This window comes from Mytilus californianus, unplaced genomic scaffold (genome assembly GCF_021869535.1).
Source record: "Mytilus californianus isolate M0D057914Y unplaced genomic scaffold, xbMytCali1.0.p SCAF_13, whole genome shotgun sequence".
In the NCBI taxonomy this organism is placed as follows: Eukaryota; Metazoa; Mollusca; class Bivalvia; order Mytilida; family Mytilidae; genus Mytilus; species Mytilus californianus.
Genome location: NW_026262615.1, coordinates 43845904 through 43897303, shown reverse-complemented (window position 1 = coordinate 43897303; position 51400 = coordinate 43845904). Strand labels below are relative to the sequence as shown.

At 32.5% G+C, this 51400-nt stretch overlaps 1 protein-coding gene across 2 annotated transcripts; it reads right to left on the bottom strand.

Annotated features, from left to right (window-relative positions):
* Window positions 1–818: 818 nt before the first annotated feature.
* Window positions 819–32604, bottom strand: LOC127723719 (protein unc-45 homolog B-like). 2 transcript variants are annotated; one of them, XM_052230468.1, is made up of 21 exons: window positions 32511–32604; window positions 30274–30475; window positions 29435–29610; window positions 26541–26630; window positions 25576–25743; window positions 23386–23593; window positions 22686–22853; window positions 21428–21602; window positions 20687–20756; window positions 19001–19093; window positions 18135–18269; window positions 16543–16637; window positions 15829–15970; window positions 14054–14194; window positions 12650–12765; window positions 12008–12074; window positions 10907–11023; window positions 5485–5600; window positions 4875–4992; window positions 4236–4385; window positions 819–3327 (listed from the first exon to the last, which is right to left on the bottom strand). In XM_052230468.1, exons 1-21 carry the CDS (start codon window positions 32520–32522, stop codon window positions 3070–3072), a joined length of 2817 nt encoding a protein of 938 aa, XP_052086428.1. In that variant the 5' UTR covers window positions 32523–32604; the 3' UTR covers window positions 819–3069. The 2 variants fall into 2 exon arrangements, with proteins under 2 accessions (XP_052086428.1, XP_052086429.1); XM_052230469.1 differs by lacking the exon at window positions 32511–32604 and adding an exon at window positions 32276–32398.
* Between the last annotated feature and the right edge of the window lie 18796 nt (window positions 32605–51400).

Genomic DNA, 51400 nt, shown 5'->3' with positions numbered 1-51400 from the left:
CATTGACGAAACAGGAATTTTATAGGGACCAAGAAATTACTTAAGACTCATCCGAGTTTTCGACACAATGAGGTTCGACTGTAGCATATTAGAAAATAAACAAACTACAGTAACTAAACACTGACCAATGAACAATTAAAATTTGGTCATGGACAAATGCAGCCTGCAAAACAGACATATCACCTAACGATCATTCCATACACCACAGTAAAAATATTGCCTATTAAATCTGAGAAACATACCAAATTACAAAACATATTACTGTAATAAGGGAGAAAGTACCAAGACAAAAAAAAAACTATACAATTTTTTAATCTGTTGCTAAACTGTGAAAAAGAGGTCAAGGACAATGGACATATGACAAACAAGAACATCTTTATACAATGGTTATATTTTAACAAACCATGTGTTGAAGGACAAAGAATTGGCTTTATATTTCTTTATTTGGTCTTACTTTTGTCTGCAGTTGTTTTTGTTTTCTCCTGATGTGAACATGTTTATTATTATTTTACAATTTGATTTGGTTGAAATGTATAGCAAATTTCCAAACAAAAAAATATTTCTTGTGGCTATTTCATCAGAAAATGCGAACTTTTCACACCAAACCAAATAAGCAAATAAACCTTGACAATTTTGCTTCTATTGGTACCAAGTTCTTTAAAATCCTACTAGAAGCAACCTCACACTATTTTTTTAAAAGAAAAAACCCAAAGTTTTTAATTATATTGCAAAAAAATTGTAGGCAACAAATACTTTTTTAACACTGATAGTACATGAAAAGACAAAGTAATTTCATAGAATAAAACACAAATCCAGAATAGTTTTAATAATTTTAATTTTTTAAGAAATATACTCTTGTTTATCAAACACATTTTGGCACATATAAATACATCACTCATTCTATTCTACACCTGCCATAGCATGAATACAGAAATACACTGTATACATATCAAACTCCTTTGTGTCAAAACAGGGATACAGTTTGCAACAAAATATCTATTACATTATCCTTTACTGTCAAAGCAGGGTAACAGAGAAATACACAGTATACATATCAAACCCCTATGTGTCAAAACAAGGATACAGTTTGCAACAAAATATGCATTACATTATCCTTTACTGTCAAAGCAGGGTAACAGTTTATGCAGAAATATGCAGAATCTTAACACTGATTTTAACAACAAAGATAAAGTTTTGCAAAAATAAAAACTAGCATTTTTTAATTTCAATAGTTAATCACCATTTTCTGAAATCCCTATAATTAATGTTGCATTTGTGTCCATACACCAATCTTGAGTTGTTTTTTATGAATGAGGTGTGAATGACATTATTGAACAATCGGTTCTTACTGTGATGTAATAAGATAAGCATTGTGTCTATGACATTGTGACATGGGAAAGGTACGGAAAGTGCACAAATTTGAAAGTAGTCTATAGTTCGACAATATCCATAATAAATGCTCACAATAATTTCTGAATTTACAGTAATTGATGAAACTAAAATCTAATAAGTAGTAATAAAAAAACTTTCTTTTGACCATAATAGTCAATTAAAAAAAATTATTTCAGATCATTCAAACAAGTAAACAAACAAATAGATAACATTATCACCCTAATGATTCTATATAAACTAATACACACATAAAACATTATAGTATACAAAAGTACTAACACATCCTGATAAAAAAAAAATTACACAATGATCCTTGTATATTATTAAGCTTCTATGAATATTCAGTAGGTATAAACATCACCTGACTTAATTCTAGCATTTGATTTTTCCACTACTATTAGCATTTAAAATCTGAGTGATTTCTTTCTCATTGCACTATCACCCTGTGTATATAGTATAAAACAGAACTTAAGCACCAAATATGACCACCTGTTTTAAACAGGTTCAAATATGAAATGGGAGAATAAAAATAAGGGATGAAGATAACTTTACAAATCTAGCTAACAATAAAAATTCAAATATATCTCTAATTCGCCATTTCAGAATCTAATGCATTCTGGGTAATATTTGCAAAAGTGTACACCAGAATGTCGTGATTGGTTAAAAACATCATAAACAATGAAAATTCAACCCATGACGTGACGTTATTTTCATTTTGGGGTACAAACAATGAAATTACCCATGATCCTTAAGATTCTGAAACGGCCAGTTCTCCATAGTTTGAACTGGTTCCGACCAGTTGGATATTTTTTTTATTATAAACAACATGTTGATTAATGGTGAATGTGATTTCCCATTTAATCAGATGAAGTTATTATATATATTAAGTTTTCTCCGGAAATAATCACTTCTAGCTTTTATTTCACAATTATTTTAAGACATTTGAATACTTAAGACTTCCAAGTTACCTCCCTTGGGTGTAATAGCCATATGAACCCATAGAAAGAAGATTGAATTTAATATGAAAATGAAATAAAACTGTTTTCTACATTTCAATTTCCCTAAGGCTCACTGCCTATTTCAATGTAGAACGTGCGTTGTGTTGGCCCTGATTAAAAATGTCAAATGATATGTATGATATTTTGTCAAAAATTTGTCATATTTGCTATACATAATGCATGCAATGATTCTGCATGTTACATGAATATGTGCAGAGTCAAAATGAAGGAACAACCATTTTTTTTTTGATAGGCCTCACCAAGCTCATTTCCAGAATGATGAACCTAACTTTAGGCAATTCAAAAGAGATAAATCATAAATTAGAATGCTATAATAGCTCCTGATAGCAAATCAAAGGAACTAAATCTGTTCCAAAATTCATGATTGCTGGGTGGTGAGGGGATGGGAGGCCCTCAAATTAATAATAATGGGTGTTTGCCTTAGAATTTTGTAGGAATTATGAGTTTAATGAAACCTTTATAATATAGGCTGTTGGGGTTTTAAAAAAGCCCTCCCATGCCCCATACACATTTAATTCTGTAACATCCTAAACTAAAAACAAAAAAATTAGGTATCATTAAAACAGACATATTTTCAAACCAGGAAGTTAAATAAGTCTACATTGAAAATGAAACAGTTTATGTCATGATTTTTGTCAAACAAAAAATCGTCTCTGAATTACTTATTTGGCTTGATAATTCCGTACTCCTCTGCCTTTTTCAAACATTGTACACAAAGTTCTTTTGCACGCTGTCGCTCGGGTTCATTAAGAATTGATATAGCCATTAGAATTTCTAACATTTGTCCTTCTAACAATTTTTCAGCTATTTCTTTGTTAGAATTAATCAAGTTTACCATGATGTAACATCCTCGATGCTGGATTTCTACATTCTCATTCACAAGAAGAGACTGCAGCATTTCCATATGAGGTTTGACCTGCAAATAAAAAGAATTGCTTAATAACAAACTTAACACATATTCAGAGCACCCAAATTGTGAATGTTTTCCTTCAAACCTTTGACCTCCCATCATTTGCTTTAAAAAATCTTAATGAGAGTCCTGCTCTTCTTTAAAACTTTAGTAGGCCGAACTGAATTATAAAAAGTGTGGCATAAATCTTATCAAAGACATTGTTTTGGTCATATGTAAAGGTCATACAAAAGTAAAAACAATTCTTCATTATAATAATATGAAAATAAGGAGATGTGGTATGATTGTTAAGTTAACAAATATCCACCAGACACCAAAAGACAGGGATTTTAACGACTATAGGTCACTAATGACCAAAACCCATACCATAAAGTAAGCTACAAAAGGCATCAATTTGATAACATGTGAAAAGATAAAACCAACGACCTGATTTATGCTTAGTACAAAAAACTAAAAACATCATTAAAGTCAACAAAATAGAAATATGTGTATGTATTTTTTTATATAGTAATAATGACAAGATTGACTGTCTAAAAATTTTTTTGACAGATACAAAAGCTATCTCAATAATTACTGATGGTCATTTTCACCACTGCAGTCATTTATCAGTAACTGACAAGGAAAATAACTCTTAACTCTACTATAAAAGTAACTGATAAGGGAAATAACTCTTAACTCTGCTATAAAAGTAACTGATAAGGGAAATAACTCTTAACTCTACTATATAAGTAACTGATAAGGGAAATAACTCTTAACTCTAATATAAAAGTAACTGATAAGGGAAATAACTCTTAACTCTACAAAAAAGTAACTGATAAGGGAAATAACTCTTAACTCTACTTTAAAAGTAACTAATAAGGGAAATAACTCTTAATTCTACTATTAAAGTCACTGAAAAGGAAAATAACTCTTACCTCTAGTACTTTTTTACACACTATTTCACTGTGTGACAGGACAGCTAGGGATCCTGCAGCAGCCCTGACAAGTAATGGGTCATCTTCATCACCACAATATAATACCAATAACTTAACTCTGTCGTTCTCTCCTTCAAATAATTTTACAACCTGATAAAAAAACAACAAAAAGAATATTAACAGATGTTGTAAAAATTTCAGTGAGAAAAAGACAAAGATATATTTGTCGTCATCAAGCATAATTCTAAAAATCTTTTGAATAAGGCAAGATAATCATTCATCGTCACAACAACATGGGCCAAATTGTAGGATTTTATTCTTTCTTTCAATAAATGTCATAAAAAAAAACACCTTTTTTTTAAAATTCTAATGCTTGTAAATTCTTGTTTTTTTTTCATCTAAGTGAAATCACAATAACTAATCTCACATTTAGTCCATAGTCTAACAATCATAATAATACATCCAAACAAACTTTTTTGCATTTACAGTATTCTTTTTATAAACATTTCACTGACTTTCTCAATTCTGATATAGAAATTACACATTGAACAATCAGTGTTAAAACATTAACAATGAGATCACACATATCATGAATTGAGTAAGACATTCAAAAAGAGGGAGGAATGTTATAATACTCACCTCATCACTCATGACCAAATTGCACATACACTCTGTGGATGCTCTCTTTAATAACTCATGTTCTTCAAACATGTAATGCTCTATCTTTGAAAATCCTTTCTCTGCAAGAATCCTTTTCCTAAAATATACAAAAGTTAACAGACTTTACTTGATGTTCTATAGGTAAATATATGTCCACGTTCTAAGCTTGTTTTAATACTTACAAGCTAATTCAATGACTATTTTTTTAGGAGGGTTAAGAAAATCATTCCATAGGACCCCCTCTACGTCCATAACTAGCCCCTTGTAGATGACTTAGAAATATGCACACACAAAAAAATCATGTGCATGGCCCAAGTCAGCAATCTTGTCACTTGTGTCATATCTTAAATAACACAGTATTCCTGAAGTGAGCAGATATTGTCCTCAATATGCATATTACATTCAACATTGGGCATATAGCAGCAGTAAATCAATCAATCATGAAGAGAACGGAGAAAATCAGAAGTTTAATAAAGTTATGGTATTAATTTTGCAGTAACATCCTGGTCTATAAGTTTACCACATAGTCACTTATTTACAGAGTCCTTAAACATGTTACATTTGTTCTTATTCACTAAAGTAATTTTACCTGACAGATTCACTAATCGATGACAAATTTGTGAGTGCTAACAATGCTTCAAAATTCTCTAATGCTGTACATTCTAAATGTAAAATGCTTAACAATGGTCTCACTAATTCATACATCTGGAAAAGAATTAATAATGTGTCAGTAACATTAATAAATTATGTTAAATAAAATGCTCCGCAGGGCGCAGCTTGATACGACCGCAGAGGTCGAACCCTGAACAGTTGGGGCAAGTATGGACACAACATTCAAGCTTGATACAGCTTTGCATTTGGATTGTGATTAAATATTTGACACAGCATAGGTTTCTGACACAGAATGAATGTGGTCTAAGAACTTAAAAATTTTAAATTGGACATTCACCTATTATGGTCCAATATCCAAAATCTAAATACATGGTTAGATTCAGCATATCAAAGAACCCCAAGAATTCAATTTTTGATGAAATCAAACAAAGTTTAATTTTGGACCCTTTTGACCTCAATGTGGACAAAGTTGATAACGGGGCCCAAAAATCAAAAATCTAAATACATGGTTAGATTCAGCATATCAAAGAACCCCATATATTTAATTTTTGTTGAAATCAAACAAAGTTTAATTTTGGACCCAGATTTGGACCAACTTGAAAACTGGGCCCATAATCAAAAATCTAAATACATGTTTAGATTCAGCATATCAACGAACCCTAAGAATTCAATTTTTGTTAAAATCAAACTAAGTTTAATTTTGGACCCTTTGGACCTTAATGTAGACCAATTTGAAAACGGAACCAAAAAATTAAGAATCTAAATACACGGTTAGATTCGGCATATCAAAGAACCCCAATAATTCAATTTTTGATGAAATCAAACAAAGTTTAATTTTGGACCCTTTTGACCTCAATGTGGACCAATTTAAAAACGGGGCCCAAAATCCAAAAACTAAATACACGGTTAGATTCAGCATATTAAAAAACCCCAAGAATTCAAGAATAAAACCCCATTGAAATTGGTCAAGAAATAAGCAATTTATACGAAGTATCTTCTTTTGTACAATACTGTGCAATTAAATATTTCTTGCTATTGCGCAATACTGTACAATTGACAATTTCTTGCTATTGCGCAATATTGTGCTATTGGATATTTCTTGCTATTGCGCAATACTGTGCAATTGAAGATTTCTTGCTATTGCGCAATACTGTGCAATTGAAGATTTCTTGCTATTGTGCAATACTGTGCAATTGAAAATTTCTTGCTATTGCACAATACTTATTATATAATAATTTACACATCCTGTTTGGTGTGTTTCTCCTACCATATCATTATTATTTGCTTTTAAATATAAATCAGAAATAACCAACTTAAAATGGAAAATTTTAAAAGAAAAAACAAGGAAAAAAAGAAAAAAAAAGGAAAAAAAAAAAATCCCCCCCCCAAATTTTTTGAACCCCCTTATGATTCATCACCCCCAAACTCAATCCCAGCCTTCCCTTTGTGGTATGGTACCTTGCAGTACAATTTCAGAGAGATCCATACACTTGAACACAAGTTATTGTCTGGAAACTAGAAAAATGTGTTTTTTGGCCCCTTTTTGGCCCCAAATTCCTAAAATATTGAGGCAATTACCCCCATCATCAATCCCAGCCTTCCCTTTGTGGTATGGTACCTTGCAGTATAATTTCAGAGAGATCCATACACTTACACACAAGTTATTGTCCTGAAACTAGAAAAATGCTTGTTTTTTGCCCCTTTTTCGCCCCTAATTCCTAAAATATTGAGGCAATTACCCCCATCATCAATTCCAGCTTTCCCTTTGTGGTATGGTACCTTGCAGTACAATTTCAGAGAGATCCATACACTTGAACACAAGTTATTGTCTGGAAACTAGAAAAATGCTTATTTTTGGCCCCTTTTTGGCCCCCAATTCCTAAACGTTTCGGCAATTACCCCCAAACTCAATTCCAGCTTTCCCTTAGTGATATGGAACCTTGTAGTACAATTTCAGAAAGATCCATACACTTGAACACAAGTTATTGTCATGAAACTAGAAAAATGCTTGTTTTTGCCCCTTTTTTGGCCCCTAATTCCTAAAATTTTGAGGCAATTGCCCCCAAAATCAATCCCAGCATTCCTTTTGTGATATGGAACCTTGTGGTACAATGTCAGAGATATCCATACACTAACACACAAGTTATGTCTGGAAGTTACAAAAATGCTTATTTTTGGCCCCTTTTCGGCCCCTTATTCCTTTACTGTTGGTACCATAACCCCCAAAATTAATCCCAACCTTCCTTTTGTGGTATTGAACCTTGTGGTAAAATTTCATAGAGATCCATGCACTTAAACTAAAGTTAGAGTGCGAAAACCAATGTGTCTTCGGACGACGACGACGACGCCAACGTCATACCAATATACGACCACAAAAATTTTTTTGCGGTCGTATAAAAAAATTCAGAAAACTTTACTCCAACTAACTACCGGTAGTCTACTTAAAAAATCAACTTTAAATCTACAGTGCTTGTAATTGATTTGCTTTAACATTATTTTCTGTATAAATATGTATATTATTTTACATCATGTGTCTGTAATACAGTAAAACTCCAGCCTTACAACAAAAAGTTGACCTAAAGTCATATATACAACAGTTTTCAAAAGCAGTTTCTTTCCACAAGAACAACAGAGCAACTGTACATAATGTAAGTTTAACTTGGGTTTATTATTGGGTTTATTACTAATACACTCAGGCACACATTGTGTGCAACAAGAGCAACAGAATATAGTATACAAAATATTAAATTGGTCAATAAATATGACAAAGAAAGAAACTAGAGGCTCTCAAGAGCCTGTGTCACTCACCTGTATTTACTGATGCTTTGGAAATCATGTAAATTAAGGTTAAAATCATAATTAATAGTATTAGATATTAGATATTATAATGATATCTAAGATAATAACAAAAAACTGCAAAATTTTTGTAAAATTACTAACTCAGGGGCAGCAACCCAACAACGGGTTGTCGGATTCGTCTGAAAATTTCAGGGCAGATAAATCTAAATCTGATGAACATTTTTGCCACCTGTCAGATTTGCTCTAAATGCTTTAGTTTCAGAGATATACACCAAAAAATGTATTTTACCCCTATGTTCTATTTTTAACCAAGTCGGCCATGATGGTTGGAAGGCGGGGTCATCGGACAAATTTTTTAAACTAGATACCCTAATAATGATTATGGCCAAGTATGGTTAAATTTGTCTCAGTAGTTTCAGAGAAGAAGATTTTTGTAAAAGATTACAAAAATTTACAAAAAATTGTTAAAAATTGACTATTAAGGGCAATAACTCCTAAAGGGGTCGACTGACAATTTTGGTCATGACAACTTATTTGTAGATCTTACTTTGCTGAACATTATTGCTGTTTACAGTTTATCTCTATCTATAATAATATTCAAGATAATAACCAAAAACTGCAAAATTTCCTTAAAATTACTAATTCAGGGGCAGCAACCCAAAAACAGGTTGTCAGATTTGTCTGAAAATTTCAGGGCAGATAGATCTTGACCTGATAATCAGTTTAATCCCATGTCAGATTTACTCTAAATGCTTTGGTTTCAGAGATATAAGTCAAAATCTACATTTTACCCCTATGTTTTATTTTTAGCCATGGCGGCCATCTTGGTTGGTTGGTGGGGTCATCGGACACATTTTTTAAACTATACACCCTGATGATGATTGTGGCCAAGTTTGGTTAAATTTGGCCCAGTGGTTTCAGAGGAGAAGATTTTTGTAAAAAGCTATAGACGACGGACGACGACGGACGCCGGATGACGGACGCCAAGTGATGAGAAAAGCTCAATTGGCCCTTCGGGCCAGGTGAGCTAAAAACGCAACCCTTTTATCACTACATGTGAAAAAGAGGTTTTCAGTATTTGTGAAATAAGTTCAGGATAGTGCAAGTGTAGAATAAAATTTTCAAGATAGGTTATTAATACAGCGTTTATGCACTTCGCATTGAAGATAATATTTGACAGGTTTTACGAATCAGGTTCGTCAGAATTAAATCTGTTCCGCTTTAGACTTTTCCGTTGTTTTGTTTTGGTTAACAAAATACTCTTGTACTCACTCTTTGACCAGGAAAAATTGTCTGTGGGTTCATGGTGATGGAAAGTGTAGCTAAGGCATGTGATCATTTAAGAAAATACTCACTCTCTGAACAGGGAAAGTTGTCTGTGGGTTCATGATGATGAATAGTTTAGCTAAGGCTTGTGATCATTTAAGGAAATACTCACTCTTTGACCAGGGAAAGTTGTCTGTGGGTTCATGGTGATGAATAGTTTAGCTAAGGCATGTGATCATTTAAGGAAATACTCACTCTCTGAACAGGGAAAGTTGTCTGTGGGTTCATGGTGATGAATAGTTTAGCTAAGGCATGTGATCATTTAAGGAAATACTCACTCTCTGAACAGGGAAAGTTGTCTGTGGGTTCATGGTGATGAATAGTTTAGCTAAGGCATGTGATCATTTAAGGAAATACTCACTCTCTGAACAGGGAAAGTTGTCTGTGGGTTCATGGTGATGAATAGTTTAGCTAAGGCATGTGATCATTTAAGGAAATACTCACTCTCTGAACAGGGAAAGTTGTCTGTGGGTTCAAGGTGATGAATAGTTTAGCTAAGGCATGTGATCATTTAAGGAAATACTCACTCTCTGAACAGGGAAAGTTGTCTGTGGGTTCATGGTGATGAATAGTTTAGCTAAGGCATGTGATCATTTAAGGAAATACTCACTCTCTGAACAGGGAAAGTTGTCTGTGGGTTCAAGGTGATGAATAGTTTAGCTAAGGCATGTGATCATTTAAGGAAATACTCACTCTCTGAACAGGGAAAGTTGTCTGTGGGTTCATGGTGATGAATAGTTTAGCTAAGGCATGTGATCATTTAAGGAAATACTCACTCTCTGAACAGGGAAAGTTGTCTGTGGGTTCAAGGTGATGAATAGTTTAGCTAAGGCATTTGATCATTTAAGGAAATACTCACTCTCTGAACAGGGAAAGTTATCTGTGGGTTCATGGTGATGAATAGTTAAGCTAAGGCATGTGATCATTTAAGGAAATACTCACTCTCTGAACAGGGAAAGTTGTCTGTGGGTTCATGGTGATGAATAGTTTAGCTCAGGCATGTGATCATTTAAGGAAATACTCACTCTCTGAACAGGGAAAGTTGTCTGTGGGTTCATGGTGATGAATAGTTTAGCTAAGGCATGTGATCATTTAAGGAAATACTCACTCTCTGAACAGGGAAAGTTGTCTGTGGGTTCATGGTGATAGAAAGTTTAGCTAAGGCATGTGATCATTTAAGGAAATACTCACTCTTTGACCAGGGAAAGTTGTCTGTGGGTTCATGGTGATAGAAAGTTTAGCTAAGGCATGTGATCATTTAAGGAAATACTCACTCTTTGACCAGGGAAAGTTGTCTGTGGGTTCATGGTGATAGAAAGTTTAGCTAAGGCATGTGATGCTTTGATTAGTCCTTTCTCTGTATTGTTCTCTATGGCTAACTTCAGCAAAGCCTGAAAGTATAGTAAAAAATAAAATACAATGCAAAACAGACAGAAATATTCATGAACCACAATAAATATTGAAACATAACACATTTTTTAAATTCATGTGGAACTAATCAGGTTTACACTGTTTTTAATTCTTTGTTTCATATGATATTTGTATTTAACTGTGACATTATTGTGATATTATGGTAATATACTAATACTGATTTACTTAGCCATGTTCAAGATGTGTGAAGTTGAAGATTTGTAGCTCTACTTTTTTCTGTTTAAAATTCCATCATTTTTGGCTATTTATAATTCATTCATTTCAATTTTATCAATTTTGTTTTGGTAGTGAGAGTTGTTCAATCAAAACATATATTGTATGGTCTTTAAAAATGAAGTTAGCACCTATACAGGAAATTTTAGATAATCATTTACATTTTCACTGTACAAAAAAGTATTTTACACCAAACTATAGGAAAGGATTCTGAAGTGGCTTAACTAGGTCCCATGTACATGTTATTATGGAACTGCTTCTTCTGCACAAGTACTTCTATTTATTCATTTAGAATTTTGAGGTTTGTGAAAATTATTTTCCTGGTTGTTTGTTGAATTCATGGTCACTTTCTGATTTTGCAGAAAACAAAAATAGAAAGATGGACAAATGTATAATGTCCAGCAACAAATCGTATATGCATATCATCGACAAGAACATGTGAATAAGATATGTACTTGAACTCTACTTTGTAATACACAGACACACACTGATTGTACCAATTTCCTCCTGTGTCTGAGGCACCCACACTACAAAAACATCCCCAAGGCAGTTCACGAAAATAATGAAAGAGATATATGTATTTTGTTGTGTATCAAAATTCTGGGTTTTGTTCCCACCATGAAATTCATAAACATTTGTACCCAAGGATTACAGCATCTTCGCAGCATTCTTATTTTCAATTTCAATATCAATATTAATTTTTTGGCACAATAGTTTTATGTAAAACAAACCTTTGCTGCTCCTTGTTGTACAATAAGTCCTCTCAGATCTTCTTCTGTTGCTATAGCTAAATATACTCTACAAATAAGATTTAGAGGTTAACTAAATTATCAAACTTCAGACATACATCTTAATCTCTTTTTCAAACATGGAAAATTCATTGAATGTGTTTTTATACTTGGAACTGGTAAAAATCCCCCATTCTCCACACTGGCTAATGGAAAATCCATTGTCTATTGAATGTGAGATAATACTTGGATCTGATAAAATTGTCCCGTCCCCTCCATGGCTTATGGAAAATCCATTGAATGTGTTGTCATACTTCAAACTGAAAAAATGTCCCATCCTTGTCTCTGTCCTAATGGAAAATCCATTGAAAGTGTGTTCATTCTTGGAACTTATAAAATTGCCCTATCCTACATCCCTAGCATATGGAAGATCATGATAGGCCCTATAGTTTACGACTCTGTGCAAACCAGTCTTTGCTCTCCCTTCTAAACGCCACATACTTATCAGAGAAGCAGCAAATAACAATTTGGTTTGACCCTGCATACTACCAAGAGACTACTGAGGCAGATATGTCTTAACCAGCACTGTTTTTTTGCCAATATGACAAAGGTCAATATTGGCTATAAGGGGAACCAACTCATTACCTGCTGATTAATTCTCTGCTAGCCTTACTATCTGTGTTACACAAAGCTACTAAAGCACTACATACTCCAGCTTCTGCTACTTTGTGAACTCTCGCTTTAATATGTTCTGGTTTATCCTGAAAAATATATTCAATATTATGATATGAGATTTTATAAAATTTTGAATACACAGAAACACAATTATATTCCATTTCTTAATGTTTAGTTAGCTATAAAACCAGGTTTAATCCACCATTTTCTACATAAGAAAATGCCTGTACCAAGTCAGGAATATGACAGTTGTTATCCATTCTTTTGATGTGTTTGAGCTTTTGAATTTGCCATTTACTTAGAGACTTTCCGTTTAGAATTTTCCTCAGAGTTAGGTATTTTTGTAATTTTACTTTTTGCATACAATTCTCTGTCAGGACACGAAGAACCTTTATTGACAACAAGTTAGTGACATAATATCTCTGAGCTCTCAAAATTCATTTTCATGAAAATATCAAAAGAATACGAGGGAAAGAAAATAATAATAAAATAATAACTGAAAATATGTCTAAAATTTGTTTTTCTTCCAGCATTTGTTGTTTTAGGCATGTTTGGAAAACAAATGATGTTATATCACAAGTGCAAGTTTCTGTTTCAAAATTTTTTGAGATTATTGCATCTTTAAATTAATTTTTAAAAAATAATGATAAATGAATACTTTCAATTAAGAAAAAAAATCTATGAAAAACACAAATAGTAATTCAATATCTATTTGCAAAGATACATACATCTCCATGTAATCTTTCATCTTTAAACAGGTCATTTGAGAATATTCATTGCCCATTTTACAAAAAGTTAAGAGTGTATTCAATTTTTGCATTGTGATCTTCTCATTTTTATGTAGCAGCACTTGCATATGAAGTATATATCTCTCAGTTGGTATGATATTCTGAGCTTGTGTTTCTATTTAGGATGTGTTTTATAGAGGTTTGCTGCTTGGGATCTTTAGGTAAAAATAAGGCCATCTCTCCTTTGGTTGCCATAATGACTTAAATGACCATTATAAAATATTCCTCATGGCCACAATGCAATCATTTTTTCCTTGTTTGTGACTCATTACCATCAATATATGACTTATCACAAGGCCCTCGTATCAGAAAAGATGCTATGAATAAAATTGATTGTTAGTCATGTCAGAACAACTCTGTATACTTACAATTAATTTTAGTCGTAAGATTTTTGTGAAATTTAGCCCAGATTATTACATGTCATGTTTTCTAAAAGTGGTAGAATTTTTTTCTAGTTTTAAAATTTTCATATTTTTATATGTGCCTTGAAAATAGAATAAAATATTCCATCACAACATTCCACATGTAAAAGATATATAAAACTACATTTCTGACATTTATGATTTCTAAAATATATTACACCAACCAAATCATGTTTTTCAGGTACATGTTGTTTGGCAAACTTGGCGAGTTCCACCAACTCTGGTTCTACATCCTTAACATCGTAACTGTTCGTTACATTGACAAATACAGTGGCTGCTGGGTACAACACATTTTTGTCTGAGGCCTGAAATAAACAGAGAGATGATAGAGAACACAGTAATTATTTTGTAATATTGACAAAGAATGTTGGGAATGGATAATTTTTTCCAAAGGCCTATAACTGTTTAGAATGCTGATACAGTGCACATCAATTCAGTCTGTAACAATGAGGCTTAAAGATACAAATACTTTAAAACCAAGACCGGAAACTGTTGATAGAAAACACATCATTACTGTTTTTCACCTAGTCATAGACTGAGGTTTCATTGATTTTCGTGGGTATTAATTTTTCGTGGATAAGAAAATATTTACTTGGTTGAACATTCAAATTCATGGTTCACATTTACCAACAAAATCCGTTAAATAAGTATCACACAAATAATAATAAATTCACAGTACATAGTGGCTGCTTAGAAATATGTTGATGGGTATATTCTTGTCTAACTAAAAGGTACATAATAGACAGCTCATAAAAGAGTCTTCATTTATTATTTTGTACATAAATCAGGCCGTTAAGTTTTCCTGTTTGAATTGTTTTACATTTGTCATTTCGGTGGCCTTTTATAGCTGACTATGTGGTAGGGTTTTACTCATTGTAAAAGGCCGTACAGTGACCTATAGTTTGTAATTTCTGTGTCATTTGGTCTCTTTTGGAGAGTTGTCTCATTGCCAATCATACCAAATCTTCTTATTTTTATATTATCTACATAGATACCTTCATACTTTTCTTTTTGCCACAGAACCAGATGATGCTTATAGCTAGGAATAATCCTTATTGTTTGTTATCAACTTAAATTTAAATACCATAAAAGTTCATATTTGGTATTGTACTGGTCCACTTCTTGTTTGAAAAGATTGAAAAAAAGTTTGCAAGGTTGAGTGGTAATATTTATTATAGAGTTATCTCTCCTGGGTCAATTAATGAATCTGATCTAAATCATTATCAAGTCAAAATCTGCATTTCAACAAAAGGTCAAATCATTTTATATAATGACAGATTTAGGTGTAACCAAAAAAATAAGGAACTATTTGGTCTTTGGTCTTAAAATGACAATCAGAATGCAAAGTTTTGCAAAGATAAGATCAGTATTGAGATACTTAAGCAGCTTTTGAAAAAAATAAGTGTTACATTATTAAAATATAAATTCTATTTTAAAATGAAAGATACTGTTCCTTACTTCATCAATAAACTTATTTGGAGAAGAAAATAAGAAGAGAAAAGGAAACAAGAAGAAAGATTGAAGAAAAAATGGAAAAAAGAAGAAAACAAAAACAAAAAAAAACTTATTTGCCTTAGAAATAGACCATTATTAAAAACCTAAGGGCTATTCCATTAAAACGAATGTGGGAGGGTAGGAAGGGACTTTCAAAATATCGCTACAACCAAGAATCATTTTTAGACTATTTTGCATAATGGTAATAGACGCATACTGAAAAAAGACCCATGTCCCACATTCAATAATTAAACTTCCCTTCCTACCCTCCCACATACATTTTAATGGAATAGCCCTAAGGGATTTTAATGCTCAGGTATCATTAACAAATTCTTCTTTTGATATTGGCTTCTTATGTCATGTCTGCAAATTTTTCTGTTGTCCATCTCCTTATTTCTATGTTTCACATATTTGCCTTAGAAGTAGACCATTATTAAAAACTTACTGTAGTGACTTCTATAAGGGATTTCAATGCTGGGGTATCGTTAACCAATTCTTCTTTGATATCAGCATCTAAAGTCAGGTATGCTAATCCTTCTGTTGCCCATCTCCTAATTTCTATGTCCTTACTTGGATTAACTAAAAACCTAAAATGTCAACATAATTATAGAAATGAAAAGACATTTTAACAAGCCCAAACAATTAATATTGCACTGTTTGTTTGATGTTTACATTTACTCCTACTTCGTTCATTGACCTTTAAATCTATATAGGTGTGGTATGCATGGAGCCTTCTTATAGCTACTTATAATTCAAATTCTTCGATTTCTTTGGTTAGAGTACTCATGGAGCATTATGTTATTCATTGCTTATATACCACACACTTTGACAAGAGTCCAAACAACCCTTTTACCTGAAATTTCTGTTTGCTATGTATATGTTTTTGCAAGCAAATTTGAGCAGAAACTTTAAATCTACATTGACAATAAGATACTGACAAAAAAGATTTCATCACCTGATTAATGACACATGTACAATAGTACAATTTCCAAATCATTTATGAAAAATCCATAAAGCACCTGGATATATATTGCAAATTTAAAACAGCACGAATTAAGATTTTCTTGGTAAATCAAGAAAAAAAAGACGACACAAATAGTTCTGAGTTTACAGTAATCAATATTATATGGATTAGTGGATCTATACATAAATGACTTACTTTCTACAAACTTTGGCTAATGTCATTGTGGAACCTTCTGCTAGCTGTTTATCACTGGCATCAGACCCTCCCGCTGATCCTAATTTACATAAACCCTAAAAATAGAAAGAAAAATTTGTAAGGGTTCTGCGGAACCCAGTGTCTCGCCTACTTTTTCTGTTAATCGAAGGCTCAACAAAAATGAGGAAGTAAATCAATAAAAATATTCCTCTTGATACTATCTTTTGATTGTTAGAAGCTTCTGTCCAAGTTTGTTAAAAATCCAGGATAGTTTATGAATCTAATAAATGTTTAAAAACTTTAACTGCAGACTGAATGTAATGTTAACTGGAAGAAAACAAAAATTTCCTTCTAGATACTAGAATTTGATCATAAACAAGCTTCTGTCCAAGTTTGGTACAAATCCAAAATAGTATAAGAAAGTTATTAAAATTTTAAAAACTTGTGTTGTTTCCTGGCAGAAAATCTAAGTCCATTTAAAAATAAAATATGGAAAAAAATGGATTTATTTTTTTACAAAATTTCCTTCTAGATACTAGCTTTTGATCATAAACAAGCTTCTGTCCAAGTTTGGTACAAATCCAAAATAGTATAAGAAAGTTATTAAAATTTTAAAAACTTTAACCACAGAGTGAATGTGTTGTTTCCTGGCAGAAAATCTAAGTCCATTTAAAATTAAATAAGGAAAAAATGGATTTTTTTTTTTACAGAATTTACTTCTGGATACTATCTTATGATCATAAACAAACTTCTGTCCAAGTTTGGTAGAAACCCAGGACAGTTTAAGAAAGTAATTAAAATTTTAAAAACTTTAACCACAGAGTGAATGTAATATTTCCCGGCAGAAAAACTAAGTCCATTTATAAGTAAAATACAGAAAAAATGGAATTTTATTTTTACAAAATTTACTTCTGGATACTATCTTATGATCATAAACAAGCTTCTGTCCAAGTTTGGTAGAAATCCAGGATAGTTTAAGAAAGTTATTATAAAATTTCAAAAACTTTCACAGAATGAATATTTGTGGACGCCGTCGGCGTCGGCATCGGCGTCCACAAATATTCACTCTGTGGTTAAAGTTTTTGCCCACGCTGACGGAATGTAGGATCGCTATGGCTCGACAAAAACCAATGCAATAAAGTTTATTTCTAATCCACTGCAGCTACTGATATATTTGTTCAATTTAGAAAAAAAAAGTTTGATGATGGTTGTTTTTCATAGTTTCTACAATTTGGGAAAAAAAATGTAGTCACTTTTTTAGTATTGGAATCCTTATATAAGTTAAATTTCACATGAAAAAGATTATCAGTTGTCCTGTTTTCATTGTTATGTACATTGCAAACAAAAACATTACTTCACATAACAAATTGTCCTTGCATCAAAATTATTAAAGAGTATTTACAATATATTTTTTCAGAATAAATCAGACAGCCGTATGTTAGAAATAGATACAAATTATGAAATTTCTAGATAGCACATCTATTTTTTTTCTTGCACAAGGAAAAAAATCCAATTGCAAATGATATCATAAATCAAAATACCATAAATCCTTATTTTTTCCCCTTATATTTTGAGATGATCCTTAAACTTACCACAAGTGCACGAACTTTGACCTGGTCGTCTGCTTCTTTGATTAACTGTTGTAACAATGGTACAGCCTTCGCCAGTAGGCCAGTACACTTGTCCTTCTTTGAAGCAGAATGAACAATAGCTTCTACGGCTACTTGCTGAAAGTAAATCATAAATTACTCTCAGGGCTATTTCATTAAAATAGATGGGGGAGGGGAGGAAGTGACTTCCAAATCCCACTCTTACTAACATACTTTCTTGCTTGAGCAATTTTGCAAACATCAAATAGACATACAACAATAAAAGACCAACACGATTTCCAGAGCTTCCATTCCTACCCTGCAACATTTGTTTTATTGGAATAGTGATCTGCAAAATTGTTCTTTACCTAATTCATTGGTTTTTGGTTATTTTAATCAATGTGTGCTTTTCTTAATTACCTAGTTGATACTAGTTGTAATTCTATCTCATAAAATTTCTTCAGTATACTTTGGTTGTGCCATTGAGATGACATGAAGAAAACAAAATCATGTAAAATGAAATCATACAAAAAAAACAAAAATATTCATGCAGATTATTTTATAACCACAACAAACTTTGCTTACATATCGTCAAAAATAATTAGAAAAATAGAAAATAAAATTATCCTCATCATATGTTATATTACATTTCTCAATAATATCTTTATAAAACTTCAAATATTTAAAACCCTCCGTAAGAATATGTTGTATTGGATGAAAAGAATTTTTACTACTACCAAGATGTTTTTTCTCTCCAATACCACAAATATACATAAGTCCATACTTGATGTAAAAGATTATTGATTCCCTACCTAATTAAAAAAAACTGAGTTCAGGCCACAGCATACCCAGATGCACAGGCTACTTACCTGATGTAGCGGATTTTTACTGCTGGCTAAATGTAACATGATATCAGTTACACCTTCAAAACTCAGTATCACATTCCCTACTTCATATGGACCCTGTAAAACATTAAAAATATATACTTCATACATGTCATATGGACACAATAAACTTTAAAAATATATACTTCATATGGACCTATAAAACATTAAAAATTACTTTTAAACACAAAGGCTCTAACTTGTTAAAGTTTTTCATAACAAAAAATTCCTTGAAAAGACTATTTTTTCCAATGGCCTTGGAGTTGTCTTTCTTTGACATTATAACTTTGATTGCCAAACTCTTTTCTCTCCTTTTTAATCTTACATTTTTTTTGCTATAAAAACATGAAATGAAAGGTATTTGGTGAGGCACCTTCAATAATTGTAGGGAATAATCTATATTTTGATTCATACTTTATTTGGCCTTTTTAACTTTTTTTGATTCGAGCGTCACTGATGAGTCTTTTGTAGACGAAACACGCATCTGGCGCAAATACAAAATTTCAATCCTGGTATCTATGATAAGTTTATTCAAAAATCTTAAACATTGCGTGGTAAAACAAACAGATTTTTATCCACGAATATATTTATTTCTGAAATTGCACTAAGCTCAAAATGCACACATTTTCAATAATAGTTCAATACTTTAACCAAGTACCTTAATATTTCCTATATGAAACCTATAAAACAATTAAATAGAAGTATATTTTGTTCCTTAAGTTTGTAAAACAATACTTTCTATTTATGAACACCCACATCTGGGAAATCCTGTTTTTAATTTATTCCATGGCCTTTTGTTTGTGTACTTTTTAAGGACTATCAAAATATATATCGTTTCTGAGAACTTTTTTGATTTTTAAACAAGTCTATTGTTTTTGATAAAAAAAATAAAAAAATAATAATATATATATATACTATTTCAAGAATTAATTATAAATACTTGTAAAGGAATGTACCATAGCTTTAAATGACAATACATTTTGCACAACCAAACTTTCAAAGTCAACCTTAATTAAAATTCATATAATGTGAATTCATTTTTATTCGTAATTTACTTGGGAACTAAACATTAAAGCCTAACTTCTGAACACAGACTACTTGGGAATTCTGTTTGAAACAGACAACCTGTAAAAGCTACAAAAACAGGACAAAACTGATTTTATCTTAGATATAAGGTAAGTTTTCTGTTTTGATTGAAAGTAATGTAGGAGGAAGATGTTATGATGTTTTCCATGTCCTAAAAAACCAGGCAGATAAAGGAAAGGCTACCAAGTCTATATGTATGAATTCAGGGTTGTTTTTTAATAGTAGTCATATATAAATATACATAGTACCCAGAGAAGGCTCTTGAAAATGGGATACAACCTAAAGAGGCAATTATAGAATTATCTTACATTTTCATAATACAATTTCTTTTTTTAAACCTAACCATAATTCAGATTTAAGGGCCTTCCATGAGTTCCATGTATATTTTAATGGAACAGCCTTTAGGGGTTTGTCTGCCATTTAAAAAAAGTAAAACCTTTTGCCTTATTTTTTTACCATCACAACAATGGAGGAAAAAGTTTGACATAACAGACCATATCTAATTTTAGTAAAAACATCATAAAGCCAACTGGCATGAATTTGAGGTCAGTAAACTTAATGTTCTGGAAATCAAATTAACCTCACCTGTAATAAAGTAGATACTGCCTTAATGGCCTCAACTTTAGATTCATATAGGTCATCACTAAACAGTTCTCTGAAAAAGATATTCATACAAGGATAAGTAAAATGTATAAATATCTGCAATGGTTTTTCTATGGCAAAAATTGTGAGAAGATAGATTTTGCAAAAATAAGAATTTGTGCAATTTAAATTTTGATAGCAACATTTCATGAAACCACAACAATGAATCTCACATTTTTGACAAATATTCAACATGTTCAACAATGACAATAATAAAATTTTGCACTCTAGTGCTGGTTTGACTGAATCTTTTCTATATAAGTTGATAAAGCCACATCTTTGAAACTTTATGAAACAAACGAAAGTGCTAATAATCATTAGACAAAATTTTTCAAGGGTGGAGCTTATAAAATAACCATTTTAAGTTTTAGCCAGTAAAAAATATTTATTAATCTTTATACCTTTTGCAATACTCTTAAATTATGTGTGCATGTATCATAATTTTATTGGGGTGGGGGGGAGGGAGGGGGGGGGTTGAAATCTTGTTATAGTCTTTCAAAATTATACTGATTATTTGTTTGTATCCAAACTTATTTCATGTTATCTTAAAATTCAAGGTTTATGCTTAGAAAATCAAGAGTGGGGCTGAAAATTCAAGGAATGGAAGAACACTGCCCTTAAATAGCCTTGGGCAATCCCGAGGAAGCTCTTTCTTAATATTGAACTAGATATTGTAATATTTACTTGAAGAACTGGCTACATTTTTCTTTAAACAAATCTCTCTCCTTATCACTTCTAAGATCATCATAGATTTTGGACATACAAACAGAGGAATGCATCTTGGTGGAATCAGAGATAGTTAAGGTACATGTCTCATGCTGTTTAATGGCTGATGCCACTGCTAACAAACCATCCAATCCTAAAGAAAACAAATTGACATATTATGGATTTATAGATACTGATTATTGGGGATTGGTGGAAAATTTGTATTTTTCGCTGATACATGAATTTGATTTTATGGTTTTGACAAATTCTGTGCCCGTTTATTGTTAAAATTATATTCATGGTTTACATATGGCTACGAAATGATCATAAATCTACATGCCACAAATTATAATGAATACACCCTAGTTTTTTATATTTTCATCACAAACATATGCAGGTCTTTCAAAAGTAAACAGGTCGCAATTTTTGTCAGCAACTCTACTCACACTGTGCCTATGTCAAAATATTATTGAATGCAAGAAAAAGGCAAGTAGCCAATTACTTTGGTAGCTTGAAAATATTACATTTTGTGTACTTCAAAATCCTTAGATAGCCATGGATGTGTCCAAGTTTTGCAATGGAAGCGAATATGTAAGACCATACACCTGATAAACTTCCGAGACCTAAATTGGAGATGGAAATTTTTGTTGAAGTTTAAATTTCACACTTAAAGGTTGTATTAATTTAATAAGTTAACTATGAAAGTATCTTGATATCATGTTTTAACAATTGAAATGCAACTTTTCCAAAGTCACATAAGATATTTGAACCTAAGGTTTTTTAGCCTTAATTTTTTACAAGTGTCAAAGGCCTAAAAAAAATATGTGTGTTAATAGTACTCTAATGACCCTATTTTTTTTCTGTCAACCCTAGCTTTTATTTCACTGTAAATTAAGCAAGTCATATTTTCCTGGTATTGTTCTTGACAGTGATATTCTTTTTGTTCAACCGTTAGTTTTATGCAAGAAAATATCAGCATGTATTATGTAAAAACATATCTGACTGACAAAAACTTTGACAAATGGCCACTAACAGAAATATAGATAAATGCTATACCAGATTTGTTACAGAACCTGATAGGGCTATTTCTGAAATTACCAATCAAAAATTTAGTTTTTTTTTTTTAGTTTTGCTGACCTACCGACACTATTTTTTAAGCCGGTGACAGTAAACACACATATCTTGTTTGGGTCATAAGTATGAACTATCTTCATCATAATAATTGATTGGTACCTACCCTCTGTATCTAGGAATTTTCTTGTCCAGTGTAGTCCTGTTTCCCTGGTGATATATTTGATGATGAGTTCAATAACGTTATCTCGACCAGATGCTGAAACTTTGGCATTCTCAATCATCTTACTTAACATGGTAAACACATTGTCTGTAAGACTCTGTTGCTCCTCAGCTAAAAGTATATACTTTAAATTAAATTGTTTACATATTGCAATTTTTTATTTTGCCAAAAAATGTGACAGAATCACATTCGCAAAAATAAAAATTTGCATTCATAATTTCAGTAGTCATTAATTGATACCACTTTCCTTACCAAGTACAAAATGGACTTCTTAAATACAACTGATTTGCAAACTTCACATTAGAAAAAAGTAAATATATTATTCAGTGAACCATGATTTATTTATCATTTAATTACTTATTAATTCAGGGAAGCTTGACCAAATCAAATATCTATTCTTGTATGCAAGTTTTGCGAATATCCTTAATATCTTCTATAAAAGCTCTTATAAATAAAAAGTCAATATTATAAAAGAAAGAACTGGGAAGATTCACAGATCACAGATTCCAGCAGAATATAATTTTACAACAAGACTTCCATTTAACTCCATGTTTTGAAATGGGACACTATCAAAAAAATTTCAATCACAAAAAGGGGTGCAGCTTTCACATTCTGTAAAGAAGTTTGTAAAAGTTTTTCTTACTCATTTCAAATTTTGGCCATATGCAAGGATTCCCCTGCTTCCTTTCATCTTTATAGTGCTGCACCTTAGCTCTGTATAGCTCAAGATCAGTTAAGGCTACCAGTAGTTTCTCTAACAGAAATGTTGCTGAGGTTGAAACACGGTTATTTTTTTCTGCAATAAGGAAACCAATTCTCTTCAACTCTATCTGTTCAAATATTTGTTTGCTCTGAAATAATATGATCATGTTTTAGTAAAATTGAGAATGGAAATGGGGAATATGTTAAAGAGACAACAACCCGACCAAAGAGCAGACAACAGCCGAAGGCCACCTATGGGTCTTCAATGCAGCGAGAAAATCCCGCACCAGGAGGTGGTCCTCAGCTGGCCCCTAAATAAAATTGTGTGCTAGTTCAGTGAAAATAGACGTCACACTAAACTCCAAAACATATAAATGAACTAAAATTAAAAAAACATACTAGACTAACGAAGGCCAGAGGCTCCTAACTTGGGACAGATGCAAAAATGCGGCGGGGTTAAACATGTTTTGTGAGATCTCAACCCTCCCCCTATACCTCTATATGTCTGACAAAATTCCTTAATCACATGAATTTAGACAACAGTTGTTTACCAATCTTCTAATCTCAAAAATGTGATTGAGAACAAACAAAAACTGTCTGATGGAATTGCATGAACTCCAAAAGCAGGGGGACAGGCTGGATCAACAGGGTAAGTGCTTCCTGCTATGCATTAAGCACCTGTCATCAAAATTTACATTCACCCTGTTTCCCAAAGATTCATTCAATAACCAATTTTCAATTTTTACAAAGGGAAACTACTCCAAAGTTAAAAGATATGTATCTGGTCTGTATCACTTTCATGTGTGATAGAAATGACAAAAAAGAAATCTTGTTTTATGAATGGTTCAGATGAAAGCAACCCATGAAATTATCTGACAGTATATATATATATATATGTCTTCCAATGTGCAAAATCATGCTATTTCATTTATTTCTAATTAATTAGTCACTATCAATGTTCTAGGTAATTTTTTTGTCAATCAAATACTTGTTTTCCCTGACAAGTTAGGGCTATTCCATTAAAATGTATGTGGGAGGGTAGGAAGGGACTTTCAAAATATCCCTACAACCAAGAACCATTTTTTAGATAATTTTGCATAATGGTAATAGATGCATACTGGAAAAAGACCCATGACCCACATTCAATAATTAAACTTCCCTTCCTACCCTCCCACATACTTTAATGGAATAGCCCTTAAATGATATAACCTCAATTTTGCATTAAGTTAATAAGCTTGAAGTTAAAATTTAATACCAAATTTCAATAAATCATGTACATAGAGACAAAGGTCAAAGGGCACATCCCATAATAAACACAAAGATAAATGACAAAGGTCAAATCTTACAAAATTGCCTCTTTAATCCCATTTAGTTGAACATGCAAATGCTATCAGATGTTTTTCAAGGAAATATTTTCAGATTTTTTCCATGACATGTTTACATCTTATTAACTTGCAACTTAAATATTAACCAAAACTTGTCAGCCTGATACAATGCTGTCAAGTAATAAAATGATCAATAATTTAAATCTTTTTTTGCTTATGGCTAATGCAGAGCTTCTAGATAACTTGCCCTTTGCTTAGAAACCTGCATTAAAGTTCACAGAGCTGTCAAATATTAAACTTATTTACTGTTGAGTACCTTGCCTGAGACAATAAAATTAAGAACGGAAAATGGGAATGTATCAAAGCAACAACCTGACCAAATAGCAGAAAACAACCGAAGCCACCAATGGGTCTTCAACACAGCAAGAAAATCGCTTGTGTTTTAAGAGCTACAAATTAACCTACCCCCTGTTCTACTCAAGACAATCTAATGCCTTCAGAGCTGAAAAGTAATTAACCCTTGCTTTAGAACCCTGTGGCTCTTTTCAATTCAAAGTGTTTGTAAGCTATACTGAAATGTCATGACTTAGTATTTTTTCTATTAAGATTTTTGGTGAAAATGGTCCATGACTCTGACATGTAAATGTCCCCATAGCTGTTAATTAACTTAACCCATGTTTAGGACCCTGATTCTGACAAGTTAATATATAATCACAGCTACAAAGTAAATATAATTAATATTCTGACTAGAGCCTTGACTCAGAGAAGCATACACCTTTTTAGCTGCTAAGTAACTAATAACTTACTCTATCTTTTGAACCCTGGCTCAGACAAGCCAATGTCCTGAGAGATGCCTGTATTATGTCAGGGTCTCTTTCTTCTAATAACTGTTTTAGTTTAGCTACACCATTCTGTTCACTAATAAACTTTGCACCAGCTTCTTCTTTGGCTAACACCACTAAATTATTAGCTGCCTGTAAAAAGCATAACATGATTTAAAAGCTTTTAATAGATGATTGAAACGTTCAAATCACTTAAACTACAGGTGCCAAGGGATGTGGTGGGTAATTATAGCATTACCTGTCTGTGAGATGAAAATTGTAATAACCAATACATATGAAGGAAAATCCAAATTATGAGAAACTGCACCCCTACCCCAAATTAATGTGTGTTTAAATATAATCTATATTTAATATCCTGGTTCATAAAATGAAAAACATTTATATAGAAGTGAATACTTGAGTAAATGATTTTTTTATATATGTTTTGTATTTAATTTCACCTCTCATATCATTTAGGTGACTTAAAATTATACTACTTGTATTATGATACCATTCTGTAATAATGTATTTTTAGTTGCATTGTTTTCACGCTTTGTACATCTGTTTGGATGGAAGGATATACATTTTTTTCAACATTTAAAAAAATAAGTATTTCCTCTGCAGACTTTTCTCTGTACAAGGGTTGCTTACTTTGACAAGCACTGACAGCATCCACCAACCCTCTTGACATATAAAAATAAAATATATTTTTTACTTTTTTAGCATCTGGTTATCTTTTAAAACAATACTATATCCTCTTCAGAATATTCTCTGTGCAAGGGTTACTTACTTTGTCCATTTGGCATAAACCAATCCTATTGACATATAAAAATCAGGAACTTTTACTTTTTTTAGCACCTTGCTATCTTTTAAAACAAAATTATTCAAAATGTTATGTACTTGTAATTTTCCGCAAACCAATTAAGGAATTTATATTCCACAGTACTTACATTCAGCCTTTTCTCTTTTTCACAATTTGGGTCAAATGTAAAATTAAACATCTGAGCAACCTTTGAACTTGTGCTACTTTGTTCCTTGACCTGCAAAATCAATAGCAACAAGGTAATAATGGCTATAGTCTATATCTAATGTAATGGTATTTCACAAACAAAAAATCATCAACAAACGTGTTGTTTACACGTATATATTTTTGTTTTTCTTTGTTGATATATTTGTTTGTTTTTAAAGTGATTAATATTATGACACAATGTTGACTGCTGTACCCCTATTTTTGACATTTTTACCTATTATGTCTGTTTGTTTTCGTTATTTTTGTTATTTTACTTTTTATTACAATGTGGTTAGATACAAGGTACAGCAAATAGCATTACTGTTAACCACAATTTTTCACAGATATTTTATTAAATGTTCAGCCCTTTCTAACCAATTATGCAGTGATTTCCTAATTTTCTTGACGTATTTATAAAAGGGAAGATCCACATATTATTTTTTACTCACAAAAGTTATGAAAAATAAACTGTTGACACAAAGATATGTCTCGCCTATTGGCAGAAAATTCAGAAAAAGACAATCTGATGGGGAGCAACATTGCTTATTAATTCAAAGTCGCTGAACCATGACATAGAGGGCAGTGTGTCAAAATGATCCTCAAACTGAGATGTACTGATGGTAATGCAACTTTATAGAAAAAATCAATATCTATTGTAAGTAGTTCCTACCAAACTAACTTAAGAAGAAAATTTAGCATTGAAAGTTGGTAATCAATTGAAAGTCACTGGACCATGACCTACAGGGGCAGGACCTCGAAATAGTTCTGCTGATATGCACTGATAGTAATGCAACTTTATCCTGATAGACTATTTGGATAAAAATGTTGCCTAACAAAGTTAAGGTTGTGTTATATTTTCCTAGATTAATGGATTGAAACTTTTCCTTTAGGCTGATGGATTATAAAATTAACTTTCCCAATAAAATAGAATTTTATTATAAAATACCGTCTGTTAAATTGTAGGATTATTCCTTTTTTGCTGCAAAAATTTAATCTTTATATCAGGATAATACTTTTCAAAAGATTGTTAGGGTTGAGATCTCACAAAACATGTTTAACCCCCCCCCCCCCCCCCCCCCCCCCCCGCATTTTTGCGCCTGTCCCAAGTCAGGAACCTCTGGCCTATGTTAGTCTTGTATGTTTTTTTTAATTTTTGGCTCATTTATATGTTTCTGAGTTTAGTGCAACGTCCATTTTCACTGCACTAGTATACATTATTGTTTAGGGGCCAGCTGAAGCCTGCCTCGGGGTGCATCATTTTCTCGCTGTCTTGAAGACCCATTGGTGGCCTTGGGCTGTGTTCTGCTTATTGGTTGGGTTGTTGTCTCTTTGACACATTCCCCGTTTCCATTCTCAATTTTATTACAAAAACATTTTTAGTAGATAGGATTTATATCTTTCAATAATGGCTGTTGACTATGAATTTAACTTTGTCAAAATAGCATGTTGGGCTATGGGTAAGTCTTTCCTATATATTTTATTTTGTGCAAGTAAAAAATGCCTTTTTCAAGAAAGACTATAAAAAAGAAATAAATTTCCATGTGCATGTTTGAGGAATAACTTCATCAGGTATGTTCAAGATCAACTGTTTAGAAACATCTAGAATGTTTTTGAGCATAAAAACCAAAAGAGGGCTCCCACTTCATGTCACAAGGTCATATCTAATAAACTGCTTCGCTGAGCGCAGCTGGATACGCCCGCAGAGGTCCAACCCTGAACAGTTGGGGCAAAAATTGACACAATATTCAAGCTTGATACAGGTCTGAATTTGGATTGTAATTAAATATTTGACATATTATAGGTTTCTGAATAAATGTAGTCAAAGAACTTGAAATTGGTTAAATGAATTGAATTTATATTCAATTAAAGATTTCTTTCTGTTGTGCAATACACTGTGCTGTTGCGCAATACTAGTAAATCTGTTGTCAGACTATAAACAAATAAAGTTCAATAACTTCTCAATGTTATATTAGAAATTTATAAAAAAAACTAAAGGAGGTTATCTTAATAGATATAAATCAGTCATCAAAGTTTAATGAAAACTGCTCTAAGCACTTTAAGGATATTGTCCAAAAACTTGAAAATCACCCCTTTTTTTATGAATAAAATCTTGTAACTCGGAAACATAAAATCTAAAATTTATAAAAATCAAAAGGGAGCTTACAACAATAGATATAAACAATTTATCAAAGTTTCATAAAATATGCTGAAAGCATTTTTGAGTTATTGTCCGAAAACAGGAATATCCCCTTTTTGTAACAAATAAAACCCCATAAATCAGAAACGTATAGTCTAAAATTTATAAAAATCAAAAGGGAGCTCATGTCGATAGCATTAAACAATTCACCAAAGTTTCTTGCAAATTGGTGAAATTGTTTTTGAGTTGTTGTCCGAAAACTGGAAAATCCCCCCTTTTTTAATGAATAAAACTCCAAAATTTGGAAACGGTAAATTCCGAAATTGATAAAAAACGAAAGGGAGCTCATGTCCATAGATATAAACAATTCACCAAAGTTTCATGCATATTGGTAAAAGCGTTTTTTAGTTAATGTCCGACATGTTGACGAAGGACGGACAGACAGACGGACGGACGGTCAACGGTATACCATAATACGTCCCGTAAACGGGCGTATAAAAATTGCCTCAGGTCACCAAGTCCTTTCGAAGAAAATAAAACAGTTTTGAACAATGTTAAAGGTCACACAGGTCCTTTTAAATGAAACATAAATCGCAAGGTCCACCCTCAAGGTTGCAAGTTGGGTTTGCCCATGTTGGAGCCACCAAAACAGCCAAATTCATTGTCAACTTTGCATATTTTACATGTTTTAAGGTTACCTTCTCCTGAATAATAGGATTCAGTCTTTTCAATATAGGCTGTACTGCTGTATTTTTAGGATCAGACTTCATCAGGGCTGCAGCATCTTTGTAGGCCTCCTCTGCTTTGTTCAGCTTTTCATAAGCCTGACATCGTCTGTATAATGCTTTTGGATCATCAGGAACAATGTCTAAAGCTGAAGTAATAGATACAATACCTCACAGTTAACTGATGTTGTATACAATAAGTGATATTCCTCCTTTTTTCTCTCTAAAATCTTCTCCAAATTGGAAACATATTGATTTACAGGTATACTTTGTTTTTTACTTTTACAAAAGTACTTTGCTACTTCATTTTGCACACTTTTAGCCAAATAAGCTTTGTTTACATGGATCTGTTCTTTATCTGCCTTAATAATTGTTATTTCAAGGATAGAAATGTTTGCCTCCAAAGGTGTGTATCATAACCACAAAACAAGAAGGTCCTGAAAAGATCTTCGCAGCAGAAAGTACACGAATCAAGACAAAGCAGTGTCAAATCCTTAGGCCAAATAAAATAATATGGTTCCTGTATCATGTAGACAAAAAAATAGGGCAGGTAGTTAAGTCTGGAATTTTTTTATTTTACATTGAGTCTATGAGAGAGACATTCTGACTCTAACAGGGCTCATTGAAAAAAGACAAATGAATCTTCAGGGTAGGCTATATTTATGCCCAAAAAGTAGGGTAGGAAAACAAGAACCACACATATTTTTTTATTTGGCCTAAGTATTGAAGCATGGACAAAATGATGGATATTATCTGTATCTTAATCAGATTGTTAAAATCTCAAAATATTTCTATAGCCTTTCTCTACTCACATGCTGTGGCATCTTGGACCGCATCGGAAAATTTCTCCTTCTTAAGATGACAAGCTGCTCTGTTTTTGTAAATGATAGCTTTGTCTGTTTCCTTCAAGTCCCCAAGGTCTAACGCTTGTGTGTAACAAGAAATAGCGCTGTCTATATCACCTGACTTAAAATGCTTGTTCCCATCCTCACGTAAAAGCTGGGCAGAAGCCATCTATAAATAAATATAAATGTTTAAAAATAGTATGGTATTATCATTACAATTCAAAATATCACAAAAAGTTTACAATCTAATTAAAATTAAATCTCTGCTCTCACTCATTTATTTCATTCTTGGTTGCTGTGTGCACAGGCCCCAGCATTTAAATTAATGAATTGCTGGTGGTTAATGAAACCTATAGGCATTCAGCACTCTATGCATTTTTCATGGTGATTAGTTTTTATTGATGGAGAAAGCTGCAGTGCCACTGGCCTTTTGCAGGAAAACAGGAAATCCTAGTCAATCAAGATCAGTACCAAACACAACTTGCCAGGTGCAGGGTTCAAACTCCAACCTCAGTGTTGATAGGCTAGTGATTTCATAGATAAACTACTTAGATTACATAGACACAGGAGCCCCAGTACATTTAAATCTGCATTAGGATGTCTTAATCAATTAAGATGTGCTCAAATCTCTTCATTTCTGACTTTCATTTTATCTTAATCATGCCTGACATTGTTTAAGGGCTAAGGGATTGCATGTCGCTAAATGCTAAATAAAAATAGTTACTGGCAAATGTAACTATTCATTTTAATCATTCCAGTCATACCTGCCAACCTCTGAAACCTTCAAAGAGGGAGATCTCCCCCTCAGCTATGACGGCTGAGGGGGAGATTTTGCATGAAATACATTTTCAAGTTAAATATATGACCTGTTTATTTATTCATCTACAAAACACCTATAAGAGTTAGTAATTATACTTTATTTCTTCAATTCATGGTTATAATCTATATAAGGTGTTTTTTTCATTTTGCCTTTTTCAATACCTCTGAGTCTCATAACTCATAACATTCCATATTTTGATTTTGTTGTGAGACCTACACTAAGCATGCTTTCAAACGTTGTAAAGACCACCAGAAGAAACCGAAAAGTTGATTGAACATGACGTGTAAAATGAAGATTCATTGCAGTGTCAGTGAACTTGGTCGTAAAACTTTAAAATCTTTCATTCAATCTGCTTGACATATCGATTTGCAGTTATCTCTTTCTTCTCTTTTACACTGTCGATTGGTCCAGACAAAGATCTCTATCTTGTTGGAGTTGACAAAGCAGAAATGAATTTTGATTATTTATAAATCAAACATAAAAACTACTGACCAAAGTTTTCAAATGATCGTCGATTGTTTATTTATTTCTGTTGTCAGTAATGAAAAAGCCAGAGAACTACATATGCGGGTCATTCCAGGAAAAAATATCTGAAAGCGGGAGATTTTATACTCCTTGGTGGGAAATGGACCGGCAAGCAGGAGATTTCCGGAATTTTGTCGTTTGCGTGGGAGACTCCCGATCAAAAAAGGAGGGTTGGCAGGTACATGTATGTCCCATTTGCGAAATGAATATTGCAAGTTGCAAATGTCAACTGAACTGAATAGTATCCAGTGTTCTCCCCAGGCCCTTACAACACCTCGGACTCACAGTCCTATAATTTGGGAGCATGGTGACATGGTCATATAGGTCATAGCATGGTTCAATATTTCTGGTCCGTGGTGCTATAATTTTCAGTCCAAAATGGCAAAAACGGTAATTAAACAATTTTACATTTAAATTATACATTTTCATCCAAAACTTATATAGAAGCAGTTGAGGATCGAACCCCAAAACCATAGCAAAGTAATTTAAAGCATCGCTGTAACAACTGAATTAAAGGAGTAATCCACAGAACGCAACTAAACTTTTTGGAGGAGTGTTATTTGAGTGTCAACAGGTCAAGATAACACAGAATTTTCAAACTTCCAAATAATTTCCTTCAATTACCTTTTACCTCAGATGAAATTCTATAAAATACTGTAAATGAAATAGGTTTCTATATGTGAAAAACTAGTTTTAACGTATTTTGTGTCAAGGAAAAATTTTCATGCCGACTTTCAATTTAACAGGAAGTTGGTACTTTTTAAACCTCAGCGTTGAAGAGTTATTGTGGAAAATGTATTAAACTTTAGAAAAACAATATTTTCTTTATGATTTAGACCTCTATGTTTTAAAAACTTACCTCAACTTTCATTTTGCCTGTTTAAGTTTTCCAAATGACCATCGATTCACAATAATCAACCGTACAACACGAAGGGGTCCCTGTGACATCCTTCTATGATTTCCAAATATGGACATGAAATCTGAGATGCACTGTGGCTACCGCTGGGAAACTTCTGTATCCTTCTGGGCTTAGAAGATTCCAGATGTCCGAATTATTATGCAAATAGATATACGATAAATGTCAATGTAATATTTATAGAATAAGCGAAAGGTTTATGAAGATGATAATGTTTTACTGAAATTAAAAACAATTAACATACATATAATTTGAAGATATCTGTAAAGATGCTGTGCACAGTCCTTATTGAACCATTTTTTTCTTCAAAAACACCAGCTTTTATTCACACTTAAAATCATTATAACATGTAGCTAAAAGATACAATTTAATACTTAATCATGTTAATGTCAGGCATGCATAAGAGTATACGCACATGTTTTTTTTAAACTTTCTCTTCCTCTGAAAACTAATTTAAATATATTGAAAAAAATGTTTTGTTTGGTTTTGGGGGCGGGATTGGTTCTTCTTGTGGTTTTAATTAAATGTCTTTTGTATCTCTTTGTTTTTTGTTTTTTTTTTTTGTGTGTGTGTTTGTTTTGGTTGTTTTTTTGGGGGGGGTTTTTTTTTTGGGGGGGGGGCGCGCTATTTGTGTGTTTAGTCATTTTATTATTACTTCGGAGTCTTTTTCTTAATTCGTACTGAGTTTTCTTGATAACTTCTTGTGACATTGATGACATATGAGCAAGTCCTGTTCTTCGAGGCATCTTCATCATCGGATAATACCAGAGGCTATAATACAATATTGTGTTATTTGTCTTGGATAATACTTTATAAAGTCCGCTTGACTTCTTTGAAGACTGTTGTACTATTTATATTTATTCCATCAAGTATTTAACACTTCAACAAATAAAATTAAGATATATAGAGCCTTACTTATCAAGTAGGTCAAGTAGGGACCAAAAATTATGAAACAGGGGATTTTTAAGAATTTGTTTTCTACAAATAAAGATGTTAAACGGACTACAATAAAAGAATAAAAGGAATCACCTGAAAAATACGGGACAGTACAGCTTACAAACAGCAACACCGAATTAAAAAAAAGATCGCATTTCGTTTGCAGTCTTGAATCCAAACCCTACAGAGTGAAATTTTCATATCTTCTCTCAATTATAAAATGGTTAACTAAAGCTGTAAATCTGTCACCTGATGCTGATAAAGGGTCAGATAATAATACTTAACAAACAGATGTTTAAAACAAAAAACTGAGTTTGTAATAACAGTATAGATGATAATACACAATGTGTCCAGTTTCTGATATTACCATTCCAGAACAGGAACAATGAAATTAATTGAAATTTTGATTATTTTAACATTTTAATAACTACTCATGGAAATTAAATATTAAAAATGATGAAGGAAAGTTTGTGATGTTATAATTCCCTATACATTATTAAAAAAATTGAAATTTTTATTTGTCTTCTTATAATTTTTAATTTGTATTACATGTTTACATTTGTAATTAACTAAATATTCACATTTGTATTTACTATTAATTCATTCATGCAATAATTACCACCAATTATCAAGAAAACTAAACATGTGGTATTCATCAACTAACAAACTTATAATTTGAGTGACAAATTTATTTGAAAATTTTGTGTTTTCTAAGTGGTGTTGGTGATAAGCTGATTTTCCATCCAACATCATTTTGATGCAAATTCTTGGGCATAGTTGTATGACTGTTTGCGGCAATTTAAAAAAAAATGCTATACAAGGATTTATTTCAGTTGTGCTAAAAAATGAAATTCGTATATGTTGAGTCATTTTTCAGGTAACAAAAATGACGATTAACATTTCAATGTAACTGCATGAGTAACATAACGAAAACGAAGCTTGTATAAGAGTGGATAAGTGCTTTTAAAATGTTCGTGTAATGACTGTGACTTTTCATTGATTGATGTTTGCTTAACGTTCAGCGGCAATTATTTCATGCATATTGAGGACGTGAAAAACTTAACAATTAACACAATAGATTTGTTCTGCAAGGCATGTCAACCGTCATTTAAATCTGCAGGTAGTGCTTGCATAAAAATTTGAGGATATTTTGAATATATTCTAGTGTATGACAACCCTCGTCTCACACATACGCGGGCACCCATGGTATTTCGATCATTCTTTAAAAATACCTCTTGGATATAAAAAATATCAGGAGATGTGGTTCGATTTCTTATAATGAGACCATTATCGCCAGAGTCTAAAGGACGGGGATGTAAGACTGAAATAGAAGGTTACCGTACGGCCTTCAACAATGATCAAAACCATACACTACATAGTACACTATATAGAACTTCGGTCCCGATGACAAGATGGGAAACAATTAGTCAAAAGAAGAAAACAACGGCCTGGATTTTGCTGAAAGCAATAAACAAAAAACAAGGGTCCTGTTCTCATGCACCTATGTTTTAGATAAGATTTAAGTAATTTGCTCGCTTCCCGGTGTTCGAGGAAAGTGGGCATAATTGTCCATAATAGTAAAAAATAACCTTGGCGAACGTAGCTAATTTTTTTCGATGATTATATGCGAAAAGGGATATTGTTTTCGGTCAAAGGTACGCCCTTTACCCCCTCCCACCCTTTTTTTTCCTTTTGAATCTGCAACTGGCTTCAGCTCGTCAAAGTTCTTTTACTTAATTTGTTATAAATTGTATAATGGTTGGTAAGCCAAGGTGATATGAAATAATTGTGTATATATAGGTCTATTAATTTCGAATAAACGGCGTATAAATATATTCATTTTGCATGTCAATAAAATTGCACGACAGATGCAATGAACAGAGGCTGATTTAGGAGAGCCGGACTTCTATTTAAATTTACTGTTATAAATAAAAAATTAGAAATCATTTTTAAATTAAGAAATGCATCTCCTTCGTGCATAGCTCTGGGTTTTTTTTCCGGTTTTGCTTTATTTATGGTCCTATTTTCAATGTTTCTGTAACTATTTTTTTTTACAAGGCGAGATAGTTGGTCTTGCGCTCAACTCCCAACCCGGAGGGCCAGCAATTTTGTTCTCGGGGTATCCTTCCTCTAGATAAGCTGACTGCCAATTAAGACTTACGAGCCTTATATAACCGATTTGAATTTGGAGTTATTTCTTCTCCTAGGGTTGCTTTTCTTGGCTTACGGTCCCATCTATCCGGCTATTTTCCCATAGCTGGGGAGGAGCCAAGGGCCTAAGTATAAGTAAGTAATGTTCCTTTTTTTTTTTTTTGGTTTTATTCACTTTTCAAAGTTTGTATAAAATTTTGGAATTTCAAATAGTTTTACCTCGATCTTCAATGGAGATACTTTAATTGTCGAAATGCGCATCGTATGCAATAATATAGGTACATATATGTTTAATGCATGCCATTTACAAGGCCCACTCCTTATGTTGCATTGGTGGCCCCCTTTTAAATTAAAGATAACCATCTGATAGATCACAATAACTTCGAGAATTCTTATTGCGCGGAAAGAAACAGTAGAAGCATTAATTCGTTCAATGCACAGTAACCTTTCCATTTGATTCGTGCGTATTTTATCTATGACAACTTCTTGCCAATGAAATGTAAATAAACAAAGATGACCAAATGAGATTAAAACTTATAAAGTAAGGATTTCTGAAGCTACTTTAAGAAGTCACTGAACACAATTATTAATAAATTAGCTTCATACAAGAGTCGTAAATCGCCCCTTCAGTATACATACTAGACAGAGACTTGGACACCATCAAGTGGTCAGGAGTTAAGACACTTTGACCATGATAATGTTATCAAAAGATAAACACTGCTTATCATAATCATCTTTTACTGTTTCTTAAATATAAATGTATAAATCATTTACTGTTGATAAATTTCAGGTAGATATATATATATATATATAAGTAATATAGGTTATATTACAAGTCTAAAAGGGTACAACATCAAGGCCCGACAGACTTGCTCGGGAAAGGTTTTGGATAAGAAAGCTTATGACAGTTTCCTCAGAGGGCATAAATGAAAAAAACATAAAATGTGTCACTCATTTTCCCTACCATCACTTGTTTCCAGTAACTCAGGCTTCCGTTTTGGACTCTTACAGTTTTTAGACATTTATTCCTCCTCCCAAACATCAATATTGAAAAAAAATTACCAGCGTATTGATTATTGATAATTTGTATAGCATTCAAGATTTTTATTTCAGTTTGACTACCACATGTCAAGATAAGATTCATTTTACATCTTACTGATGAAGGATATTAGTTATCCGAAATATCTAAAATTTGTTCATGATTTAATTATTTTTTGGTGATGTACCCTTTTAGACTAGTTATATATTATATTTTGTAGTGTAGCTGTATCATAATTTTATGAACCATCACTCCGTAAGATTTATCGTTGGCTATTATTCAGTCATTTAAGTAATATAGGTTATATATGGTGACCACCCGTCTTTTTAATATTTTTAAATAATTATGTTTGTGTATACAAATTCAACATTTTAAGTCGCTTAACATATTTATTCCAACTAACAAATCTAACTAAATTTTGGTTATCCTCTATACTGTGGCACAGGAGTAGACTGAAAAGTGGGGACAATTCCCTCCAACCTCTAACCCAACACGCTCCTGGAATACCGAGGGAGCTGAGTCATTGTTACTAATTTAGTTTTCTGAAATGAATTTCTTTGGTCTTGTTATTTTTATTTATTCATGTTTTTGTATTTATCACATTAGTTTTAAATATCCTGTGCACAATTGTATTTCCTAATCTTAGATTAAGATGGATTTATTCTTCTTATTCTTTCATTATATGAAAAAAAAATAAAACAGCTTACTAGTAACTCGAATATCATTTTTCAAATATTTTTTAGTATGTTATGTACAGATTGTATAATATTCAACTGTTTTATCACTGTGAATAAAAGGACACGTACGATAAACGTTAACATAATTATGTCGCAATTACTATAGTATAATCAGAGAGATATAATTTATAATATGTCTCTGAAATGAAAAAGCCAAACCTTCCACCAAAAAGAACAAACAAACAAAAACGATAAAAAGCACAAAAAACAACACCCATAAAAAAACAAAACAAAACAAAACCACTAACACACATCCTTACATTTACAATAATATCTTATACATTATTTTAATACTTTAAAACTACATAATGCAATATAAGATCATAAGAATAAACAATCACTTTAATATATATAGCTAATAATTATAATATTTGTTTTGGTGGTGTATGAAAAAGGAGAAACTTTCCATTAACATTTCTCTGAGAGTTGATATCTGAATAAAAAAAGCAATACGAAAGCGTTGTTAATTAAATCCATCGTAGCCTTTTTTCACTCGATTTTTTTTTTGTACGAAAAAAGGAAAATAATCAAAATTTAGCTCCATGTCATAAAAGTATTCTTAAGTTCATAGTAATTATTATTATTTATTTCTCTCGGATATGATTGGCTATTTTTGATAGGAACGGAACTGTCCGTGACTTTTCTGGATGAGTAAATACTTGTTCAGAGTGCTGTAATGAAGTTTAGTCTACAAACCCACTTATATAGGCATAATTATAGACAAACATGTATTTTCTATTGTCCCCAGTATGGACAATTTCCGTATGGTTTTCAAAAATTACTGGATTCGTCAAATAAAGTAATTTGTTCAAATGACTACAAAAATGAGAGAGCATATGGCATACTTTTATGACATACATGTTGCGTCAGTCGTAATGAGTTGCATTTTGTTTGTTAACCTGACTAACAGAAAGAGTTAGTAACTAAGACACACTAACATGTTATGTTCATACTTATGAAGGTCTGGATGGGGTTTAGAGAATAGAGAATTATAGGCCAATGTACTGCAGGACAGAGGGCTAACAAATAAGGAATAGAGAACAACGGGGTGCTAAAATATAAAGAATAAAGAAAAATTAGCAAAATGTATAAAGAATAGAGAAAAATAAGCAAAATGTATAAAGAATAGAGAAAAATAAGCAAAATGTATAAAGAATAGAGAAAAATGGCTGAGAAAGTTAAAGAATTCAGAATTGAAGGACCCCCATCCAGACCCTCACCTATTACTGGCTATCGGTACTACAGGTGCACTCGGTAACACAGGTCAAAATCTGATATACACGACTGCAAAATCCATTGTATTGCAATGACAATCGGAACATCAGACAAAACACTGATGTAAACTATAACATAAGTAATTGTTTAATGGCAATCGGGTACGTGGTCCTTTTCTATCTGCCTACGGGATAATAGGTAATAGATTATTTTGTTTAATGGCAATCGGGTACGTAGTCCTTTTCTATCTGCCTACGGGATAATCGGTAATAGATTGGTTTGTTGAATGGCAATCGGGTACGTAGTCCTTTTCTATCTGCCTACGGGATAATCGGTAATAGATTGGTTTGTTTAATGGCAATCGGGTACGTGGTCCTTTTCTATCTGCCTACAGGATAATCGGTAATAGATTGTTTTGTTTAATGGCAATCGGGTACGTGGTCCTTTTTTATCTGCCTACAGGATAATCGGTAATAGATTGTTTTGTTTAATGGCAATCGGGTACGTGGTCCTTTTTTATCTGCCTACAGGATAATCGGTAATAGATTGTTTTGTTTAATGGCAATCGGGTACGTGGTCCTTTTCTATCTGCCTACGGGATAGTCAGTAATAGATTGTTTTGTTTAATGGCAATCGGGTACGTGGTCCTTTTTTATCTGCCTACAGGATAATCGATAATAGATTGTTTTGTTTAATGGCAATCGGGTACGTGGTCCTTTTTTATCTGCCTACAGGATAATCAGTAAATGATTGTTTTGTTTAATGGCAATCGGGTACGTGGTCCTTTTCTATCTGCCTACGGGATAGTCAGTAATAGATTGTTTTGTTTAATGGCAATCGGGTACGTGGTCCTTTTTTTATCTGCCTACAGGATAATCGGTAATAGATTGTTTTGTTTAATGGCAATCGGGTACGTGGTCCTTTTCTATCTGCCTACGGGATAGTCAGTAATAGATAAGTTTGTTGAATGGCAATCGGGTACGTGGTCCTTTTCTATCTGCCTACATGATAGTCAGTAATAGATTGTTTTGTTTAATGGCAATCGGGTACGTGGTCCTTTTTTATCTGCCTACAGGATAATCGGTAATAGATTGTTTTGTTTAATGGCAATCGGGTACGTGGTCCTTTTCTATCTGCCTACGGGATAGTCAGTAATAGATAAGTTTGTTGAATGGCAATCGGGTACGTGGTCCTTTTCTATCTGCCTACATGATAGTCAGTAATAGATTGTTTTGTTTAATGGCAATCGGGTACGTGGTCCTTTTTTATCTGCCTACAGGATAATCGGTAATAGATTGTTTTGTTTAATGGCAATCGGGTACGTGGTCCTTTTTTATCTGCCTACAGGATAATTGGTAATAGATTGGTTTGTTGAATGGCAATCGGGTACGTGGTCCTTTTCTATCTGCCTACGGGATAATCGGTAATAGATTGGTTTGTTTAATGGCAATCGGGTACGTGGTCCTTTTTTATCTGCCTACAGGATAATCGGTAATAGATTGTTTTGTTTAATGGCAATCGGGTACGTGGTCCTTTTCTATCTGCCTACGGGATAGTCAGTAATAGATTGTTTTGTTTAATGGCAATCGGGTACGTGGTCCTTTTCTATCTGCCTACGGGATAATCGGTAATAGATTGGTTTGTTTAATGGCAATCGGGTACGTGGTCCTTTTCTATCTGCCTACGGGATAGTCAGTAATAGATTGGTTTGTTTAATGGCAATCGGGTACGTGGTCCTTTTCTATCTGCCTACGGGATACTCAGTAATAGATTGTTTTGTTTAATGGCAATCGGGTACGTGGTCCTTTTCTATCTGCCTACAGGATAGTCAGTAATAGATTGTTTTGTTTAATGGCAATCGGGTACGTGGTCCTTTTTTATCTGCCTACAGGATAATCGGTAATAGATTGTTTTGTTTAATGGCAATCGGGTACGTGGTCCTTTTTTATCTGCCTACATGATAGTCAGTAATAGATTGTTTTGTTTAATGGCAATCGGGTACGTGGTCCTTTTTTATCTGCCTACAGGATAATCGGTAATAGATTGTTTTGTTTAATGGCAATCGGGTACGTGGTCCTTTTTTATCTGCCTACATGATAGTCAGTAATAGATTGTTTTGTTTAATGGCAATCGGGTACGTGGTCCTTTTTTATCTGCCTACAGGATAATCGGTAATAGATTGGTTTGTTGAATGGCAATCGGGTACGTGGTCCTTTTCTATCTGCCTACGGGATAACCGGTAATAGATTGGTTTGTTGAATCCAGCAAAAGGAGTATCAGTGGTAAACTACTTTAAAATACTAGCTGGCACTACCTGGATGTGTGCTGATGAGGAGTTCGGGGTATATAGATATAGATTCTACCACTGAATCGAGTGTGATACGATATTTATCCACTCGAGACAGTTAAATTTTTAAATTTAAAACGCGAGGCTCGACGAGCATTTTAAATATTTGAAATCTAACTGTCGAGAGTGGATAAATATCGTATTACACGAGATTTGGTGATGGAATCTGTTTCTGTAATGATTTTCAAACAATATGCAGGCAAACTTATTCCTTCTTTTTGAATGGTCTGCAAAAAGACTGATGTGTTCTTTCTATGTGACGTCATCAGGCATGGTCGCCTTTTCTCGTGTCGTCACGATAAGAAATTCAGAGGAAAGCGAGAAAATTCGACGTCATAATCGGATTTTAACCAATGAAGAACTGAGATCAAACGAACCACACGTTGATTAAATTTTTTTTATACAATGGGTGCAGAACGGGATAAAATGACGAAGAATTAGAGAAATAGAGATATCCAATCCGAGAACCGGTGCATATTTAAGAGAGGTCCTTATGCTGCCTCTTTCAATGCAACTTTGTTTATCCAACCATTACTTTCTATCTTTTAGACGGTCAAAACTCAAGATCACGAGTAAAGCCTTTCCCAACTGATGCTTACAGTTTGTTCATATAATTTACTGTTACATCACTGTCACAGGTTATGGATAGTGTTGAGCTCTCATAAACATGTTTAGTCTCCCAACATTTGTAAGGAATAATGTCCGTTTACGTTAACAAGAGCTTGCAGATTGTAATCCAGTGGTTGTCTTTGGTTGCTGTCTGCCATATTTGTTTTCCGTTCATTGTTATAGTATAAACTGGTCGTTGGGTTTCTCTTTGGATTGTTTAACATTTCTGTCACCCTGGGCCTTTTATAGTTTACTATACGGTATTAGTTTTGCTCATTGTTGAAGGCCGTATATATACAGAGTCCTATAGTTGTATACATCCTCGTTCTTTGGTATTCAGAGGCGGATTTAAAGGGGGCAGGGTGCACGCCCCACCCCCTTTGTGGGAAAAATTTGGTTGATTATATAGGAAATCATTGAAGCATGACTGGAGCTGGCCCCTTCTTAGGCAGTCAGTTGGCCCCCCTTATGAAAATTTCTGGATCCGCCTCTGGTATTTGATGGATAGTTGTCTCATTAGTAAATTATACAACGCCTCCTTATTTATATAGCGACTATCATCTCGTTCCATCCGAAGTTTAGAACTTATCAAGAGATATTCAAACTCACAAGTCGACAACATATTGACAACACCATCGCAAAAAACGACCAAAAGACAAACAGACTAAAAAACACAACATAGAAAAAGCTTAAATCTGAGCAACACGAAACCAAATCAAAAACTGGGGGGTGATATCAAGTGCCCAGAAGTGTCAGCAGATCCTGTTCCACAAATTGCTAGAAATAATTGCCACTTGGGCTCTTTTCACAAACAATCTTGCGTCAAAAATTGCTCGTATTAAGTTATACTGAAATGTTCATGTTTTGAGTATTTTTTCTCGTACATTTTTTTGTTGAAATGAATCGCTGGATTAAATGCTAAATAAATAAATTATGAAGTCGACTCAAAGGGAAATATCGGGAAACATACGACCTGTCAAGCAAGACGATATATTATTCTTTTTTTATATTTTTGCATGCTATTCTGGAGCCTGGTTTTCGAAAGTATCATAAGATATATTGCGCATGTGCAAAAAGTGAGAAGTTCAGTTTTTTGTCTCGGATATATTTTTGCTATAAATATAGAAAAGGAGTCCATTTTTACGTCGCAGTAAATTCAAATTTTATTGACGAAGTGGAGAAGAATAAATCTATAATATTTTGCACACTGAGCTACACAACAACAAACAGTGGCAAAAGAAGAGCATGGTTACTTTTATGATAATCATAAGACCATCATAAGTCAAGTCGCGAGGTGTGTTAAGTTTACGAGTAAAAGTAAGGACATATCGTTACTTGAGACACTTTCGAAAACATATCTGACGACTATGACATGTCCTAAGACTATCGTAAGACATGTCTTAGTCGTAAGATAATTTCGAAAACCAGGCCCCAGCTGTACGGTTCAATGTTACGAGATCACACGCCATCTTCAAATTCAGTATATTTTTACAATTTTCAAGCGAGGGAAGTTTTATATGAATTCTTACTGATTCTCAAACGTATAATATGTTTTATCTATTGTAATTTGCATGTGATATTCGCCAAATAAAAACAATCAGGTAAAAGTAATAATGCGAAGTTTGCTACCATTTGAGCCTTCAAAATGCAGTTAAACTCCTGGCAAAGCACATGCAGTTGTATTTTCTCCATTCCCAGCCTTATCCGGCTTTTCTTGAAAACAATCAAACAATAAAACTGCTTCTAAAATGAAATTCTGAAGCCCTATGTCCGTAATTAAATCGATAGTACACTTAACCAAAATTCAAATATTAGTATATATATATATATGTTGTGTACAAGTTCTAATTTTGTACAAATTATAATTTGTACAGGGTTTTTGTACAAGTTATCAGTATTTTGACACACACCTTCTTTCACCAGGTGATACAAGTTTATCTTCAATAATTATCCAGTTCGATGTTTTACTCATAAATTTATATACTTCAACCTAACATTAAGAACTGTCCTCTATGTCATAAAACTACAAATAACACTTGATTGGTTAAGATTATATTTTTATTTTTTGACTTATACTAAATTTTATGTCCACAAAATATATTTTAGTGTTTTTATATAAACTTTGTGTCAGTACTTTATGCAAGATTGTAGCATGTAATTGTGGAAATAAAACAGTGATAAGCTTAACCAAAGACACTGTGCTTATTTTATCTAATTATACAAAGAGATTCACAAAATACTGATAACCTGTACAAAAATACTGTACAAATTATAATTTGTACAACACTACAATTTGTACGCAACATATATATAGCAACTACACATTAATCAGTAATATGCCACATATATGCGCTCAATATTTGCATTGAAAATATACAACGGAAGAGTTCATACATTCATTTAAGTCAAAGGACCGAATTCAGGTCAACCATCAACTAAAACAATGGTTATCTGCAATTCAGTACTGACTTGACACATTTATACTAAAAATAACCTTCATTTTTACAGGGAAAGTGAACATTTTATCCGTTTTAACTCTGTTTAACTGAAAGCTACAGCGTCCATGTTGGTTACTTAGCTAAGTCAAAGGTCGGGTAAAGCAGGACATAGGCCAAGGAGAAGATTTTTGAAAATTAAAAATTTAAAAGCGACGGACGCAAGAATAGTTCACATCCCACTTTTTGGGTATATGATTGATTCCTATTTTCTGAAGCTGGGAACTACATATCGATATCACAGTATTATATATATATCAAAGAATGCTCGCAGCTTCTTAAAACTCAGAAAACTTAACCTGCTCACCCGAAACCATGCAGTCTAACTTTTTCTGTTTTATGCAGCTCAATTCCTTATTTACAATAATGAAACTAAATTCGAACAGCATGAAGTATAGAAAAAAGCCATATGTTGTATAAGGTATGTATAAATTCCCTGCCACGTCCGGTCTGTGTTTTTGTTAGATGTTTTTTTTCTGCTTTGTTTCGATCTGATGCGTTTAGCCCTTTCAATCTGAGACTACTATAACTACGTGTGTTATAGTATAGTCTCAGATTGAATTGTTTCATATTTTTCATGTCGGGGCCTTTGATAGCCGATTATACAGTATGGGGTTTTTTCAAGTTGAAGGCCGTACGGTTGCCTATAATTGCTTACATCCACTTCATTTGAATTATTGTGGATAGTTGTTTTATTAGCAAACATACCACATCTCCTTATTTTTATAATAAGTATAAGAAAACACTAATCTCAGTAATATCACCAGGATGGGTTTCACACAAGTTTGTAGGGTTAAATGTATACTGGTTTTTGTTTCTCATGTTCCACTTTGAGGCTGTAGGGATAGATATTAAATTGATTTATTTCTCATATTTCACTTTGAGGGATGACAGCAAGATTTAGCTACAAGTACAACACAGAAAGATATGTGTCGACGCGTTATTTCTGCCAATAATATATATGTATCTCCCCTGCGTTTGCTATTCTCCTCCTGGGATTACGATCACAGTGGAGCTACTAGGAAATGAGTCACTCCTAGAAGAGAAAAAACGAGAAAACGGTCGGAAATACACACATTAAGGTTTAAAATTATAATTATCATTATTTGATAGGATAAATTCAAGAATTATATTTAAGTTAACAATATATACAGTCTTCAAAGGGCTTCAGAAGAAAATAAGACATTGACAGTTCACTTGGAAACCCATTATACAATACAACGACACTTATTAAATACTTACTTACTACAACGACACTTACTAAATAGGAACTCTGGACAGTAATGGATCTGCTTTTGGAATTTCAACCAGATTAAAAAATCGTTCTTCCACATCCAGATATAAAGAAGAAGGTTTTTTCGGGGGTCCACATGAAAAGGAAGGTTTTTAGTCCAATTAATAGTTTCGTCAATTTTTTCTTGATATGCAATAACAATTCCAAAGAATGGGTTGTTCAAACCCCCGATTTTTTAAAATTTTTTCAAAGTTTTAGCATTATGTGTCAATAGCTTGTTTGTTACAAAAACAAAATATTTTTGCATTGTCAACCAAAAATAAATATGACGTAATTATAAATAGTACAACCATACCCATTAAGGATCTCATGGTTATACACATTGGTTTTCTCACCGATGTTATCCTTTACTCTTCGAGGATTTCAGAGATGGTATTTGAAGCATTGACCTTTCATATTATCTGGGTTTTTTCTTGGGACAACTACTCAAATCAAAAGCTAACCTTTTTTTCAATTATAACGAACAGGATAAAATTATTTAGGAATCTCAATTTTTGTTTTATTTTTTCCTTAATTTTTCCATTGAATAAAACTATTTTTTGTTAGTTTCCTACTGACAAAAAAAAATCTTCCTTTTTCCAAGAAATTATGAGTTCATGTCTACTCTAAATAAGCACACAAAAGAAGAATAATCGGTGCCTTTTGTCAGCAAAATGGTTATCCTGACATGAGATGCGGTGTACGAAAATCATTTCACCAGGGGGAGGGGGAGGGGGAGGGGGGATGGAACGAAACCTCGTCTTTATAAAACTAGTATATATGTTAGTATATATTAGTATATAAATTTTAATTTTCTCTGTCAGAACAGTTATAGAATCCTTCTGTTCGATACATTTAATTTCCTTGAAAACCTATGTGTTTTAGCAACAGGAAATAATATATTGAAATAGCTGCTTTATATGAAAAATACGGACCTGCTACCACTCAAAGATAATCATTGCAACACAAATCGGAAACTTATCATAAAATAAAACAATGGCTTACGGAAGAATTTATTTGTAAATCTACTTGAAACGATACCAAGTTGAAAGAACTACAAGTAATGCACTTAATATAATCAAAAACAAATGAAATGATTCAATTTATCAGATAAAAAGAAAAAAAAACAATGCTCATGGGAAAATTAATTAAAAAAAAAAAAAATAGGCTAGGATAGGGAAAAATATACTTTTAAGGAATTTTTCTAGTAAAATCAGTGCCAGTGAGGACAAGTTGATAGAACTATACAAGTAATGCACTTAATATAATCAAAAACAAATGGAATGATTCAATTTATCAGATAACAAGAAAAAAAAAACAATGCTCATGGGAAAATTAAAAAAAAAATGGAAATAGGCTAGGATAGGGAAAAATATACTTTTAAGGAATGTTTCTAGTAAAATCAGTGCCAGTGAGGACAAGTTGATAGAACTATACTAGTTATGCATGTGATATAAATAAAAAAAAAAACAATGCTCATGGGAAAATTAATTTAAAAAAAAAAAGGAAAATAGGCTAGGGAGGGTTGAGATCTCAAAAAACATGTTTAACCCCGCCGCATTTTTGCGCCTGTCCCAAGTCAGGAGCCTCTGGCCTTTGTGAGTCTTGTATCATTTTTAATTTTAGTTTCTTGTGTATAATTTGGAGTTTAGTATGACGTCCATTATCACTGAACTTGTATACATATTTGTTTAGGGGCCAGCTGAAGGACGCCTCCGGGTGCGGGAGTTTCTCGCTGCATTGAAGACCCATTGGCCTTCGGCTGTTGTCTGCTCTATGGTCGGGTTGTTGTCTCTTTGACACATTCCCCATTTCCATTCTCAATTTTGGGATAGGGAAAAACATACTTTTATGGAATGTTTTTAGTAAAATCAGTGCCAGTGAGGACAAGTTGATAGAACTATACAAGTAATGCACTTAATATAAACAAAAACAAATGGAATGATTCAATTTATCAGATAACAAGAAAAAAAACAATGCTCATGGAAAAATTAAAAAAAAAAATGGAAATAGGCTAGGATAGGAGAAAATATACTTTTAAGGAATGTTTCTAGTAAAATCAGTGCCAGTGAGGACAAGTTGATAGAACTATACTAGTTATGCATGTGATATAAATAAAAAACATTAATTAGATGATTCGGGTTAATTGATAACGCGAACAAAACAATCTCAGGAAAAGAAAACAAATCAAAACGAAATTGACTTGGATCGAGGGAAAAAAAGATAAATTTAAGGTATTTTTCTAGGAAAATGTCATTAAGGACATGTTTGTCAACAAACGATTAGCATTTAATAAGTTTCATAAACGTACCTTTGCTTTTTCTTAGAAAAATATCAACGAGGATAACAAGTGGAAAATCTAAATCCATAAGTCAAAAGATTTCAGGCAAGGTGTCTGTACCGGTAAACGGAAAAGCGTCACAGGAAAAAAGTCAAATTTGGTAGGAAAATAGTCACAAATATTATAGGAAATGCTGTCGTTTTCGCGCAGTAAAATGTTTTTAAATGAATTATAGAATATCATTTCTATAAACCAAGTCTTGACCAGGAAAATGTATCCTCTGCAGTCAATAACTTATTATATATCTTAAAATATTGTAACATCTCATTATTTCTTTATAAACATACGTTTTGACAGTAGATCAATCTGATAATTTACAGAAGATTTTTGGCGATAAAATTCTTAAATGTGTCTGTATGGAATTTTCCAAATAGGTTAGAAAAATATTTTCATCTGGTTATTTTGTGGACCTTCAGGCAGCAGCAACAGAATTGGCATCAAATGTTTGCACCTGTCCTAAGTCAGGAATCTGATTACAGTAGTTGTCGTCTGTTTATGTAGTTCATACTTGTTTCTCGTTTCTCGTTTTTATTTAGATTAGACCGTTGGTTTTTCCGTTTGAATGGTTTTACACTAGTAATTTTTGGGGACCCTTTATAGCTTGCTGTTCGGTGTGAGCCAATGCTCCGTGTTGAAGGCCGTACTTTGACCTATAATGGTTTACTTTTATAAATTGTAACTTGGATGGAGAGTTGTCTCATTGGCACTCAAACCACATCTTCCTATATCTATCATGGCAAGCAGCAACAAAAACATCACCATTATCAATAGCAGCAGAAGAATAGCGTCATGTGCATCTTCATATAATTTACAATTATTGTTTTTCTCAGAAAACAAATTTCACAAGGTTATTGTTGCATTTTATCTTTTCTTCCCGTTTTTTTCTTTTTCTTCTTCTTTATATTATAATTATTTTTTTGTTTCAACATTTTGTTTTAAGGACATTCTGTCTATATGATAGGACTCTATCAATTTTACAATTCGACAAAAACTAAAAATCTTTCGGAAACGATCAAATAACTATGAATTTATATTCAATTTCATTACTAAATTTTGGTATCATAAATGACTTCCTCTATCATCTCTGGGTTTTTTTTGTTGTTTTTTTTTTTTTTTTCTTTTCTTTTTTACTATTTTTTTGATATTTTTCTTTCGTTATTCTCTTTTCTGTAAGACACACGTTGTTTAAATTTTACAAGTAAATAAATATTAAAGTTTGTCGTTTAGAAATCATCATTTAAAATTATTTGTAAAAAAATGAAAAGAAATTGTCAGAAAATCAATTATTTATGCTTGACAGTTAAAAAGTTTATTGATATTTCTATTTCGAAGTAAAAATTGAATTGGCTCAAATTGGGTACAGGTAGGGACAGGTGTGTGTATTCCCTGTTTATTCCATGGGTCTTGACACCTAGTTGTCACGTTAATTGGAGTGGAGGAGGTTCAAAGGGCAATAAAAATCGTATTATCACACCTTTTTATGGTGAAAACAAAGGGAAAAAAAACGAAAATTTGTTGTATATTACAAATTGGCAGAAACCTTTTTACATTTTGTTTTATAAAAAAGCTTCTGTTTGATGTAAATTTTATCATTCCAATTTCAACAATCAGTAGTACCCAGTCATGCAAGCAGAGTTTGAGGTGAATATTTTCTTCGTTATAATTATTTAAATAATTATTTTTATCGATGTTTTTATAATCGGTAATGATTTTGTTTTTGAATAAGAAATCTAATGGGAAGTGCATTTATTTGTCCATTCGTCCTGAAAGTCAACTGTTCAGATGATTACAGCAGAGACATATAATGTCTCTGATTACAGTAATAAATAGGTTTAACTTTAAAAAATGTCTTTCGGTTTGTTTTTTTTTTTCTTATATTTTTGGATTTCTGTCAAATTGGCATATACTTGCCACTTTTTATTCATATCTATAATATACATTTAATAATTTTCGAAAAATCAACTTTTCTATGATAAACTATGTACTACAAAAAAAACAGATTTACGGAAGAAATTTCGTTTATTGAAAGGAAATGATGTGATTTAATTAAGTTCAAAAGCTTCCTTTCTGGTCAGCGATGATTTTGTACAAAGGGATGCGGTTAACCAAATGATAAGTATATATCTATTTTATTGTTGAATGAATTGTACATGTATATATAAGGTAATACAAGTAACAGGGGGCGGTTTTAGAGTTGGTTTTTCATTATATTGTTTTAGAACCTAAAAATACGTGTGTATTGTCTTAAAAAACTCCCCGATATTTTTTTTTTGGAAAGATGGGTTGATTTTACTGCAGTACCTTGAATCAGCCGTGTACTTAGATGTAAAATATCGCAACATATAATCTCTTATAGTGCTACATTTTAGATTTCACGAAACTCGATAAAACACTGAAAGCAAACACTTCGGCTGTTGTCTGCTCTATGATCGGGTTATTGTCTCTTTGACACATTCCCCATTTCCATTCTCAATTTTAATCTTACTGGTGTACCCTATAACAAAATGACAGCGGGGATTTCGCACATAAAACTGGTAAACTCAATACATTTTGTGTCTGTATATAAATTCAGGCTATATGATCTTGACCATATGGTTTAGGTGGTGTGGTCTATTGTATTGTCCAATATCTTTGGACATTCCTGTTATTCTTCTATGTACTATGTCAGAAAATATTTTCTATAAATGAAAAAAAAAGTAAATGTTTTATAACCCTGTTAACTCATGGTATATATAATAGCTTTATCTATTTTAGAAATTCCTATCATTTTTTGAAAAATCAGTTCGGCTCTATTATCTTCGACATAAAAGACCAAGAGAGTTCATGTTTTATTTACTCTTTTAATAGGACGAAGAAAAATTAACATTTAAAAAAAATGTCCTGATACCTAAGCCTTTACAATGAAAACCGAACATATACCTTAAACTTTAATACAATAAAAAAAATAACGCGGGTGCGACTTTACTTGAAATAATCACAAATAGCAATGTTTGTTAAATATTATATTGCAGTACAGTTGCGTGTATGGATAAAACCTTGTTCGAACATTTAAATTTTAAAGTAAGTTCGACAACCCTTTTACCCTTCAAACGGATATTTTATTCAAAAAAGGAAAGATACCAATGAAATACCGATTGACTCCACATTTAATTCATTTAAATTATATTTTTAAATCCAATTTGATAGAATCTGGAATTAGTCCCAGGTAAGATAAATAATGTTAAAGCTTATAAAATGAATTAGACAAAATATAAATATATGTATTTTGGGGAGTATTTATTATATTTCTTTTTAATTCACCTGTAGACCGCAGAGACAATTTTTCATGGCAAATTAACAATAAATTGTAAAAATTAACATAAATTTGTATATTTATTCAGTATAAATTCTGCATACAATATACAAAATGTTCCGTTAAACAGGTTAAAGCTCCCAGGGGTCTAATTTCTTTGTCCATAGCTAATTAACGGTTCTACTCCACTAAATCTGTGTATTCTGGCTAGCCAAATGTCCAGGGATGACATGCCTTATGTGACATGCAATATGCATAACATGGAGACACAAAGTTTAATGAATAATGCGTGAACTATTGACACATAGGTAATTAATGTATTCAAAAGTTTGTTGATTTTTTTTTCTTTAGTCTATAGACTGACGAAAATCTAATTTAAAACGATGACTGTAATACAA

Coding starts and splice junctions, on each gene's coding strand:
- LOC127723719 (XM_052230468.1), bottom strand. Junction 15,971..16,542: donor TTAGCCAAAGTTTGTAGAAA/GTAAGTCATTTA, acceptor TTGACATTTTAG/GTTTTTAGTTAATCCAAGTA. Junction 3,328..4,235: donor TGTGTAAAAAAGTACTAGAG/GTAAGAGTTATT, acceptor TTTTATTTGCAG/GTCAAACCTCATATGGAAAT.